The sequence below is a fragment of the Euprymna scolopes genome, chromosome 27 (genome assembly GCF_053919585.1).
Source record: "Euprymna scolopes isolate OS-2025 chromosome 27, ASM5391958v1, whole genome shotgun sequence".
Taxonomy (NCBI): domain Eukaryota; kingdom Metazoa; phylum Mollusca; class Cephalopoda; order Sepiida; family Sepiolidae; genus Euprymna; species Euprymna scolopes.
The window spans coordinates 78,397,272-78,460,943 of record NC_136508.1 but is presented as its reverse complement, the minus strand read 5'-3'; the positions used below and the strand labels follow the sequence as shown (position 1 = coordinate 78,460,943).

General features: G+C 34.8%; 1 protein-coding gene and 1 pseudogene across 1 annotated transcript; one reads left to right on the top strand and one right to left on the bottom strand.

Moving 5' to 3' along the window:
* The first annotated feature begins 6,942 nt into the window (after positions 1 to 6,942).
* Positions 6,943 to 47,525, top strand: LOC145248929 (uncharacterized). The gene is made up of 3 exons (XM_080110721.1): positions 6,943 to 7,899; positions 32,084 to 32,306; positions 46,691 to 47,525. Exons 1-3 carry the CDS (start codon positions 7,391 to 7,393, stop codon positions 47,213 to 47,215), a joined length of 1,257 nt encoding a protein of 418 aa, XP_079966847.1. The 5' UTR covers positions 6,943 to 7,390; the 3' UTR covers positions 47,216 to 47,525.
* Positions 18,554 to 18,670, bottom strand: LOC145249094 (5S ribosomal RNA; annotated as a pseudogene).
* Positions 47,526 to 63,672: the final 16,147 nt, after the last annotated feature.

Here is a 63,672-nt window from a genome sequence, read left to right as displayed (position 1 = left end):
TTCGCTGACGGTCTCGGGGGGGGGGGGTCACTATCGCTTGGAAGTGTTTATATAATCCATAGATAATAATATCTACGATTTGGGAATGCGGATCGCGTCTACATTTATTTACAGCGACTTTTACAAAATTATTGCTATTTTGGCTTCTTACGTGTTGATTCGGGTTTTTCGTATAAAAAGCGAAACCAATTCAAACACAACATTGTTCTTGGCTTTCGTGCCGAAACGCCCAGAAAGCAATCAGCTTTTGATCAATGTGGAGTTTCTCCTTATATCAGACAATTGCTATTCGATTTGGACAATGGGGAGCTGCTTCCCTCCCCCCCCACCACCATCATCTGGGGAAGTGAAAACTAAAAATACTGCCACGTCATTGTAACGATTCCGCGATGACCTCATTTAGCGTCTTCCTGTCAATCAAACCTCTTTCACTCGCTTTATAAGCCTTTACTTAACACGCTAATCAATTATTCTTACTCGTGGTTGAGACGGTTAAGTGGTTGGCTTTTGTTTCCACCTCCGCGTCAAGTCTTCCGGGTTCAATCCCGCCTCCCGACCAAAACTTTTTTTTTTGTTTACACCTTTAAACATCCGGGCAACAGTTTACCTCTCCCCCCCCTATACACACAGCGTTGTTATCTTAAGATTGCAGGTTCAATCCGACAGGTTTATTTATGCCATTTTTTTCCGTTTTGGTTTTGGTTTTTCTGATTTTTTTAACATCGTCTTTTTTATAATATTTAAGCAGGGTTATTACTTACCCCCCGCCCCCCATACACACACCTACAAACACCCGGGCAACGCCGGGTACCCCCCGCTAGTCTATAAATATAAAAGCGAAAATGTATGTATGTATGTATGTATGTGTGTATGTGTGTTCGCTTTTTCTGTATGTCTACAAAAGGCTTTTTTCAGAGAAGCGGTCGCTCGCTTCCAAACTTTTTAAAACTTTTTATATCACATATAAACGTAATATCTCACAGTTAACAATGAAGCTCGCCTGTCTATTTAATTTGCTCGATTTTGGGAAGATAAATATTCAACATTTGTCGCTCGCCGCACGTGGGTTAGTCTTTTTCCTATAACATCTTGGGGGAGAATAAGGGTTCAGCAGTAAATGAAATCCCGCAGTCAAACTTGACCTCATTAACTCATTAAAACGGGCACCTGCTAAATCCAAGTAATTAAATAAATTCAAACGTGTTTCCGTTAGCATCTCGCGGTGGGGCAATGGTTAATGTCGCACTTTTTTTTTCACACTTTAATTTACAACTTTGCCTCAACGGTTCGGGTTCGATCCTCATACTTACTTTTTTTTAACCCCCCCCCCACACACCTCCAAACACCCGGGCAACGCCGGGTACCCCTCGCTAGTATAATATAAATCTCACCTGTTTGTATGTATGTATGTATGTATGTATGTCTAAAACTTTCGACAGAGGCGACAGATTTTCAGGAGATCAGTATCGTTTTGAAGCTCGACCCTTCGGACGACAAATATAAAAAAAATTGGCTAAAAACATTAATTCCTTCATCCTCAACTGAGCACTTTCTATAGGGAGAGGTTGATTTTTTGCCGATATTTCCGGTTTGGCAATGGACGCAACAGCAAAGACGTCACTTTTTTTTTTCATGTTCTTTTCCTCCTTCACAGTATGGATTCAAGCCTGCCTGCCTACTACCACTTTTTTTTTTTTTTGCTCAATACCCACCTCCAAGCACCCGGGCAACGCCGGGCACTCAGGCTAGTTAATAATAAATGAAAACATCGCACGGAAGGAAAAACAAAACCTCTTTTAAAACAACAACGAAAAGGTTTGTTTCAGTGGCAGAAAGTTGGACAGTTATCAAGTGAAGAAAAGAAATAGTTGAAAGTTTTTGGGGCTGTCGGAGGTTGGACAGCAGATATCTTTAAGCAAAGATCCTCAATGCTGACGTGTCCAGTTTACAGGAACGTGTGATAAGAGAGGTCTTTCTTTGATGCTTCCAAAGTTCTCTCTGCTGGCCGATCATGATTACCAAAAGGGCTGAAGAAGTTCCTTGGAGCAAGGGTGGGACAGATGGAATTAATGTACCCTGCAAGTTGATTAGTCAGTGTGTGGTCGAATCATCTAGTAGGGACACAGATTCACGAGAGTAAAAAAGTCTTTATTTTATTAATGATTACTACGTTTGAATTGTTCACATTGTCTATGACATGACATGGCGCAAAGATTACATGAACATAGTTTTTGAAACAAACCAATCTCAGACACTAATCTCACTCTTCAAAGAATTTTGGAAGTTGCCTTCCTTTCAAAATACCTAACTCTATTAGAATCTCTTCAATCGATGGCTTTATAAAAAAAATATTTAATCCATGGGGATAAGTAAAAATTCAGTTCTAATTGACATTTTTCCAGAGGTTGAAGGTTCAGTCTTGCCGAACTCTGGAATCTGCACAAAATTTTGAACGGAACTCTTCATTGGGTCAGCATGTTCTCATTTCATCAGCCGCATATCATATTCCTCTCAGATATGTGGAGGGACTGGTGTTCTTTAATGTAATCAGAGGTTGGTTGCCAGACAATTTCCAGGATGCAGTCCATCCCAAGTAGTCTTGTCATACTCTGCATTGAAATCAGGCTTGTTAATGGTGATGGCAGCACGATTTGGTTGATCCCACTGTTGAAACATCACAGTTGCAGTCACTCCTGCCAACTGCTTGTTTGTTTAGCCCAAGCAGCAAATCAAATCCTAGTAAGTCTCTGTCTACAAATAGAACTTCATAGTCATGGCGAGCTTTTCATCGATGCTAACTTTTACCACCACAGTTCCACAGCACTTTTTTTTTTTTTTAAATCAATTTTCACCCCAAACAAGGCACAGTGCCACTTTGAAGTAGGGGGCTACTATCGGGGACATAAGTTGCAAGGACATTATGAAGGGAGATGAGCAGCAATATGTCTGTTCACATTACATTTGAACTTCTGCATATCAGAACAGTTGGGAAAGCAGAATCCCGAAAGGGAGTTCCAAAGTCTAGCAGTTCTGGGGAAGAAACTATTGGAGTAAAAAGCTTTCTTACACCTAGGGATCTCTACTGTAAAGGGGTGGGACTTAGTTGCTTGTCGGGTTTGTCGGGGGTAGTCACGTCGAGGAGGTACAAGTGCTTGTAGTTCGTCAGAGCATTCACCATTAAAGTATTTGTAGAACAGGCAGAGAGATGCAACTTAAGTGCACTTCTGTCTGCTGTCTTGCTTTCTTTGTCCATGACTGACAGCATAACTTGCGTATTAAAGTATGTGTGCATCCTGTGTCAACCAGATTTACGCAAAGTATTCCGTTGATGCAGACACTTATCACTGGTAATGCGCCATTTACAATAGTTTTTTTTTAGTTTTTTATTCAGTTTTCACCCCAAACAAGGCACATTGCCACTTTGAAGTTGGGGGCTACTATCAGGGACATAAGTTGCAGGGACATTATGAAGGAAAATGAGCAGCAATATGTTTGTTCACATTGCATTTGAACTTCTGCATGTCAGTACAGTTGGGAAAGCAGAATCCCGGAAGGAAGTTCCAAAGGCTAGCAGTTCTGGGGAAGAAACTACTGGAGTAGAAGGCTTTCTTACACCTAGGGATCTCTACTGTTAAGGGGTGGGATTTAGCTGCTTGTCAGGTTTATCGGAGGTATTTACGGCAAGGGGGTACAAGTGCTTGTAGTTCGTCAGAGCATTTACCATTAAAGTATTTGTACAACAGGCAGAGGGATGCAACATTTCATCGATGAGACAGAGGTTGAAGCTTAGATGACAGTTCAGGACCTATCAGCTTGGCGACTCTCTTTTGAACCCTATTCAGGAGGGAGAGACAAGTAACAGATGCACCAGCCTAAATCTGACAACAATACTTCATACATGGGCGAATGGTGGCCTTATAGAGTTACAGGATACTTTCAAGCATAAGTAGCTTTCTAGTATGGTAGATAGAACTTACCTTCCTCGCAGCGGCCTTAGCAATGCTCTAGTTTGCTCTATAATTGGGTCCATCCCGTTGGTAGCATTTTGGGAGCACATCCATTTCTTCTGTGTGCATTATGACACCTATGCAGCTACTGCAGCATGTTCTGTAACGCCAACACAGTTCTTCAAGATGACACAAACTCATGCCAGCACAGATGACAAATCTAGGTCCTCGATTTGAGAGGATGCTCCAAAGATCTCTTCTTCATGTTTGAGCAGTCCAGCAATAAATGCTCACTGCAAGCAACGATCTGACATGCCGCCAAACAAAGTGCAAGTCAGTGTAGTTCTGCCAAGAAGACATCGATTGTTTTTCCTGCATGAAGGTGATGTGCCGCAAATTACTTCCATGCGGCGAAAAGGTCTAAATGAAAAGCTGTGTACAATGTTTCCTTCTCACAATTTAAATCCCAATGCGTTTCTCCTCCCCCAATTATTGATACGCAGCATATGCATTGCCAGACAAACGCATTAGTACGACGCACTCGATATGCTTTACTCACTTCACTGACATATCAGTTGTACTTTCTTTTACTTTCTCACTATCACCTGCCCGGAGTCACTGCCAGCAAACGGTGGTATAACTTTGGGTTGAAGGCCATGATGTTGAAACAGCTTGAGTCATCCTTGTATAGCTCCTGGGCGTCCAGCGAGAGCATGCACACACTGTGCTTGGGCGTTTCTGCACATGTCAGTCATACATACATAAATGCACACAATACCAGCCGAAATAACATGCATACTCAATTTCTTTTTACAGACAAAATGACTCTTCGTTCACCTGGAATGTTCTTTGAACATTCTGTTCTTTGAACATTCTGTTCTTTCAACTCTCATTATTCACAAACTCTTCTGTTGCCTTAACAAGTTGCAAACAAAAAGTAATTACTTTTGTATTGATAGACTTTCTCATTTCTTGGTTTTTCATCTCACCTTTCACCCTACATGAGCATTAAGTCATAGTTTATCTATAATATAAATCTCACCTGTCTGTTTAAATGTATGTATGTTTGTATATCTGCCTAAAACTTTCAACAAAGGCGACGGATTTTCATGAGACCAGTATCATTTTGAAGCTCGACCGTTTGGACGATAACTATAAAAAAATTGGCCCAAAACATTAATTCCTTCACTCTCAACTTGGCACTTTTCTGCAGAGAGGTGTCGATTTTTTTGCCGATATTTTCGAAAGTCATCCTCTCTTTTCGATTGTATAGCCTTAATTTAAACCTACATCACTTCTGGTTTGGTGATGGGCGCAACAGCAAAGACGTCAGTTTTTTTTTTTTTTTTTTTCACATTCTTTGCCTCTTTTGCGGTGCAGGTTTGAGCCTGCCTGCCTACTACTACCACGTTTTTTTTTTGTTTGTTTTTTTTTGCGTTCGCAATTTTCCTCCTTTTTTTTTCTGCTCAACCAACACCCTTACACACACCTCCACTTTATTTTCCGCCTTTGTGTGACGGGTTCAAGCCTGCCTGCCTGCTACAACTTTTTTTTTTTTTTTTTTTTGCACAACACACTGCTACAAACACTCGAGCAATGCCGGTCACCCAGGCTAGTTCTTATACAAAACTAGCAGGGAGATTCAACGTTGCCCGGGATTGAATGATGATCAACTCACACTCCCATATTTTTATGCATTATTTATTTTTCAATCAAATCGATTAATTACCTGCTCTAGTTGAGGACCCATCGTGGTGCACCGGGAGGAAACTTCACATGCCTCCTTACAGTAACTTAGTCCACAATACATTGTGGTCTATATTGCACTGTAGAGAACCTACTGTTGATTTTATAAAATCGTTTCTATATATAATTACTTAAATTAAAGTTTAAAATGAAAAAGTTAAGTGTCATGCTTCAATTGTGCACTGAACAGAAAGATTAATTTCGAATGTGCCCCTGTCACATCAAAGAATCAGCTGTTGATTTTACATGTTGGGCCTTTCAGTTTGTGTAAGACTTCTCAAAGGCACCTGTGATGTTAGGCTGCGTAAGGTATTAACTTTGGTCAAAATCGCATGTTTATTCTTTCGATTATCGATACTAAGTATCGACGATACTTATCGAAGACATTCCAATACAAAACCTATTTAAGAACACTGCCAGTCACATAAAGTATCTTTGCGTGAAATATCATAAAAATAGGCCCAGTCGTTTTCGAGTCCCCCCTCTCTCTCTCTCTCTCTCTCTCTCTCTCTCCCTCTCTCTCTCTCTCTCTCTCTCTCTCTCCAGTTATATCTACTCGGCGTTAATCGGGAGTATTTTTACTTTCATTCTTGTTTTGCTTTTTTTAAACCAAATTATTATTATTATTATTATTATTATTATTATTATTATTATTATTTATTTTTAAAAGCAATTTAAAGGTTAAATTTAATTATTATGATATCGTAGTCATTAATTTATTAATTGAACCAATTGTTAATAAAGCTGTAAGTTTGTTTTCTTTCAAAGTATGCATTTTAAATCTCTATTTATAAAATTATTATTACTCTAAAAATTTTAATATTTGCTAAGATTTTAAAATCCAGAAATGATTCTTTATTTGACAGTTTAAATGCTTCCAAATTCCTTTAAAATTTCGAAAAATCACAAAATAATTGTTTCTTTTATTTTTCTAACTAATTAACAACAGATTAAAATGGTTGAATTGGTTGGGGAAAAAAAAAACAAAAAAAAAAAAACAACAAAACAGAAATGCATTCTGCTGGATTTCGCTTAGTGATTCATTTTTTTATAAAATTTTAAAAAGTTCCCTTTGGTACTTTATGCTATTTAATTTTTTTTATTGGAGTAAATAATCGATTAATAAATAAAATAATATGTACGTAAGACGCGAGAAACAGAGAGACAGACACAATTAAAGAAGTTGTATAGTTTTCATTATTATTTAAAACAGAAAGTAAATATTGTATTTTCTTTTTGTGTTTGCGTTTCTTCTCGTATTTATTCCGTATTTTCGTAGCAACCAAAACACGATTTTAGAAAACCGGAGATTTATTTTTTTATTTAAAGTTTTATTTTTAGGAACTTTATAATGTGGAACACGCGTTTTTTTTCTCAGGGTGTACTCTTTTTAAGTCGACACCAGTGGGATTTATATTTCATCTTTTTAACTTCTCTTTTATTTTAGACTAAACAAAATCGGTTTGAAAAAGAAAAGAAAAAGAACCGTAAAAAGGGGGAAGTAATTTAGTTTGAGCAAAAATATTCCGCGAAAACGCAAAGAGAGAAAGAGAGAGAGAGAACAAAACAAAATTCTTCGGCCCTTAACGACGTTTTTTGTTTGTACGTTATATTTTATTATTGAATTTTAAACCCAGAATTTCTTCTATGTTTTTGAGCGTTAAGAGAAAAGCGGCTTTTAAAAAAAAGGATCAATCATGGGGCCTTATGATATTTTGTCGCCCCCAACATCGTCGGTTTTTATGGCAATTTATTTAATTTCTTTGCATCTTGTCCAACACCAAACGAGGAGTTCGACCCATTGGAAACTGGAGCCTCGCCTGGGCAAAGTAGTTCCTGTGGATACGACACAAGAAATCCCCGAAGATGAAGACGACGACGGCGCCGATAATAACCATTTTTCGAGGCTGACAACGTTATATTCTATCCGGAATAACTATAAAAAATACAACGAACTGGACGAAGAACATGATGCCGACGACGAAATAGATAATAGTAATCATTATCACAGCCATCATTATCATCGCCATAAGCATTACGATAACCAACAAATTGACCGGGGAGAAGATGATGATGAGGAAGAAGAAAGCGACCCCATCATGGAAATCTTGACCACAAAACTTGTCGACGGTCAGGGACGATGGTCAGTTAATCTACACACCCAAGAACTCAGGAATATGAGAAGGAAAAAATTGTCAGGATTCAGGTAAGATAGAATTAAATTGTTATCCCTTTCCCCTCAACCGACCGATTTTCAACGGCGATTTTGTTTGCACGTGGTTGGAAAAGAAAAGAAAAAAGGGTGTTTCTTGAAACCTCTTTCAAATTGAAGAAAAGGGAACCTGCTTAGTGCTTAACGCCTTGTTGTCGTTGTTTGTTTGTCGTTTTATAAATATTGTCAAAGCTCTCTTATTACTACACTTTTGTCCTTCCGTAGTTCGGCTAGTTTGACACGCTGTATGATATTTACAAGGCACAAGTACCACGTGACGTCCGCTTGTTTTTGTTTATGGAATATCTGACATGCTATAATTTCTATCTTGACATCCAGAAATCATACTTTTCATTTTTTAAGATATTTGATCCCCTCCCCCCGGGGAGCTAATATTGCTAATTATTGAACATTTGGAAAAGTTATTCAATAAGATAATTGCATTTCTTAAATATCCCCCCTCATAAAAATTCGAAAATGTCTAGTGTTTAATTTTTTCTTCATTGTGATTTTCTTTTTTTTTTTTTTTGTCATTTAAATTAATTAAAAAAAAAACGAAAAACAATGAAAATGTCTTTCTTATACCAAGTGAATAACTTAAAGGTATCTGTGCAGAATAAGAACTGTGTTGTTGTTTTTGTTATCGTCATCATCGGCAGTACCTTTAACGTACGTACGTATATGTGTCACGATTTCCAGATTATAAATTAGTTTATCGGGAGATCCTATTTATTAAAAAAGAAGATAAAAGATGATAACAACTACGAACATTGAATTAATGTTCGTAGTAGTTATCACCTTCTATGCTCCTTCTTAATAAATAGGATCTCCCGATCACCGAAGACGCAATTGTGGAGGTGGACCTAATCTGAAAATTTACCATTTTTTTTTTTATACATAAAAAAAAAAAAAAATGGTAAATTTTCAGATTAGGTCTACCTCCACAATTTTCTTTTAAATGGCGATTAGAAAGGTTTTTGGCCATGCTGAATACGGAAATCGTCTTGAAATTTTGCAGAAATAATTAATTATCGAAATATAAAAAGTTGTATTATGCATTGTATTCTTTGGCGGCCATCTTTGTTACGCGCGTAGGTTTGTTTATGGAGCGCGCACGCGCATAAAAACGATGGCCGCCAAAGAATACAATGCATAATACAACTTTTTATATCTCGATAACTACTTATTTCTGCAAATTTTCAATGCGATTTCCGTATTCAGCATAGTAGAAAACTTATAAAAGTCGTCATTTAAAAGAAAATTGCGGAAGTGGACCTAATCTAAAAAAATACCAAAAAATAAAATATAATTGTTTATTTATATATATATATATATATATATATATAAAAAAATGATTTTGGCACTTCTGCAGGACAGTGACATATTAGCAACCAACAGTGACAAGTTATCGACCCCCTGTTCTTCGAAAGAGAAATAACGTCTCTACCGGCCATTACGTGGTTTACGATAACGCAAAAATATATACTAACGAAATAAATAATACAAAAATATATGAACATCAAAACATTGAATAAAAAATGTATCAAAATATAATTTTAATGTATTAATATAATTTATTTTAAATGAGTGATTCATAACTGAAAATAAAATAATGAATATTATAAAAACTCGAAACATTTATAGATTGATTGTTTTTAGAATTATTATTTTTTATTTTTATTTATTTATTTTTTTTACATTTTCACCCCAAACAAGGCGTATTGCCGCTTTGGTGTAGGGGGCTACTATCAGGGGCAGCAACTACTGGGGCACTATGTTGGGATTTTGGCAGCAAGATGTTGGTTCACGTTGCACTTTAACTTCTGCATGTCAGTACAGTTAGGGAAGCAGGAACCTGGAATGGAATTCTAGAGTCTAGCGGTTCTGGGGAAGAAACTACTGGAGTAGAAAGATCTTTTACATCTAGGGATCTCTACTGTGTGGGGGTGGGATTTAGATGCCTGTCTGGTTTGTCGAGGTTGTCTACGTCGTGGGGGCACAAGTGTCTGCAGTTCGTCAGAGCATTCACCATTAAAATTCTTGTAGAACAGGCAGAGGGATGCAACGTTTCGTCGATGGGACAAAGGCTGAAGCTTAGATGCCAGTTCAGGGCCTATCAGATTGGCGACTCTTTTATGAACCTTGTCTAGGAGCGAAAGACTAGTAGCAGATGCACCAGCCCAAATGTGACAACAATACTCCATACATGGGCGAATGGTGGCCTTATAGAGGTACAGGATACTTTCAAGTGTCAGTAGTTTTCTAGCACGGTAGAGAGAGCCTACCTTTTTCGCAGCGGCCCTGGCAATGTTTTCAATATAATTGTTCCAACTCATGTTTCCTGTGAACGTTAGGCCAAGCAGTTTGAAAGATGTACTCTCAGACAGGGAGTCACTGGCCATTGTTACGGTAAGGTTGTATAAAAATGTAGCAAAATATAATTTTAAAAACATGAACATTTATAGAGGTTCAAGAATAATTTTTTTTCTACAGAGTTTGTATAAAAATGTATCCAAATACAATTTTAGTTTGTACGCATTTTTAGAAAAGGAAGAGTAATCGACCCCTGTTCTTTGGCTGACAGGCGACATATGTCGACGGTTCTTGAAACTAAAATACACACATTCGCTTCATGTCACTGACATACAGAAGTGCCGATATTGCTTTTGGGCCATACGTGAAACTAAAATATACCTTGGTCTTTTGGATAGCATCCAAGGGTAGTATCTGTTCTATTTAAAGATGGTATATTGCCATTGGTATAATAATATAGAATTACCGGGTTTGTATTACTGTATACATAGATTCGAAAAAGTTGTCAACAAACAAATATATAACAAATAAATGTTATCAAAGGCAAGATAAGTTACTTTTCTACCTAATTGGATATGTTTTAGTGTTTTTATTTAATGTAACATGTTTATTCAGCTCGAAAAACATACAGTGTTTACCAATGTATTGCAAAGTTAAAAATGGCGACCGGCACTCTCTTTGTCTAGTTTTTTTATTTTTAACTCCTTTTCCCAAACTTATGTCAAAGAGAGTGCCGGTCGCCATTTTTAACTTTGCAATACATTGGAAAACACTGTATGTTTTTCGAGCTGAATAAACATGTTACATCAAATAAAAACACTAAAAAATATCCAATTAGGTAGAAAAGTAACTTATCTTGCCTTTGATAAAATTTATTTGTTATGTATTTGTTTGTTGATAACTTTTTCGAATCTATGTGTACAGTAATACAAACCCTAATTACCTCCTTTAGAACAATCATTTTAAATTCTGAATAACCTTTCCAGGACTCCAGGCATGATGTTCACGCTGGGCATCCATACGATGGAAAAATGTCACAAACTCCTAAAAAGATATTGGAGATAAACTGTAATAACCAGATATATTCTGACGCCACATTAACCAGATTACTTAGATAAATCCTCGAGTGGCCTCTTGGCCTTGATAATGTGATGATGCCTGTGTAAAAAAAAAAAAAAAAAAGAAGTAATTATAATTTTACAGTTTTAACAAAAGGGCTACAATAAAGTGTAGCATCTGTTCTTCAGATGCTGCACTTCTATTTCTTGTTCTCTTTCGGTGGAGAAGAAATCCTTCACGACTGAGACAATTTTTATTTTTGTACGTTTTCTCCGCGTTAAAAAACGACCCTGGGGTCTAACTCTGTCCCGTGGGGAGGCATAGTAAATAGGTACAATAATATTGCGGGATCTTCATTCACGCTGAACGTCCACAGAATACCTAACAGCAATATATTACATATGAAAGATGCCGCTGTGGAATTTCCACAGGTCCCACTAAATATTATTATTATTATTATTATTATTATTATTGATAGGATTTTCAAGTTTAATGGTATTTTGGTTTATTAAGTTGTATCTTCTCACCTGTTTTTGCTCCAAGACAGTAGCAAAAAGTTAACAATTACAACAAAACATACCCTTAAAATTTGACACAAATTTTATTCATTCTTTGTTTCAAAAAAGGAAATGCTTATTTTGCCTCTGTATAGAGCTGGTAACACCTTGAAAAATTATCTTTTATCTTCATCAGGAACTGGAATACGGGTTCAGCACTGTTCAAAGATCTGTTTGGTTTAAACAAAGACAGTGGGTGGCCAATCAGCCAATGAGGGGCTTGCTTATAATTGTAGGATTTCCCATACACTGCCAAAGAAAGGAGGAAAAAGTAATTATTATTCATTACTTTTTTCTAATTAGAATATGAGGTAATTTAAAACTGTTAGTAAGTGACAGGTAACAAAAGTTGTCCTGAGGAGCTTAACTTTAATGCAACTAATTATCATTATTGAATTTAAATATGTGCGTCTGTTTGCTGTTAAATGAATTTATACACAAATCCTCCCTTATGTTGGCATCGACTTCTCTAAGTGACACCAGTAGTCGTTATGCCAAATACGTTCAAATTTGTTAATAAATTTGTCCCTTAGTTCAAGGGAACGAAAAGTGTACTTCTATTTAGGAGGATCTGGACACAGTTCCTCAGAACCATAATTATTGATTAGCAAGCGGGGATGATAGGCCATTTGCAGAAAGTGGTTAGGAGTCAGAATGTCAAGACCTCTATCCTATGCTGAAATAAACGTGAGCGGCCTATCCTTTACAGCATTTTGCATGTCTGAGATGGTGGTTAGGAATTCAAAATAACCTACCGACCTCCTACCCATTAGTTTTATCAAACACTGTTTAACAGTTTTAATCGGCCCCCCCCTTCCAAGCAGAATAAAGGGGGAGTGGTAAGGTGATTAATAGAAATAAAATTAAAATATTCCTTAAATTCGTCAGAGACGAATACGTCTGATAATATAATGGCTGACGCTAAGAATGACTTGACATTATTGGAATACATATGTGAAGATACACCAAATAAGTTGGTGAATTTGATAAATGTTAATAAGGATGAACGTGTGCTCATGTCTGGTAGTAGTTCTAGAGAGATAGCAAGCAAGCTTATACAAGTAAACAAAACATACATTTTTACATCTTGTTCATTGTATTTAACGAAATAATACCCTGTAAAATCCACACCCATCTGTTTGAAGAAGTGGACAAAATTTACCCTATGCGAGGGCAGTTGAGACCCGGAGGGGAGGTGAGCCTTGCAGGGTAGCAAATTGATCCTCTTACATGTAATGCAACTGCGGAGAAATGTCTTCACTGCTTGTCTCCCCTGGGGGATCCAAAATCCAGATAACCTTAACTTGCTAAGGGTTAAGATGCCCCCCCCCTTACCTGGTCCGCATCAGACCATCCTTATCTAAAAATAAGCCAAGGGCCACTAACCTTGGTGGTACAACCTTAATTGAAAGTTGTTTTAAATAGTCTAATTCAGAGGGAAAAACTTTTCTTTGCATGCGAGAAAAGAGCAACAATTATAAATAATTGTCAGTATTTCAGTGTTGTAACTTACCACCGGATCTTAAAAACTTTTCTAAGAAATTAATTGCCTTAACTAATGTAGAGAAATCAGATGTATTTAAAGGTAAACAGTTCTCGTCTGAGCAGCATCATCTGAGAACATACAGGAAAAGATGTCTGTGGGCGAAATTTTGCTCATTAAATCTCCGAATAAGTCTCAACCCTTCTGAAGTTTGGGCAAAATACTTAGACAGGGTAAGGGAGAGATGGGTCAACTGATGCTATCTTGATTTAGCCAATCTAGTCCATATACCCAGAAATTGAATACTTGTGTGAACTTAGAGTTAGTAATGCATCTAGTTAATAGATCCGCTGGATTATTCAGTGAAGACACATACTTGAGTTTAGGGAGTACCCCAAATTTGAGGTTAATCTCCTCCAAGGATTTATTTATATCCGCTATACGATTTTCCACAAAATTATTTCTTTTGGAACCCTTCCTGCTTAAAACCCACGATGGAGCTACTTGTGCATCTGACACAAGGAAAAGGGCATCAATATTGATAGGCATTAGGGCCTCCAGTACCTGAGGAATAACTTTAAGGGCCAGATATATAGCTATCAATTTGAAGGGAGGGAGTGCTTTCCCTTTGATGGGAGTCACTTTAGCTTTTGCGAACATTAAGGAACATTGAGTCCCTTGTTTCGCAATGAAAATCCGTAGGCATGCTTAGATGCATCACAGAAACAAATGATTTCAACCGGGAAGTCCTCCCGAAACACATATCTGGGAAACTCAAAGTCGCATAAATTATTTAATTCTTTCGCATGCATTTGCCACAAAATAAAACTTTCAGGGATCTGCTGATCCTATGATAAATTGCTCTTCCACAATTGACTGACAAGAATCTTCCCCTGAATAGTGACAGGAAGAAGTAACGAAATATGGGTCGTATACACTCAAAATCTGAGATAGAACCCCACGTTTTGTTTTGACATTATCGTTTATAGCTATGGGAGTAAGTTTAAAAGAATCTTGTTGAGGGGATTATCGATAACTCAACACGTTTTCATAGGTGGGAAGTGGAGAAGTAATAGAATCATCTTCCAACATTTTAACGTGCAAGTTCGTGCAATTGGAATTGCAGGACGGAAGCTTGGACCTTGCTTCACTTAACCTGTTATGGACATTGCTATAAACTGAAAATAAGGAATCAAATTTTTTTCTTTATATAATTCTTAGTAAAATAGAATTACCTCCCTTAGAACAATCATTTAAGATTCCGAATAACCTTTCCAGGACTCCACGCATGATGTTTATTTTATTCTTTGGATAATCTCTAAAATTGTACGATCACTTAACGTGTATTTTTTTCTTGTGTCAATGTAACTTTTGGTGCTTTCTGAGATAGGGTCAACAGATTCATTTTTGATTCTGTCGTTTTAATAAAAACAACAATATTACGTACTTAATTGCCCTGTCGAAAATAGTAATATATCCCTACAGTACGAATATTCACTGAGTAGAAAGTTATAGTTAAAAGTAATTTTTGTACTTGTGCACTTATGTTACCATGTTGAAATGATAACAATATTATTTAGAAAGCCATTCTTAACATGGGGAGGGTGTTTTGTAATTATTCTGTACTTTCATCTAACAATTTAATAAAAAAAATGTAAAATTTGAATTTAACTTAAATACTATTAAAAAGACAATATGGTAATATAAGTGCATAAGCACTGTAATTTTTTTTTACAGAAAATTGGTTGGTTGTTTTTGTTTTACGGCATGTCAACCCTTTTCAGATTATTTAATGCCGAATCCGGTGATTTTAAAGAAAATTTTTTTAATAGAATATATATATATATATATATTTTTTTTTTTTCAAGTCAGTTTCTATTGAACCCATAGTTGGGACCCTAGCAGGTGCTACCACTCCAGGTCAGACTGGACCTGGGGGCAATGGCAATTAAAGGGTGGCTCCACACTCCCCAAAGCCCGCAAGCTGGGGCCTCACCATCGGATATAGTTTAAGGTGATATCCAGGACCACAGAAAATTGGGTAAAATAGCATTTTTCTTAGATGTTATAAAGTAAACGGGGAAGAATTCACACACACTGTACATTGTACTTGGAACGCATATTTTAAATTACAGTACAATGGCTTCCAGCATTTGTTACCTATTTTTTTTTTTTTTACTAAAAACACAATAGCAATTGTTCTACACAATGAATTTTCATAATTTTTGGATATGTTACTATTTTCGAGGTGACATTTAAATACATAATATTGTTCTTGCTTAAACCGACATATTAAAAAAAATCGCTTTGTCGACTCTATCTCAACAACTTTTATAACTACACGTTGAAGTAGTATTTTATTTTTTATTTACTATTAAGCATCTATTTTTAAAATAAAAGCTGCAATAAAAAACGAAATTTGACAAGAGCATTATTTGGTTGTTTTTTCTGAAAAGGAGAAACAACAAAACAGTATTGTTCTCGAACAGATTGACTGATACGCGAAAACACTTTCTCTTTTTCTCCTCGCCTACACCACATAAATTAAAACAATTATTAAGGAAATATGTCCTCTTGGATTGCTAAGAGTTTCCATGTTTTCTTTTTTTTTCTGTTACAGTCCAGATTGCCTGATTTTTTACTTCTTTTTTACTTCATGATTACCATGGACGAGACGACGATGGCAAGCAAGATATAGTCTCTTTTAAGATTGATATCTTCCTTGCAGATAACATGAAAACGACACCCCCAACCTTATGTTAAAATGTCTTCCTTGTCCGCTTGACTATGTCTAATTAATAGGTAGAGCTCTACATTGCGAGTGAAACAGTCGCATTTGCGAGTAATTTTTCAAAATGGCGACTAGAAATAATGAAACACTTATCTTTTGGCGATTGTATTTCTTTCACTGACAATCTTTTAAAACTCACTACTGAAGGCCGTTTAAAAACATATCTGAAGAAATTAGAATGTTTATACTTTCAAGTATCAACATAAAATTTGTTGAATATTTAGAATTACACTTATTAAAAAAATACGGAAAAAACTTTATTATGTACATAATCATCACAGAACGAAGATGTCATATTCCAAAAATCATGTGGGTTTGGCTAGTAACTTTTTTATTTGGCTAGTAAACGAATATATTTAGTTATCAAAGGTCGACTAAAGATAAATTTGTCCATAGAGCCCTTTAGGGCTATGAAAACAGAATATTCTTATCATTGTTTTGATTCTCGAGTATATATCCGACACAGTTAATCAACCGCGAACCACATCACTCTATATAAAAGCATATAAGATATCAACGGATGCACACTCGAGAGTCAAAACAATGAAAAGAATATGCTGTTGTCTTAGTCCTTCTAATTACCCAACCAAAACGACAGCAGAAACCGGAAGTAAAAAAAAGAGCAGACAATCATATAACACCTTTTTCGTGTCTCATTTTTGTAAAATCGAAAAACTTTTTTTTTTTTTTTTTTTTTTAATACAAAAATCTGTGTTTAAATATATAAAATGTTGAGATAAGTTACTTTGCCACCCAAAAATAAAAAGGACCGCCATTTTAAATACAGTTTTTTTTTGTAATGATTGAATTGCAAAATTAAATCCATCGTAATGCATTTTGGTTTGTTCATAAACAAGTCAGCTACTTTAATTTTTTGTTAACAAAAACATGAATGAATTACATTGAAATCTGAAAAGAATTTGAAAGCCTTTAAACTGTTGAATAGAAACTATAAAGAAACACCAATTTCACAAATAGAGATTAAAAAACATTATTATAACTTTAGGTGCTTCTACACAATATAACACAAACTAAGCCAGCTTTTGCATAATCTAATATATAAAAGGCAAAATATGTGTATGTATGTCTCTTTCGACATGCACGACGGATCCTCACGAGATTGGTATTATTTTGAAGCTCAATCCTTCGGACAACAAATATAAAAAAATTGGCCCAAAACATTCATTCCTTCACCGGGCATTTTTGTACAAGGATGAGTCATTTTTTTCATCGACGTTTTCGCATTCATTGTCTCTGTTGGATTGACTATGTTTAATTTCAACACTCTGGACTTCTGCTTGCACCATGGATGCATTGGCCAAGACGTTAATTTTTTTTTTTCCTCCTTTGTGTTATGGATTCGAGCCTGCCTACTACCACTTTTTTTTTTAACAACACCTCATCTAAAAAATATACATTCATCGTATAAATGTATATTTGCGCTTACCTAGAGCTCCTACATTACATCAAACTACACCTGCCAAGTGCCATTACTTTTCAATTTTTACCCTCTGAACGGCTATTTTTCCATCTAAAAATCAAATCGATTTTATTCCATAGGTCTGAATACTCCATGTATCAAGTTCCAAGTATGTATGTCTTTGTTTTATCGTTATTTCCATGGCAAGTGCTCGTCTGAGCTCCAATCTCTGGTCCCCCCTTGCCAATATTTCACGAAAAACACCCTTCTAGCTGAAACCACTGTCAATAATTTTCCCCACTCTTTATCTGTGCCTAAATCAAAACGTAGATTCCATGAACAAAATTTTTTTCTTAGAAGTGCACACTTATGGAACTCTGTTCCGTTTGCCTGTTTCCCATCTGACTACAACTTGGATGTCTTAAAATCTAACATAAACAAATTCCTGATAAACCGCACCCTTAAGTAAGACACTTTATCAAATCTCCATTACTAACGATTATTACGATATTATCCCATTGATTACTGCACACGCAATTACCCTTATCCCCGAGTGGCTTCCGGGCCCTGATAAGTGGTGACTACCATGTAAAAAAAAAAAAAATTTACAGCAAAAATTGACGAAGTAGTTTGGTAGAGACCGTTCTAGGATAGATTTGCTCCAAATGCCATGCAATTATGCACAATGTAGAAAATATGCACAAATTGCTTAATAGAAACTAATCAGCCGATAAAAATGAATTTTTAAAGTTTTTTTTTAAAGGAATATGCAAATTAGTCCAAACACAAATTTGTGTGAAAGGTGATAATGTACATACAAACATATGTATGTGATAACATATATTTAAGGCTTCCTTCAGTCTTGACAGACTATGGATACCCACTGTAAGGGTGCCTGCGCGTGAAATTTGTGTGGCAAGAGTTGCGCAATCTCCAACTACGCCTCTCCTGAGTCAACATTGTTGCATACCAGTGGCAAGTTGAGGTACAAGATGACTGGAAACAATGCCGAGATAAGCGGAGAGCACATACAGCGCCTAGAATTCCCAAATGGTCACCCATCTGGTATTAGCCAGGCTCAACGTTGCTTAACTTCGGTGATCTGATGAAAACCGGTGTGTCAACGTGATTATGCTGTATATGATAACATATATGCATATGACATAACAAACATATATGTATATGATACGTGATAACATATGTATGTGAAGGTCCCCCCCGCCCCCTTCAAGAAGAGAAATCCCTTGTTTTGTGAGGAATGAAAAAAAAAAACAAACACTTTTGGGATACTATCTTCTGCCAAAAATAATCATTAAAATCTCCAGCCGTTTTTAGTTTCCTTTTTTTACCCACATGGAAAGGATTTAGGTAAATGAAAACATTACAGGCAAAGTTGGACACGAGGTCATTTTTTGATGTAGGAAAAATTCAGTTCCCCTCCCCAAAAATAAAAATCGCTTCGTCTAGTATTCCTCTTTCTCTGACAGAGAGCAGAAATTATAAAATGTAATAAGCAGAACAGTTATTGCACTTTGATTTCTAGTCAAAGATGAAAGAGGCAGTAATACCTTCATAGTTCCACGAGATATCTCGATATTCCCCATTGAGTGAAAAAGAAGTCCAGAAAAAAGTGCAGTTTATTCTGATACAAAAGACACAGCTATTAGTATGACAGTTCAAAAAGTTTTTATTTTTCAAATCAAGCCAGAATATTTCTCTTTGGTGCCACTGGCTCTTCAATCCCACTTTCCGATTCTTTTGTCACCATGGAAGGGAAATAAATAGCTCTAAGCTAATTCTGATTTCAAATTTTTCCGTAAAATCAGTTCTAATTATCTTATGTCTGCACGTCTGAAATTCCATCTGACCTCCTGCCTTCAATGTTCAAAATGAGTTCAATAGTGTCAAGTGTTGAAATAACGGTGCCATTGTTTGCCTGTAATTTAAGAATGTTTGCATTTGCAACAGATTTTTGCATTCCTAGTTAGAATTAGCCTGACACTGGATGTTGTGTCTACCAAAAATTTAAAACCATTATTTTTTATCTATTATATAGAATTTAAAAGGCAACTGTGTGCAAGTTTGTATGTCAGGATGAACAGGAAGAAAGAGGTGGGGACCGGAGGAGTAGGTAAGAGAAAAAGATAGTGAAGTGATAGAAATTTTAATCAAAATATGTTACACTTTTGCCCGGAGCAATGTCGGGTAACCCTACTAGTATAGAATGAGCGACTCCTCTAAATTGAATCAAATGGGGATGTTTCCGTTATTCATTGGTCGATTCGTTTCCTGATTTCTAATTTCCATTGAAATGATATGGTTTGCTGCACTTTCTGGCATCTTTACCAAAACGAAATGTATACTGCTTGTATGTGTATTGTATTTCTCCTAGCTTTGCACTTCTAGGACGTTGTGCTACATTCTTCATTCTTGATGGTTTCCGAGATTTCCGTTAGTGTTGGGACGATTAATCGGAATTAGAAATCGTAAAAATCAGAACTTTTTGAGATATTGGTATCAGTAAAATTGTGCCTATTTTCCCTACCAAAAATGATTCTTTTAATGTTTTTTTATTTTTTTTTTTGAATTTGTTTTTGTTTAAAACTTAATTTTCCATTGCTAGTACTGATGATAAAATAATGAATATTTATTGATTTTAAAATATCTATAGATTACTTACCCATAAGTGTATTTTTACGTTTGTTGAAATATATGCACATATGACCTGAGTTTTTACAGTAGTTCGACTCTGATGCTACCAGATTAGGCTGTCTGCGCCAAACATTGATGTTATTGTCTTTTTCCCCCCTTTATCTTTGAAAACTCAATCATGTTCTGCAAAGTAAAAAACCAAAACAACAATTTTCCTTTACAAAATAACTAAACCATAAACCCCATGAATAAATATTTGAAAAATTACTGGATTCCGCATTAAATAACTCGAAAAGGATTGATACAAAACAAAACAATCAAACTGTAGTCCAAAAGAATTGATAAAAACACAAGAACTTCCACTGCAAAAAAATGGAAGAATGGTCCAACCAACAGTGTGCCAAGTATAATATCATCTTCTTTCTTTGAAGATTGTAATGCTGGGTATGGGGCAGCCAAACCAGCTGCCAACATTCCTCTGCTTTTTATTGAAACCAACCGAGAGCTCTTTTTAGTATCCTCGCTGTTCCCTTAAGTGCAATTGTCTGGGTCTCTTTTGCACTTGGTTCACCAGAAATATTAGTTAGGTAGGACTTCAGGTTCTTCTTCATAAGCCCTGTAGCACCTATAACAACTGGTATGATTGATATCTGCCTAAGATTCCAGTTTCTTTTCATATCATACATAAGACCTTGATATTTGGTTTGTTTCTCACTTTCAGCTCTGTTCAAACCTGTATCATTAGAGACACTCACTTCAACCAAGGTTGCAACTGTCTCTGACTTATTTCGTATAACTATGTCAGGTTTGACAGCAGCATTTTCAAGGTAGGTGGCTGCAGGGATTACATGATTGTAATGTATGGTATATAAGTCATTTCCAACGGTTCTTTCAGGTTGATGTTCCCAGGACTTGCTGCTACACTGGATGTTTAATTTTTTACAGATGGTCCAGTGGCGGTACTTACATACTCCATGTTTCGCTGTATAGTAGCCGTTCCCCCAAAAGAACCTTGCAACTCAATATCAGATGACTCACACTTTCCAATTCTGTATGGCAGAATTGGAAAGTGTCATATCATCTGGATGCATTCAACCAGGACTATATAGATAAGGAAGCCTCTATAGACTGGCTAAAAAGAGGATCGCTCTGTTATGATCAAGAGAGGATTATAATGGCTGCCAAGATCAAGGCTTAATGACCAATGCTTTTAAGAAAATGAGTGGTCTAAGCAATGACAAAAAGTGCAGGTTCTACCACACGGAAGTAGAGTGTGAGCCATTCGATGTCCAATTGTAAGGTTCTGTTGGGGGACGGCTACTATACGACCCGACTCAATGGAGTGTGCAAAAAAAAAAATTGTAGTATGCAGGCAGGCTCGAACCCATGACACGAAGGCAGAAAAGAAAGTGGAGTGTGTAAGGATGTTGGTTGAGCGCAAAAAAAAAAACAGGAGTAGTAAGCAGGCTCGAACCCGTAACGCGCCAGAGGAAAAAGAGGTGAAAAAAAAAAGTCTTACTGATGTGCTTACCATGGTTGTGATGTCACGGGTGGTCAAAATAATGCCTTTTATGTGACGTCATGGGCACAAGGTTTGAATGACTTCCAAAAAATGTCAGCAAAAAAACCCCAACCAGTTGAGGGTGAAGAAATTAATGTTTTTGTCTGATTTTTCGATATTTGTCATCCGAAGGATCAAGCTTCAAAATTATACTGATCTCGTGAAAATCTGTTGCCTCTGTCCAAAGTTTTTGTGAGACATACAAACATACATACATATCAACAGACAGGTGAGATTTATATGTATACTAGCGGGGGGTACCGGGTGTTTTTGGGTGTGTGTGGTCGGTCGGGGTTGAGGGGTGTTAATGAAAATATAAGAATAAGCAAAGTAAAAAAAAAAAAAAAAAAGAAAACGCGAAACAGAAAAACGAACGTTTAAAAATCTGAAAAATACCCCCCCCCTCAAAAAAAAATGTGAAAAATGGCTTAAATAACCCTGTTTCAATATTAAAATATTAAAATTTAAAAAATCGAAAATAAAAAAAGACATCTCACACCAGCGGGAGAGTACCCGGCGTTGCTCGGGTGTTTTTGGGTGTGTGTGGTCGGTCGGAGGGGGGGGGCTATTAATGAAAACCTAAGAATAAGCGAAGTAAAAAAAAAACCCAGAAAAGCGAACGTTAAAAAATCTGAAAAACACGTGAAAAATGGCTTAAATAACCCTGCTTCAATATTAAAATTTAAAAAATCGAAAAAAAGAAGACATCTCACACCATGATTCGAACCCAAAACGTTTAGATAATGACCCAGCGCTCTAACCAACTGATCTAAGATGACCTACATGAAACTGTGTTAGTTTTTCAAATATTTAAAGTAAATCAGGTTACGACGTCGTATGATGCATGTGTAGAAGCGACAGTGAAAGTGTCTGTTTCCCGGATGTTTAGAGGTGTGTGTGCTCGGGCAAGGTGGGGGGGGGTATCAAAACATAAGAATAAGGGAAGTAAATATTTTTAAATATTAAACAGTAAATCATTAAATATTTTATATAAAATAAATTTTAAAACTTTAAAAAAATCGAAGAAAACACCCCAAAAAACTAACGTAAAGCAAACGAGCGATGTTAAATGTAAAAATTGGAAAAACAAAAAAAGAAAACGCGAATATGATGGAAAAAGAAAACAGAAAAACGAACGTTAAAACTACTTTAAAAATCTGCAAAATAAAAAGCAAAAAAAAAAACCACATGAAAAATGGCTTCCGGGTGTTTAGAGATGTGTGTGCTCGGGCAGGGAGCGGGGTAATAAAAACATAAGAATAAGCGAAGTAAATATTTTGAAATATTAAATTATTAAATAATTTATATAAAAAAATCGAAAAAAACACAAAAAAAAAACTAACGTAAGACAAACAAACGATGTTGAATGTAAAAATCGGAAAAACAAACACAAAAGAAAACACAAATGTGATGGACCCCCCCCCCCAGAAAAACAAACGTTAAAACTTCTTTAAAAAAACTGAAAAATAAAACCAAGAAAACATAGAACGTTAAAAATTGCTTAAATAACCCTGCTTCAATATCAAAATTTAAAAAATTGAAAAAAAAAAGACATCGCACACCACGATTTGAACCCAAAACGTTTAGATAAATGACCCAGCGCTCTAACCAACTGACCTAACACGACGTACACAAAACTCTGTCGCTTTTTCAAATATTTAAAGTAAATCAGGTTATGACGTCGTATGACGCATGCGTAGAAGTGAATTCGTCATGAGAGGACTGTTTTTGCTGACCCCTCCCCACTGTAAAAAAAGTGCTGATTTCAGGGTGAAAAAAATTAACATTTTTGGCCAATTTTTCGATATTTGTCGAGCAAAGGATGGGGCTTTCATATGAGACCAAATTTGTGAATTTTTGTTCTGTCTGTCGAAAGTTTTTAGCAGACATACAAACACACATACATACATACATACATACATACATTATATAGATATATATTTATATATAATGAGGGTTGTTACTTAGATAAAGTTTCCTATGTTTTATTTTTACTCCAAAAGTTGAAGAGTTATGAAGACAGGAGTCAATTCCTCCATTCAGTCTCGTGAGATAACGAATACCCCCTGCAGAGGCAACTGTGCACGTAATAGTGAGGCAAGGGTTGCACAATCCTCAACCACACCTCTCCTGGATCGGCACAGTTCGAGTCCAGTGGCAATAAGTCCAGTACGACTGGAAACAATGCTGAGATAAGCGGAGAGCACATACAGTACCTGGAAGTTCAAAATTGTCACCCATTTAATACGGACCAGGTTCAATGTTGCTTAACTTCAGTGATCCAGTAGAAACCGGTGTGTAAACGTGATTATGCCGAGTATATCATTAAAACAAGTGACTCTTTGTGCCCCAGAATTTATTTTTCTACATAGTCACCACCATTCTGAATGCATTTTTGCCAGAAACTCAATGACGCATCGCTGCTTCTGACATACATCCATGACAGGTTGCTTTCTTACAGTCTGACACTGTCAATATTTACAATAGAGAGATGAAACCTTTAGGTCATGAATGTTTAAGCTTAGTCAGCATAATGCAATTTGTAATTCATTTGAGCAGAATAAAAAATAGAAGACATTACTTTTGGAACGTTCCTCATCAAATAAATGGGAGGTTGTTGCCACATCTGGGCAGGAGCTGCTAGAGAGGACTTATCCTGCCTTGATAGAGTTCAAAGTAGACTTCGTAGCTTCGTAGGGGATGCCCTTTTCTCTTCTCTGCAACCTCTTTCTCACGGAAGAGATGTTGCAAATCTGTCTCTGCTTTATCGTTATTTTCATGGAAAGTGCTCGTCTAAGCTCCAATCTATGGTCTTCCCTTGCTAAACTTTCACGAGAAACACTCGTCTAGCTGAAAACACTATCAATAATTTCCCCCATGTGCCTAAACCTAACGTAGATTCCTTGAACAAAGTTGCTTTTTTAGAAGTGCACGCCTGTGGAACTGTCTTCCGTTTGCCTGCTTTCCAGCTGACTGCAATATAGTTGTCTTCAAGTCCAACGTAAACAAGTTCATGATGAGCCATGCCACTTAAGTTAACAAATTTACCGAATTTCCATCACTAATGATTACTATATTGTCCACTTGACTACTGTACACTCTTTAACCTCGAGTGGCCTCTGGGCTTCGATAAGTGGTGATGCTTATGTAAAAAAAAAAAAAAAAATTAATATAAGTTCATTTACATGTTCAAAGAAAACAAGACAAAAACAACCAGGGATAGTGTTCAATCATTTCCTATCATGATTTCTTTATTCATACATTATTTTTATATGTCCCTATTAGAAAAAAAAATTGTTTCTGCTTTTTCAAATCTTAACTCGTACCTAGCGTTGAGTAAACGCGTATATCATTGTTTATTATTATTTTTCCCAGTTATCCATCGATTCGATGTGGAACCTAAATCCTCTTACTGTCGCTAATTGATCATTAATTTGGTATCAACCCTTTTTCTTGTGCTGATGAGGCGACTATACTTAAATAAACTCGATGTCATCTCTGAAACAATCGTACACTGTCTCTTGTTTGTGGTCTTGATTTCTTTGCACATTGTAAATGAACTTTTATGAATTTATTAATTTCATTTAGTTTCCATTTTTAGTTCTAGAGAATCTAGGAGGTGCCTTCAATAAGTTTCCAGACTTTTTTGTATGGGCGTTTTTCTTGATAATACACACATATGAAACTCTAGTTCCCATTCCTTCACATGAAACTCTAGTTCCCATTCCTTAGTGCAATGCTTTTGTTGTACTGTTCCAACAACTTCTGGAAGGTTCCATAGAAGTCTTCTTGTGTGATTGTGCCAATGACCCTCGTCACAGCCTCAAATGCCTCATAATGACAGCCTCTAAGGGTTTCCTTGAGCTTGGGAAGTAACAAAAAGTCATAGGGAGCAAAGTCTGAAGTATAGGGAGGGTGAGGAACTAACTTGATGCCCATCTTGGTTAAATAGTCTGTGATAAGGATGAAGTTGTGGACTGGTGCATTCAATCAAATCTTCCGCATTTTCAGTTCCTCGCAAATAATTGTGTGTACAGTTCTCACACTGGCATCAAACTGTGCACTTATTGTCTCTATAAACACAGACAGTCCTTACCCATGAAATTCTTTATTTGGCCAATCAACTCTGGTGTTCCGACATATTTACTCCTCCCACACCTCTCATTATCCCTCACAGACATCCTGCCTTCCTTGAATCTTTTATGCCACTTAAAAACTGATCCTCAATTCATGCAAGATGGTCCAAAAACAGTCTGAAGGATTCCATACGTTTTATTGCATATCATTTTTCTAAAGTGTCCTCATGTCTAGATTTTGAAATTCACCGGATGTGACAATCAGGCTTTAGTAGGATGTATTCCAATTCCTGCTGTAGCTGTTCATTTGAACCTAAAATCATAAAAATTGGTCAGTCATCTCATAGATGTATAGCAAGAACATACTGAATTTTCAAGTGTTTACGACAATTTAAAATGCTTGTAGAAAAAAAAGTCTGGGAACTTATTGAAAGCAGCTCGTAATTCCCTTCTATTGAGCTGCTTATATTGCTGCAGTATTCCAGGTTTTAATTCCTATGCTCCACCCTACCTTAGCTTATATAATTATTTACTCCTTGTAGTTCTCGTGTTCTGGCTTCAGACCATTATTTCTTTATATATTAGTGTTGGGATGATTAGTCGAAATTGGGAATTGAAAAAAATCGGAACTTTTTGGGTCATCGGAATCGGAAAAATTTGTGCCTATTTTCCGATGCCAAAAACGATTCTTTTGATTGGCATTTTTATTTGATTTTCTTTAAAGAAAATTCTTTCTACTGCTGATATTAATATTAAAATAATGAGTATCTATTGATTTTAAATTATTAGTAAAACTAAAATCGATAGATCATCCCTCACAAGTGTGTTGACATGTTTGAAAAAATATCTGCACAGTTAACATGTGTTTTTTACGGTAATCATAAAAAATAACAACTTAATAGTTAAATATTTAGATATGCATAAAGAATCGGAATCTGTAATTTAATACAGAATCAGTAACTAGCATTACAAGCATATGCTGTATTTTCGTGGACATTGGCAATATTACATATCTAATGTGCTTCAACAAGTCATATCTTTTTTATTTGTTGGTCAATTTTTAAAACAATTACATTGATGGAAAGAGAATAGAATAAGCATTCCAATGATGTTAGTTTATTTTTCTTTCATGCGTTCAATGTTTTTATGCTCAAAGTTAAAAATGAAAAAACGGTAAAAAAAATGACAACATCAAAAAGAGAAACTGTTTTTTCAATGTTCACATTTCATACGTTATGTCTGGATACATATGCGCGGGGTTAAATTTGATTGAATATGGCTGACATTTTACAGGCTATATAAGCATAGAAGTCCATCTCTACTGGACTTTCATTTTTATTTTTATGACCACAGGAAGCAAAGTTACCACCGAGCAAAGTTGACAAAGAATATTTTAAAATTGATAACCTAAATCTGTATATATCATCCATTTTCATATAGATAATAGTTTCAGAATTATTTTCATGTATAATATGTAAATATTTGATAATTATTAATTGTGTGGAAATTTCTTTAAAATGTTATCTTTTATAGAAATTCAAATCGCTTAAAGGTAAACGGCTCGCTATGTGCTAACCATTGCTGTCAGCATATTAACGAGTTTGTAGTCTCTTAAAAATAGAAAACTGTTTTCTCTGCTTTCAAAATGAAAGCAGAAAAAGTTTCATTTTTTATTCTGAGTTTGTCAATTTGGAAGAATCATCAAGTTTTTCAAATTTGATTTCTAAACAATACCAGTCTGTTGTTTTTAACGCTTTTAGTACATGTGTATTAAAAGCGTTAAAAAACAATAAAATGTACTAAGTAGAAGCGTTTGTTTTTTTTTTTTTTTTTTTTTTAGTGGTAAAAAAAAAAAAAAAAAAAACATATAACAAATAAAAGGTACTTGTACACACTTATGCTACCATGCTGAAATAATAATGTTATTATTTAGAAACACATTCTTAATATGGGGAAGGAAGAGTGTTTTGTTAACTATTCTGTACTTTCACCTAACAATTAATTACAATAAATATATCATAAAACTTGAATTTATTTTTTAACTCATTGTCAAGACCATTTTTTCCAATCTGTAAAACAAACCCGTTTTTTTTTTAACTGAAGATATCTAAATAATAATAATAATAATAATTAGGCAGTTCAATAAAGAATTTCATTGTGATACATTTTGTAAATTTTTACCTCGTTTCCACCTTAACATTTTTCTTTAAAATGACTATCTTTTAAGGTTTTCGGGTATGCTGAAAACGAATATCGCACTTCAATTTTCCGCAAATAAGTAGCTTTCCGGATATTAAGCAATGTCATTTCTTATGTTATTGCTGGTGGCCATTTTGGTACGTGCGTTTGCGCATAGTTTCTCAGGGTTAGGTTTGCGTGCTCACGCGTACCAAAATGGCCACCAGCAATAACATAAGAAATGACATTGCTTAATATCCGGAAAACTACTTATTTGCAGAAAATTTAAATGTGATATTCGTTTTCAGCATACCCTAAAACATATAAAAGTAAACATTTTAAATGTTAAGGTGGAAACAAGATAAAAAATTACCGTTTTGTTTCTTTGTTTGCATAGTTGAATTTTCAGTAAAACAACAGAATAGAAATGAAAAAAATGACCATCAACTGATGAATATATAATTGCTGCTTATCAGGATTCCTGGTATCCTGGTACTGTGAAAGCTACATCAAGGATTCATGTAGAGTTCGATTTATGGTTGCATCTCAGAAAATAAGGGTGTATTTTGGTCCAGATAGAGAGGATTTACAAAATTGAAAATTGGACTGGTCCCAAAATGCATAAGTTCTGATCGACTATGGGAAGTTCCATCTTTTACAGAAATCCAAAATCTATATGAAAAATTTTCTTCGATTTATTTGAGATTAATTCATCTACACAATTTTTTTTTTTTTTTTCTGTGAGGGGAGTAATAAATACCAGCCATGAATGCTCTTTAGGCATTCAATGGCTACACCCAGATTAAGCTCTCCTTTGATGAGGAGGCAGGAAAATGCCTGCTCTCAATAAAGCTATATTTAAATACTACTATAATACTTAGTTTTGTTCATGAATAGACACCCACTGTATGATACCATGCGCCAGTTTAAAAAAAATATTGAAATTGTACATCTGAATTTATAATTCATGACTTATGGTAAAGAGATACATCAGATTTGACTGCATGATCAAAAAGAGCACACAATTTTACATAAGACTGCCAAATTTCATGAGAATAGCTAAAAAAATAAATAAATGGTTGTGAAATTACCGAATTTCTTGAAATGTTGAGGTCCGTAATTTAGCCCACTTTTTCTAAAGAAAAATGTCCACGGAAAAGCATAAATTTTGGCACTTAAAATTCTCATAACTTTTGAACTACTGATGGTATTTGTATAATTCAAACGGTTTTTAGTATCTTTTACATAGCTCTTTTCGTGCAAGTTGAAAAATAACAATTGTCTAAAAAATAACAATTGTCTGAAAAATAACAATTGTCTAAAAAATAACAATTGTCTAAAAAATAACAATCGTCTAAAAAATAAAAATTATCTAAAAAGAAAAAAATCAACTTTTAATGCTACAGTAATTGTGTCAGAATCGGAAAAAATATTGGAATCGTCCCATTCCTGATATGTATATCGTGTTATGCCTAATGCTGCAAGGAAGAGACCGATAAAGCATGATAGAGGAATTTAGAAAACCTTGATCACTGATGTTTTCAACTGTTGACATTCAAGGGAGGAAAATTTATCAAAAACCTCTAAATACGTTCTTTAAACAAACACCTAGAAACGTTAAACAAACACCTCTAGATACGTTAAACAAACACCTAGATACGTTAAACAAACACCTAGATACGTTAAACAAACACCTCTAGATACGTTAAACAAACACCTCTAGATACGTTAAACAAACACCTCTAGATACGTTAAACAAACACCTAGATACGTTAAACAAACACCTCTAGATACGTTCTTATAATGCATCTTTCCATTCCAATAACTTCTTTCCAAGAAATAAAGAACACTCTTGCTGCTGACTGTTTAAGCCACAGTCGTTTGAAAACTATGATCAATAAACATTTCTTGTCTTTGTGTTGGTCATCTTTCATTCTTTTTAGCTCCTTCGAGGCTGCTGCAAAGAAAGCAGTCTCCCTTTACCGTGCTAGAAAATCAGTCCCACTTGACACTTGACGGTCACCTGTATCTTTACAAAGCCACCATTCGCTCATGCATCTGGGCTCCTGCATCTACTACTACTCTTTCTCTCTTAGACAAATTCCAAAAACGAGTCTCAAATCTTATAGGTCCACACTATCAACCAAACTCTAACCCCTGCCCCATCGCCATAATGATACATCCCTGTGCCTGTTTTACTAGTATTTTAATGGAATGTGCTCTGACGAACTCGTATTTGTGACCCCTTGATGTAAATACCCCTGATTGATCTGATAAGTAGCAAAATCTCGCCCCTTCACTGCAAAGGTCCCTAGATATAGGAAAACCTTTTACTCTAATAGTTTCTTCCCTCGAACTGCTAGACTTTGGAATCCCCTCCCACTCTCCTGTTTCTCTGACTATACTGACATGCAGAAATTTATATGCAATATGAACATACATCTCTCTGTTCAACTCCCTACTTAGTGTCCCTCTAGATATGGTCCCAAATAGTGTCCTCTTATGTTTGAGTCACACAGTACCTATTCCAGCAGCTTTCTAAGAACTACGAACTTGTAGAACACTCCAAAGTTTTCCTCCTACCTAATAGACATAGTTTTTTTAAAGACTAACGTTAGTAGACACCTTTTGTCCTTTTTTTTTTCATTCTTTTAGTTCTTTACATCAAGTGGTTTTACTGGCGGTACTAGATCAGGCTGTCTTAAGATATCAACTTCTTGACCTAAAATTAGTAATTGTCTGTATTTTTGAGATGAGGTGTTTTCATTGATTGAGATTGTCGGACTGACTTCCTCATCTTGGTTGTTATTGTCACAACGTTTCGGCCGTTTTGCCCTCCGGCCTTCATCAGGTGTTTTGTATCGAACTGGGGAATCATTTGTTAGGAGTCTCGAACCCAACCCGTTATTATTATTATGGGGGTACTGTGTTCGGACTCCAGCTAGGCTCTGGGACATAGTTGCTGATTCTCTGTTTTGAATGTTACTTTTTCGCTGCCTTCGTTCAGGATTGAACTCAGCACCTTTTGGGTAACTGTAAACTTCGATACAACGTCTAGGACCACTCGGCCATATGTCACCAAACATTGATGTTATTGCATTTTTTTTCTTTTCCATTTGTAAAACTCAGTCCTGTTCTGCAAAATCCCAAATAGCAATTTTCCTCTTCAAAACAACCAAACCAAACTCCAGTAAAGAATATAAGATATTGAAGATATATAAACATCATAAAATCTATATAAAGTAAAATAAAGTAAGAATAATAAAAATATAAATATAAAAATATAACATCTATATAGGATTAAAAATAAATATAAATAAATAAAAAATATAAATAAAAATATGAATAAATATATAAAATAAATAAATATATAAAACATAAATATAAATAAATAAATATAATAAATATAAAAATATAAAATCTATACAAGATTAAAAATAAATATAAATAAATAAAAAAATATAAATAAAAATATGAATAAATATATAAAAATAAATAAATATATGAAAAAGATATAAAACATGAATATAAATAAATAAATAAATAAATATAAAAATATTAAATCTATACAAGATTAAAAATAAATAAAAATATAAATAAATAAAAGGTAAATAAAAAATATAAATAAAAATAATAAATATAAAAATACATAAAAAATATATAATAAATAAATAAATAAATATAATAATAAATATAAAAATTATAAAATCTATATAAGAAATAAAAAATATATAAAGATATAAAGATAAATAGAAATTGGAGATGTAAAGAATTTGAATAACATAAAAACATTTACCAACATAACTCGATTCGACATTAAATAACCTGAAAAATGATTGATATGTCATAAAACAAAAACAACTAACCAAAATTTACGTGCTTGTGGAATACTTTTCCTACTGACTGTTTTCCTCCTACCTACAGTCTTGGTTTTTTAAAAGATCTCTTGTCTTTGTGATAATTATCTTTTGTTCTTTTTAGCTCTTTACATCAAGTGGCTTTATGCCTTGTCTAGAGCAACTTCAAAAACAAGAAAAACTTTAAATTTTTTATTTCTTTCTTTTTTCTTTTTTTTTTTTTTTTTTTAGCCAATCCAACACGTCAGGTGGTCAATCCAAGAAAGACAACTCTGTTTCATGTGGAAAGACAGCGAACAGCACGGCATATGACCACCTCAAAGGAGTATTGAATCGGCACCGGCACCCACACATTGCAGAACCAGAAGTCGCGTCACTTTTTCATAAAGGACCCGAGAACACACATCTTGATTTGGTTGAGTTAGAAAAAAAATTAATGAAAACCAGACGGGAAGTAAGTAGGTTGTTGCCTCTATTTTTTTTATTTTTTTATTTATTTTTTTTACTCTTTTCTCTTTATGCATTTCTGTACTTTTCTCCAAAAACGAATTCTCTTTCTCTTTCCATAATACAAGCAACTGCTGTCAGACTTTGAAATTGAGGTCATCAGTTTTTTCGCCTTGTAAATGTTTCTTTCATAACACACTTAACAGAATTATGCCTGTTCTCTCTCTCTCTCACACACACACCCACACATACACACACACAAACATATATAATATTTTTCAAATAAATATTAATTTTATACCTAATCTTTCATGCTTCTGCAATCATCAGTGTGGGAAGTGATAATTACTACTGATTACGATATTTGAACAAAGTCACAAAGCAATCCTTGGCTTCATAAACTAGCATCTTTCCTCCATTGGTATATAATAGGGCTGTGACAACAGCATATTCTTTTCATTGTTTTGACTCTTGAATATATATCCGTTAATAACTTATGTTTTTATATAGATGGATGTGGCTCTCAGTTGATTAAGTGTGTCTGTGTCAGATATATACCAGAGTTAAAAGAATGAAAAGAATATTCTGTTGTAGTAATTAACACAGGGATTAAAAGAAAGTAAATGCTTAAAAATACCATTTTGGCAGGCATTCACAGTAATATATATATATATATATAAGATTTATTTTTTATAAGCGATTCTATGGGTTTTTTTTTCTTTTTTTCACTCCCTGAGTGCTTTAAAGGGAGAGGTTATCTGCCCTTTGTTTATAATCTAGTCGCCCCCCCCCTCCCCCATATTTTTGGGATGTATTATTTGTAATTAATTTATTATTTAAATATTATATATTATTTCTTTATTATATATATCTATATGGCATAATCATGTTGCCACATTGGTTCTCGCTAGATCACTAAAGTTAAGCAATGATGAGCCAGGCCTATACCAAATGCTAGGCTTTGTATGTACTGTACAGGATGTAGAAATTTCCGGTTGGTATCTGGAGCCACATTTAATCCACTGGAAGAGATGTATCTTCAGTCTTCATTAAGACCTGCATCTAGGAGAAGGAAAACTTTGATATAAAACCTGAGGTCTACTGTCTGCTCAGAACGAAGCCTTCACAACTACAAACAAATCATCTGTGTGGATTTCTGAATAGTTTAGCTGTTGTGAAAATCTATTGAAGTATCATCGTATACATAAAACTAACCTTGTTTCTATGTATGCAGAATAATCTCTACCAAACTACTCTTTCAGTTTTTGATCTACAAACTTGAAACTTGATATATAGCTTCTCTGTATCTCATTCCCTATCACAGACGGTTACGTTTCCAACCCGTTTCCCTGACCAGCAAGAACAACACTCATCACTTTTAGATCTGTTTCTGACCACAGTCCCTGATGATTGCGTTACGAATGCCCACAGCCCACTTAGAAATGCTGATCATGTAGTGATATTAGTTGAAATCACACTAAACTCTAGAGCCAAAATGGAAGAGCCAGTACTCAAAACAACGAGATATTATAAAAAGGCTGACTGGGAAGCCATCCGGGATCTCATCAGAGACGCCCCATGGCGAAATATCTTTTTACTTCCTGCCGAACAGTGCACACATGAGACCACTGAGTGGTTCAAAACAGCAATTGAAGCAAATGTTCCCACGCGGAAGTTTTAGTGCAAACCCCATTCTCCCCAATGGTTTACTTCTACTTGTGCAGCTGCAATTGTGCAAAGGCAGTATGCATACCGCAGATTTAACCGACATAAGTCCAGTTCAAACAGACAGAGGTATATAGAAGCCAGAAATAACTGTAAGAAAGAAATAGCGACAGCTAAGAGAGAATTTACTGAAACCACCAAAAAACGCATCGAAGCACAGAAATTAGGAACCCGTGACTTCTGGAAAATCTACAACAGTGTAGTAAATAATGGGCAATCAACAATTCCCCCACTATCCAACAATCATGAGGTTGTTTGCTCAGCAACCGAGAAGGCTAACATGCTTGTGAGTTGGTTCGCCTCCAACTCCACTCTAGACCCTGCAAACCACCCCCTCCCTGACTTTCCTTTGCGGAAAGACGCCACACTAGACGATCTGGAAATCACCCCATCTCGGGTGCATGCCATCATAAAAAATCTTGACACTTCAAAAGCATGTGGACCTGATCTCATCCCGGCTGTGCTATTAAAAAGTGCTCTGGCGAAGTAGCGCCGGTTCTCTCTAAACTTTACAACAAATGCCTTAAGGAATCTTGCTTTCCTGCCTGCTGGAAAACTGCTTCTGTGGTACCAGTTTTCAAGAATTCTGGTGAAAGAACTGACCCAGTAAATTACCGCCCCATTAGCCTCCTCCCACTTTTTGCCAAAATATTTAAGTCCATTATTAACAAAGCTCTAGTCCATCACCTTACAGATGCTAAACTTCTGACTGACCAACAATACGGATTTAGGCAAGCCTGTTTGACGGCAGACATCCTAACTGTAATCTCTGAGCGTATATACCATTCACTTGACAAAGCAGGGGAGGGTAGAGCGGTAGCTATAGACATGTCTAAGGCTTTTGACAGGGTATAGCATGAAGGTCTTCTCAGGAAAATCAGATCATACGGTATCAATGGTAGAATACTTAACATAATTAAATCCTTCTTAAATAAGAGAAGAATCTAGGTTGTTATCGACGGCCGTACATTCAAACAATATGATATAAATGCAGGTGTGCCTCAGGGGTCTATCCTTGGACCTCTATTATTCCTAATATTCATAAATGACCTCCCTGACAAAATTGTCTGTGAGATGGGTATATATGCTGATGACACCACACTCTATAACAGACACGACAGGAAAACAAATGAACACATATCTAGAGAAATGACAAAAACACTAGAGGATGACCTCCGATCTATAGTGGAATGGGGACAGAAATGAATGGTCACATTCAATGCTGCCAAGACTAAACTTGTTTCCTTCAATAACTACAAGAAACCTCTACCACCAATAGCAATGGCCAAAGACTCTTTATCTGAAAATACATCTTTTAAACTCCTCGGCCTAACGTTCACAGGAAACATGAGTTGGAAAAATTACATTGAGGGCATTACCAAAAACGCTGCGAAAAAGGTAGGTTCTCTCTACCGTGCTAGAAAGCTACTAATGCCTGAAAGTATCCTCTACCTCTATAAGGCCACCATTCGCCCATGTATGGAGTATTTTTGTCATATTTGGCCTGGTGCATCTGCTACTAGTCTTTCACTCCTTGACAGGGTTCAAAAGAGAGTCGCCAACCTGATAGGTCCTGAACTGTCATCTCAGCTTCAGCCTCTGTCCCCTCGACGTAAGTACCCCCGACAAACCCGACAAGCAGCAAAATCCCACCTCTACACAGTTGAGATCCCTAGATGTAAGAGAGCCTTCTACTCCAGTAGTTTCTTCCCCAGAACCGCTGGACTTTGGAATTCCCTTCCGAGTTCCTGCTTCCCCAACTGTACTGACATGCAGAAGTTCAAGTGTAACGTGAACCGACATCTTGCTGCCCAACTCCCCACATAGTACCCTTGTAGCTTATGTCTCTGATAGTAGGAGCTACAGCAAAGTCGCAATGTGCCTTGTTTGGGGTGAAATTGCAATAAAAAAAAAAAAATTTTTAAAAAGGGGGGGATTTGGATCTGCGGAACAAATTCAATTTGTTTTTCAGCTGAGGGGGACAAAATAGTAAAAAAATTGGCACTTGGCAGGTGTAAGTTGACTAAACGTGTTACTTCTACGCATACGCAAATATATATTTATGCGATCAAGTTAGTTAATTTTTAAAGCTTTCTTATCCATCTGTTGTTAGATCACACGCTAACGAATAAGGCTGGAGTGCTACATGTTTTTATTTCGATTCTAGCTGATTCCACCCAAGTTATATTTTTTAAAAACTTTTGAAATCATTGAATACAATATAATAATCAATAGAGAATTGATTCTATAATAATAAATATGAAATCTGCGTAAGTTTAAATATATTCAATCATATTTTACAACCGGGTAATGCTGGACACCCCTGCTAGAGTGTGTGTGTGTGTGTATAATATATATATATATATATATAATATTTGTTTATTGTTATATAAACATGCTCACATCCCGCTGCTACAAATAGCCACCTGTTTCAATCAAACAACAGATATCATCAGGCAGCGACTTGACTATTCAAAAGATTATTCATTGAACTTTTGAATAGTCAAGTCGCTGCCTGATGATATCTGTTGTTTGATTGAAACAAGTGGCTATTTGTAGCAGCGGGATGTTAGCATGTTTATATAACAATAAACAAGTATTATCAGCTCTTTTTATTGAGCACTATCTAACAACCTCGTTGAATTCATTAGTCCATTACTTTTGAATATAAAAAAACCCGAGTATATATATATATATATATTATAAGATAAAATTAAAAGCCAAGAACAATGCGAGATTTTTTTTTTATATAGAGTAAAATTAAATGCAAACAAAAGAAATAAATTTCTTTTTTTTTTGTTGTTTGTTTTTCTTTTTCACACAAATTTTAACTCTAAACAACAGTAATTTTTTTTTTCTGTTGTATTCAATGGTGTTGTAAATCTCAATATATTTCAGACTTATTAGTCCATTTTCAAGAGAAGACAGCGGAAGAGTGTTCAAAATTGGAAAAGTAGCCGCAGAGTTTGCCACGTGATACCGCGAAATATAGAACAAAAAATGACGTTAGGAGAACGTTAAAATAAATCAGTTGATATTTGAAATACTTGTTGCGTTTGTGAATCAAGGGAGATGACTATTCAAGCAAGGTTTTTTTTTTGTTTTTTTTTAATTATTGTTTTTCTTATGTTTTAAACTTATATTATAAAAGCGGAGCTCAATTCCAGTCTATTGTTTAGTGTGGGAGTATTTTTTGAAATAATTAAAGATTCGAGGATACGAAGTTGACCTACGTTTCTTGAAGAAGCAAGAATGTTGATGTGAAAATCTGGTTCTGAATTAATGCAAGTGCGAATGTTTATAGAACGACGAAGCAGTAGTGTTTAAGTGCTCTTTAATGCGGTGATGAAGCAATCTGGTAGTGCTTCCGATGTAAGATGCACTGCATTTAGCGCATTGTAGGTCGTAAACAACGTGGTTCTTAAAGCATAAACCTGTGTGTGATATTGGGCAATTAGAGAGTGAACAAGGGGAAGGTGTATGCGATGGATGTTTTCGGTTGAGCTGTTGTCTTAAAGTAGATCCAGTGTGGATGAGTTGAATGTTGAGCCCCTCGCTGCGGATGGCTTTTCGGATTGAAGATGAGATTTTGTCACTGAGGAAGGGTAGTTTTAGAAAACAATTGTTAGAGAAGGGTCGGGTGTTGCGTTTTTTCTTTTTAAGTGAGGATAGGATCGTATTAGGGTAGCCGTTTAGTGAGAGGGTCTGTAGGAAATTGTTAGTGTGTGTATGTTTGTCGGAGATGTTAGTGCATTTGTCTTGTATGCGTGAGATTTCGGCATGTGCGTAGTTTAGTTTGTCCTTGAGAGGTAGCGCAGATTTGAAATGTACGAAGAGGCGTTTGCTGGCGGGTTTTCTGTAGAATTCAGTGCATATGGCACCATTTTTTTTTATTTGTATTTTAAAATCAAGTAGAGAAAGAGATTCCGAAGAGTCTGGGTGTTCTATAGTAAATTTTAAGTTTGGGTCGGCGTTATTGAATTTGTGGAAAATGTTAATAGCTTCTTCGCGGGAGTATGTGATAATTAAAATGTCATCGATATATCTAGTAAAAAGGAGATAAGGATAGCAGGTACTAAGGGTGTGTCTTTCGAGTTTGTCCATATAAGCAATGGCAAGAATACCGGATAGACTGGAGCCCATGGGTAGTCCAGATACTTGTTTGAACGTGTTTTGTAGGAAAGTAAAGTAAGTGTTGTCTACTATAATACGGAGGAGTTGTAAGAGATCTCCTGGAGTAATTCCGAAGCATTGTGGGTTTTTAGATGCTATAATGTCTGCCATGAGATTGATGGCTGGATGTGCAGGAATGGAGGTGTATAAAGAAACGACGTCTAGGCTAAATGGGTATCTGTATAGTTTGAGTAGATGGTGTGGTAGATCGTTGAGTCTGTTAATTACTTGGTTGGAACTACTAACATGGGCTGGGAAGGTAGAGAGTAGAGGTTTAAGTAGGCGGGATATTAACCAAGAGATTTTATAAAGAGGACCGTTAACGTTTGAAACAATGGGTCTGATCTGTGTGTGTGTGCTATTTTTGTGGATTTTAATAAGGTGATAAAAGGTAGGTAATTTGCTGTATTTAGTAATAAAATTTAGTCTGTGTTGTTTTGGGAGATTTCTTTTAAAACAAATTTGAGACCATGTCTTGTTAATGTTGTTCTCAATACGAGCAGCAGTGATATTATGTGCTGGGGTGTAAAGGTCGGTATTGGAAAGATGCTCTATAGCAAGGTTGTTATAAGATTCCTGTGATATAACGCAAAATTCTCTGCCCTTATCAGAGGGTAAGTAAACTAAATCTTTGTCTTTAAGGGATTTAAGGGTGAGGTATTGGTTCCTGGTAAGATTGGGGGTAATATGGTGTTGTTCGCGTTCAAGTATTCTGAGTATTTTATGCTTTAACCTTGAAAGTTTTAGATCTAGTGGAATATTATTAGGAGGTGGGTATAAAGGGTGATCAAGCTGAAAAACAGGAAAAGAGGTGTTGTGATTACCTGAGAGGTTGAGGGGGGTGTCCTTGTTATCGTGCGGGGCAAAAGTGTGCAGCCATTTAAGGTGGTAAGCAGTTCTGCAGAACTGCGTTTCTATGTTGAGTTTAGCTTTATCCGTCAGTTTCATTGTGGTGATAAACTTAGGGCCAAGTGAAAGGAGATCCGTTTCAGTTGTGGAAAGAGAGTTAGTGAGGTCAGTTACGAGAAGATGATCTTTAAGGGACTTGTCGGTGGAAGAATCCTGTGAATTATGTATGTGTCAAAATCAAAAGTGACAAAATCTCATCTTCAATCCGAAAAGCCATCCGCAGCGAGGGGCTCAACATTCAACTCATCCACACTGGATCTACTTTAAGACAACAGCTCAACCGAAAACATCCATCGCATACACCTTCCCCTTGTTCACTCTCTAATTGCCCAATATCACACACAGGTTTATGCTTTAAGAACCACGTTGTTTACGACCTACAATGCGCTAAATGCAGTGCATCTTACATCGGAAGCACTACCAGATTGCTTCATCACCGCATTAAAGAGCACTTAAACACTACTGCTTCGTCGTTCTATAAACATATTCGCACTTGCATTAATTCAGAACCAGATTTTCACATCAACATTCTTGCTTCTTCAAGAAACGTAGGTCAACTTCGTATCCTCGAATCTTTAATTATTTCAAAAAATACTCCCACACTAAACAATAGACTGGAATTGAGCTCCGCTTTTATAATATAAGTTTAAAACATAAGAAAAACAATAATTAAAAAAAAACAAAAAAAAACCTTGCTTGAATAGTCATCTCCCTTGATTCACAAACGCAACAAGTATTTCAAATATCAACTGATTTATTTTAACGTTCTCCTAACGTCATTTTTTGTTCTATATTTCGCGGTATCACGTGGCAAACTCTGCGGCTACTTTTCCAATTTTGAACACTCTTCCGCTGTCTTCTCTTGAAAATGGACTAATAAGTCTGAAATATATTGAGATTTACAACACCATTGAATACAACAGAAAAAAAAAATTACTGTTGTTTAGAGTTAAAATTTGTGAAAAAGAAAAACAAACAACAAAAAAAAAAGAAATTTATTTCTTTTGTTTGCATTTAATTTTACTCTATATAAAAAAAAAATCTCGCATTGTTCTTGGCTTTTAATTTTATCTTATAATTTTCTTCAACAATGCTTCAAGCAAACTACAACCTACTTATATATATATATATATATATATATATATATATATATATGTAAGTTTCGTGGTTCAATTTTAAATTCTAAAAAAACAACATATAGAGACATATATTCGATTTAAGAATTTATTGCTTGACAAAAGAATATATAGAAAGGCTTATTTTAATTTCCTTAATCCATAGATTTTCAACAATGGCTTATATCATCAGAGGAAATGAAATGCAGTTAGCAAAATGTTCAGCTGCGAATGGACGCTGTTTTGCTTTTCAGCACAATTATTGAAAATAGTGTTTTGAGTGGTTGTGGATAATTATATAGAGAAAATTATACGAAAAGAAAAGTTGATACAACCTGGGTAGTCCATTATCGGAAGGAGTCCAATGTCATTCGGGGTTATAAATCCAGGTGGGCAGAAAATAGGCCCATGAGAGAATGTGATATTCGCATATAGCAAAAGCGTACTGCTCTTTATTGATATTTCGAAAAGTATACCAGGCAGACTTATTCATTGTTGCGTTGATTGTGTGTTATTTGCTGTGGTCCAAATGCTTTCTCGGTGTTGACAAAGTATACCCGAAATTGGGTGGATATACCATTCCATTGTAATTATCCCCGTGAGTAATAGAAATTGAGCATTGAGTTAAGTGTGCAATGAATCTCGGAATCAATAGTGTAGTTATCAAAATAGCAAAAATGGCAAAATAATCCTGGTGATGATATTCAGAAGAGTACGCTGGAACGGCTTGCTTGAGGTATGAGTCTATTAGAAAGATAGTTTGTTATTTTGTTGAAAGAGTTCGTTATCTTGTTTATATTATTATTATTATATTATTATAACCCTCTCTCTCTCTCTTTACCCTCTCTACTTCACCATACTTCCTCTTTCCCTCATCTAAAAAGCTTCCTTCATCCAATATAAACAAGATAACGAACTATCTTTCTAATAGACTCATACCTCAAGCAAGCCGTTCCAGCGTACTCTTGAGTGATAGATAGAAACTTAGCAAGAAATGGATTATGCACCACATCTGCAGACCAAGTATTGAAATAATCAAATTATACCAAATTTCCACTAACGATTACTACACTATTGTCCCAATGACTGCCATACACTCATTAACCCTTATCCTCAATTGGCTTCTGGGCCTTGATAAAAATAAAAATGTCATGAATTGACCTGGTTTTATAAGTGCCTCTCCATTGTCGCTATTCATGGAAACACTTTGAGCCTGCTCATCCAGCATGAAAATTTTTTTTTATATTTGCATATTGGTTTTGCAAAAGGACATTTTATTAGTTAACTACCATTTGTTGTTACACTCCTTAAATTTTATTCACATTAAAACAATTAAAATGGAAGGTTTTTCAAACGTAACTTGATGCCAACACTGAGTAATATTTTAGCATATATTTTGTATGGTTTTTACAGAAAAAAAAAGAAGCTATATGGAAATAAGTCTTGATTAACTGGATTTAAATATAATGCATAATATTTTTAGTCGCGTGCAAGCGACTCTATAAGTCAGTCCGTCGGTCTGTCTGTCGGTAACACTTTTGTGCTTGGCCTTTTTAGTTAAGATCAAAGGTCTGTTTTTAATAGATGCTGTTCTTAGCTTTTTAAGCTTTTCTTGGCCTTTTGGGCAAGATTAAAGTGTAGTATTTGTTCTTACTACATGCTGTACTTATGTTTGTAACTTTGTGATATAAAGTGGGGGATCACTTTTCTGTATTAATTTAATGTAAAATGATCACCCATTTTACAACCAGTCATTCTCCAGATCATTCAAGTTTTTTTTTTTTTTTTTTTTTTTTAAGGATTCCAGTTATTTTTTAAGGTCATTCAATTCATCCTTAAGTTCATTAAAGTCATTTACTTATTTATTTAAGTCATTTCAGCCCATTTTTCGGTCATTTTAGTTTATCTTTAAGAATTTCATATCAATCCTACATTCACGCATCCATTCATTACACGAGAGCACGCGACTGATGGCTATCGGCCTTGTTATAAATAAACTAGCTGGCAGCCCACATTGCCTGGTCATACAATGCGCTTGAACATGATATTTTAATTTATGCAGATTACGTGTGTATTATTATAGAAGAAATGATTTGCTGCGATTTTAAATGGTACTTTTTCTTTTATCATAAATTGAACTTATTAATAAGAAAAAAATTAAAATAAAATGATGAGATACACCCAGGCTTGAATAGGTGATCATTCGATTTGTAGTCAAATGCGCTACCACTAAGCTATATCTTAAGATTATGATAAATTTCTTTTTTAAGAAGAAATAGTTTGCTCAAATTTTATTATCTCCCTTTGCTCATGTAACTAAAATATTCCCCTGTAAAAATTCTTCTTTTTTTATTTAAAAGAGAGAAAAGCTACTTTTAAGATCGGATTTTTTCGATTTTCGATATTTATCGGATGAATTTTTGTACAAAACATATCTAAGAACACTGCCAGACATATACATATGTTTTGGGTAAAATTTGCAAAAGATAGGCTCAACCGTTTCAGAGGAAAGAACTCCCACACGCACACAAAGTGACTTTTTTTTTTTTTTACACAGTGATCACCACTTATCAAGGCCCGGAAGCCACTCAGGGATAAGGGTTATTGCAAGTACATTACATTAGTGTAGAGATTTGATGAGTGTTTACTTAAGGGGGCGGTTCATTAGAAATTTGTTAACATTAGACTTGAAGACATCCAAGTTGTAGTCCGGAGGGAAGCAGGCAGACGGAACAAAGTTCCACAGGCGTGCAGTTCTAAGAAAGAAGCTTTGTTCATGGAATCCGCGTTTTGATTTAGGCACAGATATAGAGTGGGGGAAATTTTTCACAGTGGATTCAGCTAGACGGGTGTTTTTTGTGAAAGATTGGCGAGGGGGGACCAGGGATTGGAGTTCAGACGAGCACCTGCCATGAAAATAACGATAAAACAAGGATAGGCTCGCAACGTCTCTTCTGTGAGAGAGGGGTTGCAGGGTAGAGAAAAGGGCATCCCCCACTAAGCCACGAAGTCTATTTTGTACTCTGTCAAGGCATGATAGGCTGTTTTTGGCAGCTCCTGCCCAGATATGGCAACAGTATTCCATCCTTGGACGTACTTGGCTTTTATATAGATAGAGAATTGCATCAGTAGTGAGATATCTTCTGGAGCAGTAGAAGGATCCCACCATCTTTCCAGCGACCTTGGCAACAGACTTGATGTACGTGTTCCATTTCAGATCAGGAGTAAAGGTCAAACCCAGAAGCTTGTCAAAACACGGGGCCTCACCCAGACGAGAGCCATCCATCACAATTGATGCCAGATGGGGATCAGAGCGTTGATGATGTAAGGATAAGAGTTTGGTTTTGGATGCATTAAAGGTAACTAGCCACATCTTCTCCCACTGAACCACGCGCTCGAGATCAGAGGAGAGAGAATCAGAGAGAACTTTGTCATTTACAGCCTTTGATGTGTTGCTGTAGATGGTCGTGTCATCAGCATAGATGTCAACGAATGATTTAAGTATGTGTTTAGGGAGGTCATTGATGTAGATCAGGAAGAGAGTTGGGCCCAGGATTGACCCCTGAGGGACCCATTTTACCTTCAGACAATGGTATTTTATACTAATGCAATCGTCAGTTTAGGAAGTGATGGAAGTATTCAAACTCAGTTACAAAATCACCTTTGACACTGCAGTCTGGTATTCAATCCCCAGGACATTCTGAATTATCGCAGGAATGTCGAGGCAAGTGGATAAATACCAAATGCTACTTAGTGTCCAACAACAAATGCGGGAACATTTGCTTAATTTAACAACTTATTATAACTTAATTGACAACTTATTATAACTCTTTTATGCATATATACTAGACTTCGCATGACCCGTTGGGTCAGTATATGTTATAGCTAGCTATGGAATAATCAGTATACAGAATTAATGTATAAACGCGCAAAAATTGAATGCACACGCATGTGAAAACATGTCCACCAGTGAAAACAATACGAACGACATTGGATAATAAAGCTTTTAACGTCCTTACACTTAGATTAAATGAAAAGTTCTTTATATAAGAGGGATGTAATTCGTTGAAAAATTTTTTTTAAAAAAAGATGAAAAGAACAAAAACTATAAGGAGAGAATGTGCATTGTACAGGTTTTGCCTTCCTACTACCACTTCTTTTTTTTTTTTTTTTTTTTTTTTTTTTTTCCCAACAGACACATGAAAACACCCGGGCAATGCTGGGCTGAAATGCTAGTATATATATATAAAAATGAAAGTGTCTGTCTGTGTACATTTCCCTACGCAATAACTGTCTACAGACTTGAAATTTGATATACAGAGTACTTAGATTGGGTAAAATCTTTGTAATCCGTTTTCAGCCAGAAATTCAGCTGTTAAGGCGTCAAAGTTCAACGATTTGACCTTTGAGAACTCTATCAAACTCCTCCTCCAATTTTGGGTATAAAGAATTGAAATTTTAGATATAGGTTCCTTGGACATGGATCTAACTTAATAACTATATTTGAGCCTAAAACAATGTTAAGGGGTTATAATAGGGGTCAAAGTTTAAACAAAATTGACCTCTGCGGTCTCTACCAAATTACTCAGACATTTTCTGATCTAAACATTTGAAATTTTACATAAAGGGTATTCAGAGATAGGGAAAGCTTTTTAATCGGTTTGGGTCGAAAATTTGAGCTACCAATATGTAAATGTATGTATGTATGTTTGCATGTCTGCCTAAAACTTTCGACAGGAGCAATGGATTTTCACAAGATCAGTATCGTTTTGAAGCTCTACCCTTCAGACGACAAATACCGAAAGATTGGCTCAAAACATTAATTTCTTCACCGTCAACTGGGCACTTTTCTACAGGGAGGGGTCGCTTTTTTCGCCGATATTTTCGAAAGTCATCCCCTCTTTTCAATTGTCTAGTTTAAATTAAACCTACGTCACTTCCAGTTTGTCGGTGGTTGTAACAGCAAAGATGTCACATTTTTTTCCCGTTCTTTTCCTCCTTCACGGTACGGGTTCGAACCTGCCTTCCTACTACCACTTTTTATTTTTTTTGCTCAACACGCGTCTCCGAACACCCGGGCAACGCCGGGCACCCATGCTAGTATATATTTATTTATTATTATTTCAATATCTGACTTAACACAGATCAGCCATGACTAAGATGATATCATCTATATTACAAAATAAAATACCATCATAATTTATAACAAATATATTATTGACCCTGTGTATGTCTTGAATAGCACCAGTGGCTTTCAATATCTAACATAAGACAGAACAATAAACAAGCAGAGAAATTTTTTAAACCAGAAGTCACAAACCAGAAACACGGTTTCAATGCCCATGCAAGTTGATCTGAGTTTTCTATATTTATATACAGTCAACTTTAGCACAAATGCAACCTTTTGACTTCCAGTCATCGAATACTTTCATGACCGCCATTTGGCATTTATTTGTTTCAATTCTTGTGTTAATTGCCGGTGGCCTAGAGATAAGATGCTAGTCTACGAATCAATGGTGACTTTTTGAATCCCCTGACTAGTAGTAATTATCATTTCCTACACTGATGATTTCGGAAGTATGAAACACTAGTGTCTGTAGGTATAAAAATAATTGTTAATATTTATTAAAAAAATATTAGTTATCCATTATATCTATAAAAGTGAAAAATTGTGTGTGTGTGTGTGTGTGAGGACACTTCTCAACCTATATACTCTACAAATTTTTGATTTACAGACTTGAAATTTAGTATATGAGGTATTCAGACATGTGGAAACCTTTTCATCCAGAAAAAAGGGCTGCTAAGGGGTCAAAATTGAAAAATTGGTCCTTAGATGTCATTGGATTTTTATCTGTTTGTCAACTGTTTCACGAATGCGCATGCGTGAATCATTCATATGAGAGATTCCTTATGTTAAGAATAAGTAGGTTTGAAAACACTTTTTAAAGATCGTGTCAAACTGGCATATCGTATTTGACTCACTATATAGGTTTTGGTTTTGATCTCGGCTCAATTATTATTATTTTTTTTTTTTTACTTACAAGAAGTGAATTGTTTAGAAAAAAAAAAAAACAATATACGCATGTACATGTCTCAGTTTCTGTAATACTTATTTGTATTTAATGACCGGCCACCCCAGGCGGCCTGCTAGTATATATATATATATATATATATATATATATATAAAATAAAATTTACAATTAAATTTACCAAAATACAAAATCCGATCCCGCATTTTGCTAATTCCTACCCTCTGATGAGAAGGAAAGTATTTCTTCAAAACTCCGCGGATTAAGGACTATCCACTTATCTAGTGTTTCCTTTTCAGATTAAATATGTTTTTAACTCCTTTCAAAGTGTTTTTTAACATGTATTATTAACTGTTTGCTCGTATATATATATAATTGTAGTTCTTGTCGTTTCACAACTATACCTATTATTAATTCTATTTATTTTTATTAAATTTCAGAAACCCCAGTCAATCCACATTTTAAATTCCATTGGCAATTTTTGGAGAATAAAAGGCAATACGCTGAACGCGATAGAATGTTTCCGTAAAGTTTTATCCCACTCTCCCGGAAATGTTGATGCTCTCCTAAATCTTGCACGCTTGCTGCTTCAGCTCCGCTATTTAGATGACGCTCTTTATCTTACTCAGACTTCGCTAAATAAACTCCCCAGTTACCAGAACGCCTGGTCACATCATTTTACCCTTGGGGAGATACACAAATTTTACGGACATTACCAAAAAGCTGTCTATCATTTTAAGCTGACCTTAGAGTTGAAACCGGGCTTCGACCCAGCCAAGGCACATCTTCAGGAGGTTGAAACTCAGCCAAGCAACACGATTACAAATTGCACGTTTCTTATCATCCTGCTGTTAGTATTCGGAGTTTTGTTTGGCGTTGTACACTCGGGACATAAAGAAATTGGTAAAACACAGCGATCCTTCAATCGGGCGATGGCTATGAAATGTCTGAAGAAACAGAGATGATGCATGAATGTTTGAAGGATTATTATTTTTTTGTTTTTTACCTTGTTTCTTTTTATTTTTTTTAACATTCACATCTAAGAAGAAAGGTAGAAATAAAAGAACTTTTTCTTTATTTTGGATTCATGTTTGAATATGGAATTTTAAAATGCAATTGAAGGAAAAGATACAGAAAAGATTGACCCATTTTTTTTTTTTTATAGGAAATTATAGGAATCTATTGTTCCTGTCTCTAAAAAATTTTATTCTATTTAAAAAAAAAAAATAAAAACAAAAATTAAAAAAAAAAAAATGTTAAAGAGCAAATCAAAAACATAGTTGTGTTTTATGTTTGTGTATATTTTTTTTTATTTATGTTAAGGATAAATTTGCTAATTTTTAAAATCTTCGGTCCTTATTTAGAATTACAATTATTTAAAAAACAAAAATCTTTATGATGTACATACTCGTCACAGAATAAAACATTATATTCCAAAAATCACGTAAATTGATCAAGTAGTTTCTTTTCTTTTTGTTTTTTTTTTGTTTAAAATTAAGAAAATCAAATTTTATGAAGGAGCGGCCATATTGTTTTAAAATTTGCCAAAATTTTGTTTGCATTCACAATAATTGAAACTTTTTAATCGCTAAAAATTGTAAAATTTAATTTTCTTGATTAGTTTATGTGAATTTTGGAATATGACATCTTAGTTCCGTGATTAATACCTATGTTATAAAGATTTTTCAATATTTTTTTTTTTTTAATCAAATGTAATTCTAAATAAACACCAAATATTCTTTCATTTCAGCACAACTCAAGTATTTAATAGCCATAAAGTGCGATGGATAGCTATGAGGTGCCTTAAATAAGTTTTCAGACTTTTTTCATATGGACACTTTTATTGATAATACACACATGAAACTCTAGTCCCCTTCAAAGTAATCTCCTCCAGCTGCAATGCACTTGTTGTACCGATCCAACAACTTCTGGAAGGTTCCATGGAAGACTTCTTGTGTGAGCATATTAATGTCCCTCATCACAGCCTCTTTCATCTCCTCTGTTGTTTCATAACAACGGCCTCTAAGGTTTTTCTTGAGCTTAGGGAATAACTAAAAGTCACAGGGAGCAAGGTCTGAAGTATAGGGAGGGTGAGGAACCGTCTTGATGCCCATCTTGGTCAAATAGTCTGTGATCTTCTGAGCAGCCTTGGGACTGCACAAATGTTCTGCATCTTCAGTTGTGTTCCCACACTGACATCAAACTGTGCACTTATTGTCTCTATAGACACACGACTGTCCTTATCCATGAAATTCTTTATTTGGCCAATCAACTGTGGTGTTCTGACTTCTTTACTCCTCCCACACCTCTCATCATCCCTCACAGACTCCCTGCCTTCCTTGAATCTCTTATGCCACTCAAAAACTGATGCTCAATTCATGCAAGATGGTTCAAAACCAATCTGAATCGTTCCATACGTTTCTGTGGCATTTTTCCAAGTTTAAAACAGAATTTTATTGCATATTGTTCTTCGAAAGTGTCTGCACCTCCAAATTGCATTTTTGAAATTCACCAGCTATGGCAATCAGGTTTTAGTAGGATGTATTCCAATTCCTGCTGTAGCTGTTCATTTGGAGCTGAAATCATAAAAATTGGTCAGTCATCTCATAAGATGTATACTGAATTTTCAAGAGTCTACAACAGTTTTAAATGCCTGTACAAAAAAGTCTGGAAACTTATTTAAAGCACCTCATAATAAATCAAAGAAAGAGAGAATTGAGTATATCTCTAGCTAGAATCAGACCGTCTAAGAGATATTCTCTTTGTTTGAAAAAGTAAGTGCCTCATTTAATAAGAAAGTAACACTGGCATCAACTTTTATAGAAAAAGTAATTTTCTTAGATGGGTTCTAGATAATACCCCTATGAATTGTGATGGTCTGGGTGTTATCTTCTGGTCAACTTCTGTGTGGTGGTTAAAATAGCAACCACCAAGTCAAGGGTAAAAAGAAAGATCTCCAGAGAATTGAAGGAGAGGATGTCATGGAGAGAGGACAGTTGATATTTAGGATAGCTACCTGCATGAGCTGGTTGAATTCTTGAGGGTTCTCAGTAAAGAACCACCTTAATGTGTCTTACGTGTTTTGTATTTTGTCAGGCGAGGATATGATGCTGCAAGCCTGTCATTAAACTAAGTAGATGGATACAACTTGTAATTTTGAAAAATAACAAACATTTATTATTTGTTTATAAGCTGAACTTCTGGTTTTGCATGGTACAAGTTTTGCATGGTACAAGGACTCTTTGTTACACTGACAGAGCTGAACAACCACCTTGGACTGGTACAACGGGTGAAACGATCATGACCAGTGCAGTGAGTATGAACGAGAGGCATGTTCATACCAGCATTGGATTACTTGTAATATTTTACTCAAGAATTGTAGAGTATGGTCTTGGTATAGGGCTTGGTTTTTACTTGTATCGTCAGACAAAAATATAGTTGTATAATAGTAGTTCCCTGCCCTCCCAATTATAAGGATTTTGTTCATTACAATTATCATCCTACTAACAGGGGGGGGGGGTGCACCTTACCCCCAGCCACTGTGAGTGACTGAATCATAGAGAATGACAGCAGGACTAGAAGAGTGAGGAAACTTCCGCTTCTTTTGTCTCTCTTTCTGCTGGATATTACCAGAGAGATTGTGGACAGTCGGAAAGTTTGCCTCCTCCCCAGAGTCTGGTCTAGCAAGAATCTGATGTTGCAAGTCAACTAAGTAGATGGATACAATTTGTAATCTATATATTTATAAAAATGAGAATTGTGTGTATGAAGACACTTCATTTGTTTCAATTTTTTTGTTAATTGCCGGTGGCCAAGAGGTAAGATGCTAGCCTACGAATCAACAGTGACTTTGTCACTGGACTTGAATCGCCCAACCAGCAGTAATTATCATTTCCTACACTGATGAATGCGGAAGCATGAAACACTAGTGTCTGTAGGTATAAAAATAATTGTTAACTATAATATTTTTAAATAAATATTTATTGTAACTATAAAAGTGCGAATGTATGTGCATGTGTGTGAGGACCTATATACTCAACAAATTTTTGATCTACAGACTTGAAATTTGGTATATAGGGTATTCAGACATGTGGAAAACTTATAATCGGTTTTCATCTGGAAAGAAAGGGCTGCTAAGGAGTCAAAATTTAAAAATTGGTACTTAGAGGTCTCCAGATTTTTATCTGTTTGTCAACTGTTTCACGAATGCGCATGCGGGGCCATGAAACATGACAGCTTCCTTGTTTAAAAATAAGTATGTTTGAAAACAATTTTTAAAGATCGTGGCAAGCTGGTCTAATGGTTATCGTACTTGACTCACTGTCTTTAGGTTTTGGTTTCGATCTCAGTTTGAGTATTTTTTTTTTTTTTTTATTTATTTACAGTGACCTGTTTAGAAAAAAACATAATACTTGCATGCACATGTCTCAGTTTCTTTCCATTTTTTTTTTTTTTTTTAGCTTCATTTTTGTAAAATAATTTAACACTATGTTTAATACCGATGGTATTTCTGTTCATAATCAATAAGAAATTTGCATAAATTAAAATATAATATTTATGCATATTTTACGATCGGGCTACGTTGGGCAGCCTTTTAGTCTTCAACAATACTATATATCTTATTTGTTTATAAGCTGAGTTTCTGGTTTTGCTTGGTACGAGGACTCTCTGCTGCAGTGCTGACTGGATAGATTGACGTGCAACTTTAATCCAGACACACCGTGTAGAATGATCGCGGCAGTGCAGTGAATGCACAAGACATGTTCAAAGTTGCAATGCATGCAAATAACAGAACTGCTGCCAGTGAGGAATGTTTTGTTGGGAGAAAAGAGGCCACAAAATTGGGAACGTGCATGATGCGGAGTTTATCGCATCACACAAAACTGGATTTCACCTTGAGGAAAAGTTATTGTTGCTTTCGGGCCAAAATCAAAGTGTAGTATCTGTTCTTCAGGTGTTGTGCTACACTTTTTTGGTCTTGGTTAATGGATGGGAAATCCTTCATGATTGATACATTTTTTTTTATTTTTGTTACTAACCAGAGTGCTCCTTTTTGGGGAGTTGGTTTCTCCCCACATTAAAAACCGACTAATGTCTAACTCTGCCCTCGTGGGGAGGCAAGTAAACAAAAAAAAAAAAAAATGTAATGGGTCTGCAGTTACAAAATTCTCTGTGGTGGTATTTCTTATTCTTTCTTCTGTCCTATGTTTTATTTGACCTTTTTCGTTTTTTTTTTTCTGTCCTTCTCTTTTCTTTCTTTTTTAATAATCGCCAATACTTTTTTTAAAAATCCTCATTATCAATTTTGGTTTCAGTTGATGGCACTCAAATCTTTTTTTTTCTTTTTTTTTTTTTTTTACTTTTGAAATCATAACTATATATTGGGTACAATGTAATATGAAATAATTGATAGAGAATTGATTCCATAATAAATACAAAATCTGCGTTAATTAAAATATCATATTTAAGCATATTTTACGACCAGGCGTCCCTGCTAATATATATATATATATATATATATATATATATATATATATATATATATGTGACTTGTACGTAATGTACTGAGTTCGTGTAATCCAGTAAATTCTCATATACCAATAAGTTTTAAGCCAAAAAGAGATAACTTGAAAAGTAAGCTACAAAATTATCATATTTCATAATTGAACATGACCTCCAGAGTAAATCTTTTTCACATGCTCCTTTTCCGTTAAGGGAATTTTTCTTTTTCTTTAAACAATGTTCTATTGTCAAGAGTGGTGTTCTGACTTCTTTACTCCTCCCACACCTCTCATCATCCCTCACAGACTCCCTGCCTTCCTTGAATCTCTTATGCCACTCAAAAACTGACATAATGTCTGAAGAAATGCTGGTTTTGTGAAAATTTTCAAACGCCATAATGTTTGAAATTGTCGCTCTGGCATGGAAACAATTGTAAAGTAAAATGAAATACACTTTTTGTTGCTATCAACACCTTTTTTGAAGTCATGATTTTGCTTATACAGTATATATAAATATAAAGGTGTTTTTGAAGGCTTTTCAATGCAGGAATTATACAGTGTAAGCAGATAAATAATTCAATAATATTTTCTTAATTATTTATTTACCTGATTTATAGATGGTATTTTTTCAACTGTAGATGGTATTTAATCCCAAAATTTTTCGAGAGCATCTCTCATCTTTAAGGGTAGAAATGTACATCCACTCTTTGTACTGTCGACTTTGGTTTAACTCAAGCGGCTGTTATGTTTAAAATTTGTTCTGAACGCTGTATTTTTAAGTTTAAAAATTACGTTGTTAAGGGGAGGTAATTCCATTTTTTTTTTTTTTTTTGACTTTTCAATATATTTTCTGAAGTCCACCTAATAAAAATGCACAAAAACAGCCCATCTACACAAATCAGACACATCATTTCAAGCATAAGAAAACTATACAAAATATCCTGGCTTTTCGCCTATCCAGATCACATTAACAGCTCTGAAGAAGTCGTAGATAGACTACAATCATCACGAACCTAGCACCTTCAACACAACAGATACGCCTTCAGCCTAGATGCTGTTTCTCTCTACATATCAGTACCTGCGCACTCAGCTGTGGACCTAATCACAGAATACATCTCCTATAATAATCTATACTGTTTTAACCTCACCGGGAAAGATATACACCAACTTCTAAACATAATAGTAGACAACACACACTTCCAATATAAACAAGAAACATACAAACAGATATAAGGACTTCCCATGGCATCTAGCTTATCTAGACTTCTATCTATAACATGCACGAATAGACTTCTATCTATAACATGCACGAATAGACCTCTATCTATAACATGCACGAATAGACCTCTATCTATAACATGCACGAATAGACCTCTATCTATAACATGCACGAATAGACCTCTATCTATAACATGCACGAATAGACCTCTATCTATAACATGCACGAATAGACCTCTATCTATAACATGCACGAATAGACCTCTATCTATAACATGCACGAATAGACCTCTATCTATAACATGCACGAATAGACCTCTATCTATAACATGCACGAATAGACCTCTATCTATAACATGCACGAATAGACCTCTATCTATAACATGCACGAATAGACCTCTATCTATAACATGCACGAATAGACCTCTATCTATAACATGCACGAATAGACCTCTATCTATAACATGCACGAATAGACCTCTATCTATAACATGCACGAATAGACTTCTATCTATAACATACACGAATAGACTGAAACAAAACACACTACATAATTACCAATTCAACATCTTTACAAGATATGTGGATGGCATTCTCATCCTAACCTCATCTTGTGAAGAAGCTAATAAAATATTAACTTCCAAAACGCAGACACACATATTAGGGTGACTTTGAGCCATTAATAAAAATAAAATGGATAAATAACTCCGCAGTAAATATTTGCTGCTGCATCACAATGTATCTGTAAAATTATGAAATCGTATAAGACCTACAAATTAGGTTTTAAATGCAGAGATCATATATTATTTACGTATTATTATTTTTATTCTTATTTAAATTTTTTAAACTGGAGTTGTGGGTTTTTATTTGGATGAAGAATTCTTCCATTGCAGCGCTGAGAGCATGCAATTGACACTTTGACCAATGTTGGTATTGCGCAGCACAACAAGTGGATGATCACGGCCTGTGCAGTGAACACACCCAGATGCATGTTCATATTTTTTACGATGTCCTATAACTTGGAAACCAAGTCTTAATAGGAACTCCTTTAGGGATTCTCCATAATCAACCCCTATCTATCTACTTAGAAAAGTAAAATCAAATTTTGTCAGTGAAAGCTGTTGGCAGCATTTTCAGCCTTATAAATAGCAATGGACATGGGACATAATCCAAGCTTTAATATGAGCAAGGAAAGAGTGAAAGTCCCTCCCCCTCCATGTTTAACAGAGCGTGGACGTACGTATGGCAACAGTCAACATATGCAAATTACCAAACTGTGTGTGAGGTGACGTCTCTGCAAGGAAAAAGGAAAGAAAAAGATTATAAAAAAAAAAAAAAAATGTGGGCCGAGAAGGACGGAAATAGATATATTACATATGTAACCCAAGAGCGACAAGGAAAAACGTGTACTAAACATAGCTGGACAAAGACAGAGTACCATGTGTACGACGCGGCGAAGTCTTGTTAATCACGTTGGAGTATGAGAAAACTTTTGAACAAGAGATAAGGCATTATTCTGGAAGCACCTGTAAATAAATGTCTGTTGTTTGAACTGAAAAAATGTTGAGTCAAATTCTTTTCTTGTCTTTGTTTCCTTGTGACTGTCTGCATATGTGTGGGTCCCAAGTGTTAACATCTAACGACTACATCACACGTATTAAGAATGGCTTTCTAAATTTAAACAGGGAGGATTTTATTTTATTTTTTAAAGACAGAAATAATGGACATATTTGAAAAAAATTTGGTGTATGTTTCACTTTTTTTTTATTTTTATTTTCTTTCTTTGAAAATTGTAATGCTGCCAATATTCCCCTACTTTTTATTGAAACCAACTGAGTGCTCTTTTTAGTATCCTCGCTGTTTCCTTAAATGCAATTGTTTGGATCTCTTTTGCACTTGGTCCCCCAGGAATATTAGTTAGGTAGGACGTCAGGTTCTTCTTCATAAGTCCTGTGGCACCTATAATAACTGGTATGATTGATATCTGCCTAAGATTCCAGTTTCTTTTCTTATCAGACACAAGACCTTAATATTTGGTTTGTTTCACTCTTTCAGCTCTGTTCAAACCTCCATCATTAGGGACACTCACTTCAACCAAGGTTGCCACTCTCTCTGACTTATTCCATTCCAGGTTTGATAGCAGCATTTTCAAGGTAGGTGGTTGTAGGGATTATATGGTCGTAATGTATGGTATATAAGTCATTTCCAACTGTTCTTTCAGGTTGATGTTCCCAGGACTTGCTGCTACACTGGATGTTTAATTTTTTACAGATGGTCTTCTTCATGTCGTGCTGTTTAGTAGCCGTTCCCCCAAAAGAACCTTGCAACTCAATACCAGATGACTCACACTTTCAATTCTGTGTGGCAAAGTCCGCATTTGTTGTCATTACTGAGATCTGCCATCTTCTTGAATGCATTGGTCATCAATCCCTGATCTTAAGCAGCCATAGTACATGATAAAGTTTTTGTGGAACTTTGTTTTTTGTTATTGGGGTGAATCTAAAGAAGCACCACTTTTTTCTGTATTTCTTTAGATGGAACATAATCCGAAAGTTATGATAGTGATTTTTCAAACACTCTGTATTTGGTTTCTACATAGTGATGGACACTTCTGTAGAGAATAAAGCCATCACTACAAGATAGCAATTTCCGGTTGGCACACGAGAATGCAGGCTTTCGTTTATGCTTAGCTATGTTCTTCTGTTTGACACTCGCTTGGTTGCTGCGATGGGATCTTATGTAGCTCGGCAAGCTAAGAAGAGTAAATATTATCAGGCTCAAATGCGTCTGGTACATCTAGCAGCTTTGTGGCCTTAATAAAGAGAAGGCCATTTCAATGAGTCTTGTTTTTTTTACTGACGTTACAGTGTGATACTATTAACGCCACCCCCCTCCAAGAAAGAAAGAAAAAAAGAAAAATTATAACAAAAAAGAAACGGGTTTGTATTACTAAACACATAGATTCAAAAAAGTGATAAAAAAAAAAAAAAAACAACAAATGTATAACAAAAAAATGTTATCAAAAACAAGATAAGTTACTCTTCTACCTAGCTGGATAAGTTTTTAGTGTTTTTACTCACTTTAAAACGTGTAATCGGTTCGAAAATAGTACAATGTTTATCGATATATTTTAAAAAGAAAAATGACGGCATGCTCGCTGTTGAACAAGTTAAGTTTGGGAAAATGAGTTTAAACAAAAAAATTATACAAAATACTGTTAGAAACCCACCGAATATATGTCCGCCTATGTCACGGTAACATATATTGAGTGAGTTTCTAACAGTATTTTGTATAATTTTTTTGTTTAAACTCGTTTTCCCAAATTTACCGTGTTCAACAGCGATATTTTTTTTTTTTTTTTTTTTTTTTACACAAGAATCACCACTTATCTAGGCCCGGAGGCGACTCGAGGATAAGGGTTAATGGGTATACATTAATTAATGTGATTATAGCATAGTAAACATAAGTAGTGAGAATTTTGTAAATTGGATTACTTAGAGGGACGGTTTATCAAAAACTTGTTTGCATTGGACTTGAAGACAATCAGATTGTAGTCAGCTGGAAAGCAGGCAATCGGAAGAGAGTTCCACAGCCATGCAGTTCTAAGAAGCTTTGTTCATGGAATCTACATATAGGTTTAGGCACAGATAAAGAGTGAGGGAAATTATTGATAGTGGTTTTGGCTAGACGAGTGTTTTTTGTGAAAGTTTGGCGAGGGGGGAACATGGATTGAAGCTCAGCTGAGCACTTGCCATGAGATTGCTGCCATTTGCATTTTTCAAATACATCGGTAAAGACTGTATATTTTTTGAATACATCGGTAAACACTGTATATTTTTGAGCCGAATAAACACGTTACATTTAATAAAAACAATAAAAAATTATCCAGTTAGGTAGAAAAATAACTTATCTTGCATTTGATAACATTTATTTGCTATATATGTGTTTTTTGACAACTTTTTCGAATCTATGTGTTTAGTAAAACAAACCCAAAGAAACAAATAAGTTGATCAGCAGAACAAAGGTTATAAAAAGTGAGTTTAATAAAAAAAATAAAAATAAAAATAAAAAAAAGAAGGACAATGGAGAGAAAGTTGTTCACTGAGGTACAAAAAAGAAGCTGAAAAATTACGAAAAACATTAAGGCAGAAAATGAATTATTAATGAAAACAGTTTCCAAATACAATTAGCAAAAGATTTTCAGTTTCGAGCTCTCCGGTTTCTGTTTTCACAAAAATTATTTTCTCTAATTGTCTTCGAAAACTGTTTTAATTAATAATTAATTTTTTACCTCATCGTTTTTTTTTTTTTTTTTTGTAATTTTTAGATATGTTCATTACTGCAATATGACAATAGATAGATTGGTTGGGTATGTTTTACAATCCACAGCAATTCGAAAAGTGGTAAAAAAAAATCAAATATATAACAAATAAATGTTACCAAAGGCAAGATAAGTTACTCTTCTACCTAGCTGGATAAGTTTTTGGTGTTTTTATTTAATGTAAAATGTTTATTCTGCTCGAAAAAAAAAAAGTAATGTCGAGTGGTACACGAGCACAAGAAAAAAATGACAGCGTAACAAATACATGGAGGCCATTTTTCCTTGTGCATCGCTCGACATTACTTGTTTTTTTTTTTTCAAGCCAAATAAAAATTTTGCATTAAGTAAAAACACTAAAAACTTATCCAGGTAGGTAGAAGAGTAACTTATTTTGCCTTTGGTAACATTTATTTGTTATATATTTGATTTTTTTTACCACTTTTATTTATTTATTTATTGTGTGAAAAAGGGAAGACAGCCAAAAATTAATGCTTAATAATAATAAAAAAAATAATATAATAATGATGATAATGATAATAAAAATAATATAATAATAATGATAATATAATAATAAAAATAATGATAATAAAAATATAATAATAATGATAATAATAATATAATAATAACAATAATAATAATGATAATAATGATAATAATAAAAATAATAAAATAATAAAAATAATAATATAATAATAATGATAAAAATAATGATAATAATGATAATAATAAAAATAATAATGATAATAATGATAAAAATGATAATGATAATATAATTAAAATAATAATAAAAATAATGATAATAATAATAATAATATTAATAATAATAATAATAATAATAATAATAACAACAACAACAAATTTTTACGTTGCTTATAAAAAATGTGTTGTTTTACTAATTTAATTCAATAATAAAATCAATTTTCTTAATTTCATTAAAAAAAAATGTTTTTCGATATTTTAAATTGTTTTTGTCATCAGTAAACTAGTTATCTCCCATATATTGTCGTTTACCTGATACAAAATTGTACCCAAACTCGCTTTCCATTAACCTTAATATTAACCATAAATCCGGTTTATGAGGATCCGGGTGTAAACTCTAAATTTGCCCATTTTTGTGTGAATTTCATGTTTATTATTCACCTTGGACGGATGAGAAAAACAAACGCAGGTGATTGTAAGAAAAAGTCATTTTGAAAGGTATTTTCCAGAGTTATGTCCCTTATTATGTAGCGTCATAGATATTTTGCTTATATAAGTTCAAGATTTTACTTCTATAATATAAATCTCACCTGTCTGTTTAGATGTATCTTTATTTGTATGTATCGCAAAAACTTTCGACAGAGATCAGTATCATTTTGAAACTCGATCCTCCAGACGACAAATATAGAAAAATTGGCCAAAAACATTAATTCCTTCACCCTTAACTGGGCAGTTTTTTACAGGGAGGGTCGATTTTTGCGCTGACATTTTTTGAAAATCATTCAATCCTTGCTTCCACGACGTCGGATAAAAGGCGTTATTTTGACCGTCTGTGAGGTCACAACCACGGTAGGCATATTGGCAAGACCGTTTGTTGTTGTTTTTTTGTTGTTTTTTTTTTCACTTCTTTTTCCTCTGGCAGTTATGGGTTCAAGCCTACTTACTACTCCTATTTTTTTTTTTTTTTTTTTTTTTTTGCTCAACCAACATCCTTACACACACCTTCACTTTCTTTTCTGCCTTCGCCTCACAGGTTCGAACCTGCCTGCCTACTACAACTTTTTTTTTGTTTGTGCTCAACACACACCTCCAAACACCCGGGCAACGCCAAACACCCAGGCTAGTTATATATATAAAAGAGGACCATTGTTTGTTTGTTAGATACTTTTAGGTTATTGATGTTCATTTTTTGGCAAGAATAATATAATACATGCATAGTCTATTAAATGTATCAAGAAGAGAAAAAAAAATCAACAATAACACGAAAATTTTAAATGATGTTTTGATCAAATTTATATCTTCTGATATTTAAGAAATAACCCCACATGCATCTGAATAGATCATAAAATAATGAAATAACCCCACATGCATCTGAATAGATCATAAAATAATGAAATAACCCCACATGCATCTGAATAGACCATAAAATAATGACAAACACTTACCTGGATTCCTTTTGAATACATCGAATCAATAATTGCCAAAATATTAGGACTAAAATGGAGGCTTAGCCTAGTAATGTAAGCTTTCCACAATTGTTGATTGAAGTGGAGTTCATTCATTTAAGTGGTATCCTTCCTGGTTTAGGATTTGACACCTATGACTCTCCATCTATCTCTCTCCCTCGAGGCATTCGTGAATTCATTGTTACCCATCATTCATAACCCCATAAACGCTGTTTTCTCGAAAGTGTTTGAAACAATTTGAAAAAGACAAATGGCAGCGATGACTCTGTTGAATACGTTAAGTCTAGGAAAATGAGTTCAAACTAAAGTTAGAAACTCACTCAATATATGTCAGCCTATGTCACGGTAACATATATTGGGTGGGGTTCTAACGGTATTTTGTATAATTTTTTAGTTTTAACATATTTTCCCAAACTTAACATATTTAACAGAGACATCGCCGCCATTTGTCTTTTTCACATATATCAATAAACACTGTACGATTTTCGAACCCAATAAACATTTTACATTAAATAAAAAAACTAGAAACTTATTAATTTAGGTAGAAAAGTAACTTATAACATTTTGATACATTTATTTGTTATATTGTTTTTTTGACAACTTTTTTCAAATCTATGTGTACAGTAAAACGAAACTAAAAATTAGCCTTACATTCAATGCAGTTTAGTAGTAAAATCACGAAAAATAGTAAATTTTGATTTTCTTAGTTTTCAATAAAACTACTTGACTGATTTACGTAATTTTTTGGAACGTTGTATCTTCTTTCTTTAACGAATGCATACATCATACAGACTTTTCTGTATTTTCTTTACTTTTAACGGCCGCCATAAATGCCAATTTGAATAAGCATCACTTGATTTTGTAATAAAAATATTTTTTAGTCTTTATTACAAGATATTAAAATCATATAAAAGTAAAAATTATTTTTATGTTAAATTTTACATAAAAAATATTTTTTATGTAAAATTTAAATTCACGAAATTCAGAAAACGAAAAAAATCGATTAAAAGATTAAAAAACAATTGTATCTACTGACTTTTTGTCAATTTTAACTAAAAACTATCTTCTTAATTGTCATTTTACTAGTACTTAATTATTACCACGTTATTAAAAAAAAAAAAAAAATCCACAAATTTTCGATCTTTATCATAAAAAAAATATTGCCATATTTGTTTGGGAAGATGACGTAACAAGGGAAGTAACTCAGTTATGCTAAAAATAAGGCTAGACAAATTATTTAAAAAATGGCAATAGTTATTTATTTATTTTATTTTTTGTTTTTACAGTAATCACCACTTAACAAGGCCCGGAAGCCACTCAGGGATAAGGGTTATTGCAAGTACATTACGTTAGTGTGGAGATTTGATGAAGTGTTTACTTAAGGGGGCGGTTCATTAGGAATTTGTTAACGTTGGACTTGAACACATCCAAGTTGTAGTCCGGTGGGAAGCAGGCAGACGGAACAGAGTTCCACAGGACTGCAGTTCTAAGAAAGAAGCTTTGTTCATGGAATCCGCGTTTTGATTTAGGCACAGATAAAGAGTAGGGGAAACTTTTGACAGTGGATTCAGCTAGACGGGTATTTTTCATGAAAGATTGGCGAGGGAGGACCAGAGATTGGAGTTCAGACGAGCACCTGCCATGGAAATAACGATAAAACAAGGATAGGCTCGCAACGTCTCTTCTGTGGGAGAGAGGTTGCAGGGTAGAGAAAAGGGCATTCCCCACTAAGCCACGAAGTCTATTTTGTATTTACCTCACTTTGGAATTTTCTGGCGTTTTTTTTTTTTTTTTTTTAGCCAAATATTTTATTTTTGCTAATTTTCGTCAAAAAATGTTTTCTTTAATACAGTAAACCCCCGGGATACGATGGCCATAGGATACGTTTTTTCCCCCAGGTTATGGTATTTGCCCCACTTTACTGTGTTATTCATAATATTATTTAATTATATATATGTGTATTATACTGTACTGTATTTTGTTACTAATTTTTAATGCCGTATCATGGGGTTATACTGTAATTCTTTTTTTTCTACCTTATCATTTTTCGTAATTTTTCGATGTATTCATTACTGTAACATGACAATTAAGTAGAGACCATTTCTTTGCCTTGAAATTCATTATTAAAAATTTTGAATTTCGCTATTATAGTTACCTTGCACCTAACCCTGAAAATGACTAATTAATTTTTTATGCAGTGTTTTAAAATTAAACTGGAGTATTAATTAGAAGGGCCTTTTTTCTTGGTATACACCGGCAAGATTTGACAGAAATCGGAAGTAAAAAAACAAAACAGTTTTATTTAACATAAACGATGTTTCTACTGGTCCATCCTCGTCATGTGCGTACCCAATTATCTTTGTTCTCCATTATAATTGTCAGAATCCCCGTCAGTATCAGAAGAATAATGTATCACAACTTTTAGGTAGAAACAAAGTACAGTATCTGTTTTTATATTATACTTCATCTTTTCTGTTCTTGTAGAATCCTTCTAGACTGAGGTAATTTTTTTTCACAATCCAAGGAGATGAACTTTATATCTGCCCTCGTGGGTGGGGGGGGGGGGCAAGTAAATAGAGACAAGGAAGGACAGCCATACTGCTTTTGGCTTCTTAGCCAATAACCGTACCAGATGTTAAGTTATCTCCCCTGATCTCGAGATGAAGGAATTTCTGTTCCGTTTTTAATTGCTTAGAGTTATCTCCCTTTTTTTTTTTTTTTTTTTTTTTTTTAAGTTTCATTTGACTGAAAAACCAAGATAAAGGTTTAATTAAGACCAGGTGTATGTGAAAGGAATTCTTCGGAGAAAATCAAAACCAAATCCCATCGTTCTGGGCTCTTCTTAACATAGACAAGGACAGGTTAGATTTGGTGGATGGAAGATATACTTTTTTTTTTTTCACATGATTTACCTTTTAATACTTTCTCACTTTCATTGAAATGATTTTTTTTTTTTTTTTTTTTTAAAGGAGTCACCACTTATCAAGGCCCATAGGCCACTTGAGAATAACAGTTAATGAGAGTATAGCGGTTAAGGGGAACATGTTGTAGTCATATTTAGTAGTGGAAATTTGGTAAATTGGATTATTTAAGGGGATGGCTAATCAAGAATTTGTTCATGTTGGACTTGAAGATAACCATATTGTAGTCAGTTGCTAAACAGAATGGAGTTCCACAGGCGTGCAGGTCTAAGAAAGAAGATTTTTTCATGAAATCTACGTTTAGGTTTAGGCACAAGAGTGGGGGAAATTATTGATAACAGTTTCAACTAGACGAGTGTTTTTCACAGAGACAGAGGGGACCATAGATTGAAGTTCAGATAAGCAATCCTCATGAAAATAATGATAAAGCAGAAACAGGCTCGTAACGTCTCTTTTGTGATAAAGAGAATGCAGAGAAGAGAAAAGGGCATCCCCTACTAGGCTATGAAGTCTATTTCGCACTCTGTCAAGGCAGGATAAACTGCCTCTGGCAGCTTCTGCCTAGATCTGGCAACAGTACTCCATCCTTGGCTCTTATACAGGTAAAAAATTGCATCAGTAGTGAGATATCTACAAGAGTGGTAGAACGATTCCACCATTTTCCCAGTAGCTCTGGCAACGGATTTGATGTACATGTTCCATCTCAGATCAGGAGTAAAGACCAGACCTAGAAGTTTAATTGAGATTTTCCCAAATTCTGAGAAAAAAGTCATCGCTGTCTAATCAACCCAGGTGAACTGTACCGGTCACAATAGTAACACATGTTGGAAAATTTTTTTTTTTTTTTTCTTTTTTTCACTAATTAAATTGCAAGCAAGTTTCTTTTTTGTTCAGAAAATCAAAGTTTCACATCAACCCTTTTTCGATCCAATAATATTGTCACAACACAATCGTCTCTAGCAACACTTTAAACAGCATTGGTTATCACAGTCTAGCAGATTTTCTCTATTCCAATCTGCAGCACATGATGCAATAGGAAGAGTGGTTTGTTACTTTTAACACGTCTAAAACCAACTTTCTCTCCTTTCATGACCAGCGCTTATTAGATCCTTTGTTTTGCTCCAGTAAAAAAAAAAAAAGTCACTCTGTTTCTAGGTTTCAGTTTTGATAAGTTCTAAAACCGACTTTCCCGCCATATATAAAATAAAAAAATATAGGTAATGTGTAGACACAGCAGCATAGACAGAAAATGGCCACCAAGTTCTTAGAATGCGTCTAACAAGTTTTGTAAATGAT

Excerpts from the sequence above, each read along its gene's own strand:
- LOC145248929 (XM_080110721.1), top strand. The coding sequence starts at position 7,391 with ATGGGGCCTTATGATATTTTGTCGCCCCCAACATCGTCGGTTTTTATG. Across the intron at positions 7,900-32,083 it reads AAAAAATTGTCAGGATTCAG|CCAATCCAACACGTCAGGTG; the intron begins GTAAGATAGAAT and ends TTTTTTTTTTAG. Across the intron at positions 32,307-46,690 it reads TAATGAAAACCAGACGGGAA|AAACCCCAGTCAATCCACAT; the intron begins GTAAGTAGGTTG and ends ATTAAATTTCAG.